This window comes from Diospyros lotus, chromosome 3, assembly GCF_014633365.1.
Source record: "Diospyros lotus cultivar Yz01 chromosome 3, ASM1463336v1, whole genome shotgun sequence".
In the NCBI taxonomy this organism is placed as follows: domain Eukaryota; kingdom Viridiplantae; phylum Streptophyta; class Magnoliopsida; order Ericales; family Ebenaceae; genus Diospyros; species Diospyros lotus.
The window spans coordinates 18,541,995-18,614,083 of record NC_068340.1 but is presented as its reverse complement, the minus strand read 5'-3'; the positions used below and the strand labels follow the sequence as shown (position 1 = coordinate 18,614,083).

The following is a 72,089-nucleotide window of genomic DNA, read 5'->3' as shown; positions in this document are numbered from 1 at the left end:
AATGTTGACTAGTCACAAAATAAATGACAATAGTTTTACCACATATCAAATGTCCAAAGCAGTTGGCATCGTATACAATGGATGTGAAGTTGTGGTGTTGGACAAGAATGTAAGGGCGCGATTGAAGACTCTAAAAACAGAACATGTTGAAGTTCGCCAGTTATTAAGTATGAGTGGTTTTGGATTGGATCCTAACACTGAACGTGTGATAGTCGATGCATTAGTTTGCAAGAAATTTCTTAAGGTATAATATTTCATCGACCAATAAAAATTTTAGTCATTATAATTAGTAGTATAGTTTCTTTTAGACATTTACAAAGATAAAACGTATTTCCCCTTCCAATTTTTTTAGGGAAAACTAGAATTTGGAAAGTATAGGACCAAACTTTGTCCTTGATATAATGAGTTGGAGCTATCTTGGGAAATGATCCTACTACAAGAGATCGCTCTGTAAACGACAATGACGATTTCTCCTCCATACATGGTATTTAAAAGTAAATAATAAATATATATAATTTATATTATATTATATAAAAGATTCTAATAAAAAACATTTATTAGTAACAAATGAAAGTGTAAATGAAGTTAATGATTTAAGTGAAGATACGGATCCAAGCAAAATTTGCACTCCTAAGGATACGTAACACCAAAGGAGGAATCAACAAAATCTGGCGTAAACATACCCAATCCATTGATGAGAGTCTTAGTGCCCTATCAAGCATTATCGAATCGTCTAAAAAAATTGTTAATGTTAGGAAGACTTAAGCAAAGTTAGATATGCTAAATCAAATCAATTGACAATTAATTTTTGAAAAACTAAGCATGAAGATATACAAGCGTGACATCATGCGAGTCATGAAAATATTTTAATCAAACAAAAGTTTAGATAGAATCTTTATGAGCTTAACTGATAAAGAATTCATGCCATATTTGCTTTTTGAAAAGCTTAGCTGTGATCTACCTCCACTACACTACTTTAAGATGCCATTGACTTAAGGCTTAATTAGGAATTGGTGTCTAATATGTTTGTTGAAATCAATGTTTAACTTATAAGGCATAACCTAACTGCATATTTCTATCTATTTTGTAACATGTATGTTATCCTTTTTATTTTATTTTTATTTTTTTATGTTGACAACCTTTACATAAGGAGTTAAGACTATATTATTTAAAAAGATACATACATTCGTTAATTATTATATAGTGGTTACTTCATATTATATTTGTTTTCATTCTCCTTAAATTTACAAATCACATTCAAAAGAGTCATATTTTTTAAAATATGTACGATAGCAAATAAGAATGAGCCTTGATGACATGCAATTACACCACAAAAAAGAAAAAAAAAAATTAACAGATGGGGAGCCTTCCCACAATAGAATTCCCATTGTGGGAAATTCCATCTCGCCCACTCTCCCATGATGAAATCCCATCGTGGGAATTTTATCGTGTGGGCTTTGGCACGTCGTGTGAGCCATGTCAAATTTCAAGTTAAAAAAAGTAAAATTTTCATAAAAAATAATGACAATTAAACACCAAAAAATTAAAAAGTATAATAATTTCTAAGTTAAAAACTAAACTAATCAAACAAATTTAATTGACAATTTCCATACAAATAATTTTTAGACAATTCAATTGCCTAAAATTTATTTTCTTTTCATGCAAGTTGCATACTTGCAATCATTCCCACCTTACACGATGTCCCATTTCTAGGACCTTCTAATGACCATCCACACACCACTCATCAAATCATCCAAGTAAGCTGTCTCGTCTGTTGTGCTAGGCCTAAAATTTTGGGCCTGGCCCATCCCACACTATGCGCCCCGGCCCTCAAACCCCAATAGGTCATGCCCACTATTTTAAATTTTCTGAAACTATTTTTGAAGATACAATAAAAACTATTGGACTCATTTTTTTATCATTTTATGTAAAATTATACACAAGATTACATAATATAATTTCTTGCACTGAATAATTTCTCAAATATTATAAATAAAAAAATTACACCTAAATGACTCAATTTCCTTATTTTTGCACAAGAAAATAAACACTAAAAATAATGGCAAGGTGAAGATTCTTCACTCAATAACACATTGTTAATGAATACAACAGCCATATTTTGTTAATAATAATGCCTTCTTAAGCACTTGATAATATTAAATAAACAAGAAAACATATCAAAGCAACAATGGCATAGTGACTTCTACTCCCCAGTTTAAGCATTTATGCTGCAAAGCATCTTTTGTTGCCATATTATGGTGTTTTCATCACCATTTTCCAACTCTTTTGCAAGTATAGAGATTAAATTATTGTCTCAAGAATAATGTCATTTGGGCCGACCTCCATAAAAATTCACCAACTGCCCTCGCAATTTGTGAGGGTGTGGGGTTTTAGCCAAACTCCCATCTCAAATAGCACGGTCGTTGTCACAATCTATATCTATATCTATATATATATATATATTATAACAAAACAGTCGTCAAATTTTTTTTCACCCATTTTCACTTTCTATTTCGATATTTTATTATATTTTATTTATTTATTTACTTACCCAAAATAAAATTTTTATAAGTGTCATTAAATAAGTCTAAATTTATAAAAAACGTGTAGTTCTTAAAATCTGTAAATGGTTTTATTCATGGTCGAATAGTTTTGGGAGAATGTATAAGCATGCTGGTATATAAAGAGACAAGATATAATCTATATTATTAATTTTTAAATATTAACATAAAATTTTAATTAAAATAAAATACAGAAAAAAAGAGACTTTTTTAAATCGAGAAAAATCTTAAGATATCAAGTAATATCGCTAAATACCGATTGCCAAGTATATTTTTTTTAAAAATAAATTTAATTTTTTATTTTATTTCCCATAATTTACCTCTCATTCTTTCTTAATAAAGTCACCACTCAAAACTCTAAAACCCTTAATTAGTTTCATGCAAAAAAAAATACAAATCATATATATGTTTATGTTACTACTTAATTTTGAAAAATAATTAGTTTAGAAGTTATGTTAAATTAGTTATTTAGGTAAAATTGAATTATTTTAAATAAGTCATTTAAGTTATTTTGACAAAATTAATATTTTGTATAGACTATTTATATTTATCATATGTTGTCATATTTCTTTTGAAAAAATTTATATTTTATATTTTTATTATTTATGTTACTAATTTATATAAATTATATGTTGTCATATTATTTATTATTTTATATAATTTATTTATATTTATCATATGTTAAGTTAATTATTAGTTTATAAAAAATGTGTAGTTTAAATGGAATTTATGGTTGTGAAGTTGTCAATTTTAAATAAATTCAATACATATAAACTTTAGTGCATCGCACGAGGATGAACTAGATCAATGAGCGGGAGCTTAAGTTAAAGGGTACTTACTGGGCTCAATGCAACAATCGTGAGGGGTTACTAATTCAGAGTTCCTATCATAGAAAGGGGGCCAATCGTGGATCGGTTCGATGTGGAAGACCAGTCCGAGCTCCCATGGCTCTACAGCCAACAGCTGCCTGCAATCATCCCATGCTTGGTGAATCAACTTTTGTTGCTCTCCAACTCTAATCTCTACCCTTTTCTTCCTCTACTAGACTTGCATTCCAATACTTGAAAATTGAATCTACTAGTATACTAACCACTTGGGCGGCGAAAGGAAGCATCTTTTCTGGTTGCATGCCCGCACAAATACCTACAGAAAATACAGAACAGAGAAGCTTCAGCTGTTTAATATTGTTTCAAATTTCCAGTAAGTTCAAATAGCTGTTTTTTTCATCTTTCAACTTGTCACTCTCGAGAGCTACAAGTTTCTGTTGTTGCTGCTGATGCTTGGAAAGTGACCATAGTCTAATAATAATAATAATAATAATAATAACAGACCGTTAACAGAAAAAAGCTGCCATGCTGAATATGGCTAGCTGGAAAAAAAAAAGGGTTTTGTGTGTAAAGAGAATGTGACAAAAACGAAGAGAGAGAGGGAGGGAGGGAAAAAACTGAAAGAAAAGAAGCCAAAAACAGTGCAGATTTTCTGTGCAGCAGATCAGATCGGCGATTTTGGTCCAATTTGGCTGAATTTTTAGGATGTTCTCAGCATTGTGAAGAAGGTTTCTACCGGTTTTGATCATTGATTTGGTCTCTCCAACACTCAGTTTTATCACAGCTACAGCAGCCTATTTTTGGTGAGATTGTTCTTAATCTCAAGTTTATGTTGAAATCCACCATAAGGTGATGAATATATTTGTGATTGTGAGCCAAGAGTTTTATATTCTCGATGTTGTCTAATCCTCTAGAGGGATGCTAGAGAAGTCACCAAATTGCAAGCCCATTATTGTTGATTTTAGTGGAAGGTTTGATCGGACTTCGGTCCCATGATTTTTACCCTTCATTTGTGGGGTTTTCCACGACAAAAATTCTGGTGTTTGTTGTGGTATCGGTTGCTGGAATTTCTAGTTTGTTATTGGTTTTGGCTACTGCCTACCATTTATTTTGCACAAGAGCGAAAAGAGAGATTTGTTTACTGTTGTTGAAATTGGTTATTTGTGTAGACTTTTCCCAACAGTTTCTTAAGATGAACTTGAGGAAATAAAATAAAATAAAATTTTCTTCTCGCTATTCATATGCTATGGTTTTTGCAGAAGATAAGACTACCTTTATAAACAGATAAAATGGTCTAGCAAACAGGTAACATGGGGAAGCAAAAAAGAAATAACAAATTTGCGAAAACGAAAGAAACACAGAAATAATAGAAATGGATATTAATTCAATTGTTTCACCTACCATAAAGAACTGCTCCAATAAAAGCATCTCCTGCACCCGTTGTATCAATGAGTTCTGAAGGCAGTATCTTCTCTGCCGTTCCAAGAAATAGCCTCCCAGTCACCGTTCCTATCCCATTAGCTGTCATTTTAGTCACTGCCTGCGGGATTTATACAGAAATGAAAGGAAAATAATCAAATCCAGATAAACTTAAAAACCTTCTTGCTTTAACATGGAACAAGTGGCATCAAACAAATTGAAAACTCTAAGTCAGCAACAATTAAGTGCTTGAGGGAATCAGAGGACTATCTTATGTAACATTTTTTTTTTTTTTTTTTGGTCTCTATCTGTTATGAGGAAAGCAAGTTATGAGATCATTCAATATCTGCTTAGTTATCCAGGGTTCATCTGCAAATAGCAGGAAGCCGCTTCCTAATATTCAACTCGAGCTTTTGACATCATTAAGTCCTCTTTCCACACGCATATCTATCAGACAGGTCTCATTCAGTCAAACTTCCCTGTCCATGTCCATGCCCATGTCATCATTAAACATAAGTTTTTCCATTAAGTTAACAATAAGCAAGAATGGTAACCTCCCAGAATGATTACCGATGAAATGCTTGTTGGTATGACTGTGTTATGCTCCTTTCTCTGCTTCAGCAACTCAGATAAATTGTCTATGTCCATTTCTTCAGAATGGTCACCCTCTGCCATTGGTAGAGTTCCTTATTAGAATAGAAGCAGTGAATACTAAAGGAATTACATGGATTAAGCCTATCTATTTCAAGTCCATGTTTCCATATTCTGTGCATGCAGACAGTTTCAATGTTCAGAGGGAATAGTGAACAAACCCATTATGCTTCTCTGAAGCATTATGCAACCTTCTTCACCTAAGGTCACTATCACGAACTTAATATTTGGAAGCCTCAAGAGCATTGACAGTAGTGCACTCGGAATAGTTGGCGCCTCAGTCCATGCCTGGTGGGGACCAGCATAAAAATTGTTCCTTATTTGTTAAAATGTTAAAATTAAGCAGAAAGGTTATACATGAGAAGATGAACTATCTTATTTCTGTTAAGTGGTTTCACAAAAATTGAAGTGGTTGCGGCCATGCTGTTCTCTATCATTTACCCAAAAAGAACAAATAAATAAATAAATGAAATGCTTCCATGTCAGATCATGAACTTTGAAAAAGTTCTAACTATTCTTCTTTGTTAGAAAAACCTTTGGGACTGGAAGGAATAGTTCAAACAGAGCGAAGGCACCTAGAAGGAAGAAATTTGCAACATAATATAGAAACAAACTAATGCAGCAGTAGAAGAAGAATAACTACTAGTTGTAGCATATGAGATTGATCAGCTTGCCTGTGGAAACTTTGCTGAACATACAACATAGTCTGACAAATTGAGGAGATCATCCAACCCTTCCCTTTTTCTTTCTGCATCAATTAAGATGGATATATTCCTGCGTTTTGCCTGTACTGGAAATATTAAATAGATGCTGTTTACTTCCTTTCTAGCAACATCGCTTCTAAGAAGAAAACAAAGAAAAGAAAATGAAGGAATGAGAAATAAATTGCAACTATGAGAACGAAGGGACAAGATCAACTGGGCCTTTAGAGGGTACTTCTAGCCCCCTCAAGCTAACATTTTTGGGGGGATTTGGTCCATTCTAAATAAATCATTTTCTTGCAAACTTCATCCAGTTCTTGCCTATATGAAGGATACATTCTCTTTCCATGTCTATTTAAAAAAATAGAGAAACAAAAAGGTTGTCATTCTTCTTTATTTCTTCTTCTATGTTATCACAAAAATGAAACAAAGCACGGGGAAAAAGTTAGATATGCACAGAAACATAGGCATTTATGTTAAGGGAAGAAATGCAGTGGCCTCAGTTTGGCATGTAACTGGCCATGATTTTTCAACTAACCTACTTTTTACCGAATAGAGAGTCAAAATAATGGTAAAACAAATTAAGGAATGAGCTTATAGGTCATAGGCATCAAAGTCATTTGACTGTTGCCACTTCTCGCATTGCACGAGTTTGTGCCATCTACATTCCACATTACTGAGGGCATTCACCAGCCAGAATCATCAAACAATTGTTTTAAAGCAACATGAGTTATCATCCTACATCAGCTTGTACCAATTTTTCCCCCTTGACAAGTAGCTCAGGCTTGTATCATTGTAAACAATTCAACCATAAGCATGTTAACTTCGGATTTTGAACAACTATGCCTTCCCAGTACAGAGAAATGGGATTGGCAGGGTAGGTTTGTTACATCTACCAGGACCAATTCCAAGAAGAGATATACCCAGACCAGTTGAAGGCAAAGGAAAAATACCTCCTGTGCAACAACTAGAGCTGTTTCATGCAATCTCCCATCAAAATAGACAAGTCTTGCTCCATCTATTGCAGATAACAAACTTGACTTGGAGAGCTCGTCAGGAATCATAGGCGGGAATCCTGGGGTGTGAATACAAGTACGAGTTTTCCTGAAAGTGCAATTCAAGATTTTTTTTTTTTTATTCCCCCAAGATATCCAAGTGCAAACTAGACTTGCTAGAAGTTTGAGGAAAAGAACCACATATTTTTCTAATGAATAATAAAGGTTTTGGAGTTAAAAAAAATCCCAGAGAAGAAAAGAAACCATAGCTTCATCCAGTTCCCTACTACCAACAGGTTTAGTGTTGTAGAAAGAAGAAAATAAAAATGATATGCCACTAAGACTCCCTTTGTTTCGATATAAAACATTTTACATTAAAAATTAATGTTTATGTAAAGGTATTTACACCTTACACCCCAAAAAACTGTTATTTTCCAATGTTTGGGTAACATTTCAAAAATATTACCTCACGTATTCTCACTGCTTGATATAAACAACATATTTTTCTTTGTTAACATTACCTGTTTACAAAATGCTAGCTAGAGATTCTCTAACACCATCAAAGAAAAAAAGGCCCAACACAACCAATAAAGATCACAGATTTCTCCATATGCTCCTTGAGATTATCTCACATACATGCATTAGAGAACACCAACAGGTGATGGCTTTCTAGTATAGGATACTCTTTTATTACCATCCACATGAGAACCTTTCCTACCAACAGCATAAGGTTGCAGCTGGAAGGAGTCATGATTCACAGGGAAGGTTTGCTTGGCCAAGAAAAAATGACTTTTATGTTACCTGACAAACATCAGAAAATGAGGAAACCATTTTACATTGAAATTAATAGAGCCTAAAATGTAGCTAAGTTGAAGTTGTAGCTAATCAAAATTGTCATGCAGTTATTCACATGTCAGATTAGCATAAAATAAAACTGAGACATATTTAATGGAATTATTTCTGTTACAAAACTCCACTTGGGGATGTTATCCACTGTCGGGTCCCAAGCCCGGATAAATGAGGAGGGTTGTGTTAGATAGCCGACAGCCAACGTAAAACTTAGTCGGATCCAAAACATGAACTCTAGACAAATTATGAAAAATCGTTTGGGCCTGGGCATAACCCTTTATAGCGACGCACTACACTGCCCGCGTGTAGTGTCAAGTGAGCTAGGGCCGCTGCATCGGCGCCCAGATGTAGTGACAAATGAGCAAGGGTCCCCGCATTTGTTTGGACAGATGTGGGTAAAGAAGCTAGTTCAAAATCAAAATCAAATTCAAAGTCAAGGCCAAAAACAAAATCATAGATTAAGGATTGGGTCATAGAACATAGGAACATTAACAGGCAAAGCTGGAAGTGGTAGATGTGATGATTAGGAGAAAAATTAATATTATGTGCCTTCAAGTGACAAGATGGGTAGGGGAAAAAACAAAAACTTTATCAGAAACTGGATATAAAATATGGTACACAGGAAATGATTGAGCGAAAAATGGAGTGGGGATTATTATAGATAAAAACTTAGTAGATGAGGTAGTGAATGTAAAGAGAATAGGGGATAGGATTATTATGGTGAAGGTTAGTCTAGGAAGAATGACTATGAATATCTTTAGCACATATACACCACAAGCGGGGTTAGGTGATGAAATAAAAGCAAAATTCTGGGAGGATCTAGAGGGACTCATAAAATGATACCAAGAAGAGAGAAAGTGATTATAGGAGGTGACTTAAATGGGCACGTGAGTAGAGACAGAAACAGCTATAGAGAGGCACATGGAGGGTATGGAGTCGGGAAAATTAATAATGAGGGTAAATCTATTCTAAATTTTGCTATGGCATATGGGCTCATCATAACCAATACTAGGTTCAAAAAACGGGGCAAATACTTAATCACATATAAAAATGTCACATCAAGCACCCAAATAGATTACTTCCTCATGAGACAAGAGGATCGGTTATGTTGTAGGGATTGTAAGGTGATACCGGGAGAGTGTTTGACTACTCAACATAGACTTCTAGTACTTAACGTCCAAGTAAGAAATTGGAAGAGAAAAAATCACATAAAACAAAGTCCAAGAATCAGGTGGTGGGATTTAAAAGGGGAGAAACAACTAATCTTCAAAGAAAAATTAAGGGGTAGAAGAGAATGGAATGGAGAAGGACAGACAAACCAAATGTGGAGAGAAATGGCTAACGCCCTGAGAAACACGGCAAAGGTAGTCCTTGGAGAGACAAATGGTAAAGCCCCTAACCTGAATGAGTCTTGGTGGTGGAATGAAGAGGTACAATTGAAAATTAAAAATAAGAAAACTTGCTATAAGGCTGTATATCAATGCAACAATGAAGAAAATCAAAAAAAATATAAAGAAACAAAAAAGGCAGCAAAAAAAGCTGTTAGTGAAGCAAGGTCAAAAGCATATAAGAATCTATATAAACGACTTGACACAAAAGATGGAGAAAGGGATATATATAAATTAGCTAAAGCAAGAGAAAGAAAAACACGGGATTTAAATCAAGTGAAATGCATACAAGATAAAAATCAAAATGTATTAGTGAATGAGGGAGCGATTAAGGAGAGATGGAAAGAGTATTTCACAAAATTATTCAATAATGGTGGTGACACAAGAGTTAGGTTGGGACATCTTAATAACTTCGAAGGGAACGTGAACTATACATTTTCTCGACGCATAAGTTCAAATGAAATAATGCAAGCATTAAAAAAGATGAAAAATCATAAGACGGTGGGACCGGATAATATACCAATAGAAGCATGAAAATGCATGGGAGAAGAGGGCATCTCCTGGCTAACGCAATTATTTAACGCGATCCTTAAATCAAAAAAGATGCCAGATAAGTGGATGAAGAGTACTTTGGTTTCTATATACAAGAACAAAGGAGATGTTCAAAACTGTGAAAATTATAGAGGAATTAAGTTAATGAGCCATACCATGAAACTCTGGGAGAGAGTAATAAAACAGAGGCTCAGAAAAGAAACAAAGGTCTCAGAAAATCAGTTTGGCTTCATGCCTGGTAGGTCAACAATGGAAGCTATATACCTACTGAGGCGCCTAATGGAAAGGTATCGGGATCATCAAAAGGACCAACATATGGTGTTTATAGATCTAGAAAAAACCTATGATAGGGTCTCTAGAGAAGTATTAAGGAGGGTTTAGAGAAGAAATGAGTCAGAATAGCCTATATACAAGCCCTTAAGGACATGTATCACGGTGCAGAGACAAGGGTCAAAACATGCGAAGGGAATATTGAACCGTTTAAAATTATAATAAGACTGCATCAAGGTTCTACACTAAGTCCATACTTATCTGCTCTAGTAATGGATGAACTCACTAAAGATATTCAGACAGAGGTGCCATAGTGTATGCTATTTGCAGACGACATAGTGTTGGTGGATGAAACAAAAGAAGGGGTGAACACTAAGTTTGAGTTGTGGAGAAACAATTTAGAATCTAAGGGATTTAAATTAAGTAGAAAGAAAACAAAATATATGGAATGTAAATTTAGTAAGAATGCAAGAGTGGAGGATGTTATAATAAAAAATATCAAATCTTACAAAGAAAAGACCATTTTCGATATTTGGGATCAGTGATTTAAAAAGATGGAGAAATTTATGAAGATGTCGCATATAGAATCAAGGCAGGTTGGCCATAATAGAGAAATGCATCGAAGGTGTTATGTGATGGTAAAATCCTATTAAAACTGAAAGGAAAATTCTATAGGACAGCTATAAGACCAGTCTTGTTGTATGGCTCAGAATGTTAGGCAGTCAAATACCAATATGAGCAAAAGACGAGTGTAGCGGAGATGAGGATGTTAAGATGGATGTGCGTCCATACAAGAAAAGATAAAATTAGAAATGAAATTATTCGTAATAAGGTAGGAGTAATGCCAATTGAGGAGAAGATGAGAGAGACTAGACTAAGATGGTGTGGTCATGTGAGAAGGAGATCAAGAGACGCTCCTGTGAGGAGAGTTGATGAAATGGAACAAGTTGTCAAAAAAAGAGGTAGAGCAGACCCCAGAAGATTTTGGGAGAGACATTAAAGTTTGATATGAAGTGTATAGACCTAAATGAAGATATGACAAAAGACAGAAATACATGGAAGTCTAGAATTCATATAGCCGACGCTACATAGTGGGATAAAGGCTGGATATGTTGTTGTTTATTTCTGTTACAAATTAAAACACTTCAGTATAATTTGTTGCTTTTTGCACAAAAATTTCCTTTCTGCCCTTTTCATGGCAAGTGTGTGTGGTGGGTTGATGGTGGGGGGGGGGGGGTGATGGGGTAAAAGTGTAAGGAACACAACCTTGATGTTGCTCAATCAGAAACTACTCAAAGAAGTCTAGAGTCTTTAGAACCATGTGATGTTTTCACACCAGACAAGCAGAGACTACAGTCAAATACTGTATTCGACTACTCACATCTAGAGCTTAATATGTCATATGCAAGTATAAGCTACCCAAACATAAACAGTTTAGATACATTGCATTCTTTATCATTTCAAATATATCACTACACAGCATAAACAGCAAGTATATACAGGATGGATAATCAGAAGAAAACATGCTATGACACAACACCAACCATGTACAAACGTTACAGGACCACAATAAAAATAAAGAACAATATTTACCCTATCATGTAGACATCCAGTTATAATTTATCAAAAGAAACTGAAAATGTATAAGAAAAGACCCTCACGTCTGTTCATCAACAATGATATAGGTAAATGGTGAATTGCCTTCCTTGGAGACCTGGAACCAAGATAAGTTGAATGGCAAATGTCATTTAAGTAGAAAATTATGCATGGTCATGAGGAGCAATGCTGCATGTCACAAACCCTAATACCTAATGAGTTAGACAAATAAAATGAATAAAAAGACTGCAGTAAAGGGAACAACTGAATAACACAAGAGATTTGGCATGATCTCATTATTCAAAACATTTCATAATTCAGTGAGATAGTAATCAAATCTGCCATCCACATTATCAATTACAGCAGCACAATATGCAATTTCTTTATTTTCCCCTTTTTGTGTGTGTGCGCATTTGGGGGGGGGGGTCTTCGACTGAGAATCCTCCATCAGTTTATTTCTCTTGAAAATATATTTAAAATTTTAAACAAAAGATAGGTGTCTACTAGCATTAACGTATACAACTGCAGAAAAGATTTAAAATTTGAAGGAAAAGAAACCAATTTTAACAAGTTTCAAGATGTGGTTCAAGACATAATCATCACAATTAAAGGCTCACTGGGTTGATTATAAGTGAAAATAATGCTGCACGACTAGATTTAATGAATACAACTAGGATGACGACTGATGATTTTAGCAAGTACAAACGTAGACAAAGGAGTAACTACATGCACTTTTAGCAATTCTAATATCTAGCAAGGTAAACTTGCCTTCAGGTTGCAATTTGATATACATGTACTGTTTCATAAGTTGAGAAGTGGAAAGCCAAACAGCGCTTTCCTTAATAGGGGAAAATGGTTTCTGAATGTTGATTTCTTTATTGACACAGACCATTACTGAATGGCAACAACCCACAAGAAATAGATAACAATTTCTTAAAGTTCATTTAGAACCAAATGAACTACTGCTTACCACAAGAAAGGAAGGATCTACACCATCATTTTCTAGCTCCTCTAGTATTCCTCTCCCTTGAGCATCATCAGCAACCTAGACATCAATCCATTTGGATGTTACAGCCTTCAAGAAACTTAATATCCATTTTTGGAAATTGAAAAATGAACTAGAAGTTTTACAGCAAATATGCAAACAAGGTTTCTGAGTTAAAGGGAAGGAATAATGAACATATTATGAAGCTGCAAGTAAAACTTTTTGCTAATATATTACTGTCACATTCCTAGGGGCAGAAGAGTAATGGTATTTCTTTTCTTATGCTTGCTGCTTGTATTGCTTGTACTCAACTGTTATAGCAGTTGTGCTTTACCGGATTGTACATTCTGGATAGATTTATTGCTGGGCTATATATAGGCCACAGCTAGAGGATGGGGATTATTATGTGAACGAAGATAATTCTCTCCCTCACTTTCTGTTATCTTTCTCTTAAACATTCTCCCTCTTTCTTGTTGTTTCCCTTCCTTCCATCTGAACTCTCCCTCCAAATTTTCTCTAACTCTTAATCCTACCTAATTGATCCCTTGTCAAATCCGAGGATTTGACAATTGGTATCAGAGCAAGGCAATTCTGGCCTTGTCAACGGAGATCACAATGCTGGGGGGAAGCAATTCTGGGAGATCAGACTTATCTCGATCACTATCGGATTGTGGGTGATCAGCGATGGGTGATTCAAGCAGCAGTCTATAGATCAGATTCAATCCTGGGTAATTGGGTTAATCAAGGCTGACCAATAGATTAAGAGGATGGCTGAGGGAACTAGAATGAAGCAGCTGGAAACCCAATTGGATGCGATGGAGATTGGATTTCGTCAGAACCAAGAGCAGTTGGAGGATCGATTGGAGTCAATGAAAGGGCAGAAAATTTGGCTACTGGAGAGGCGATGTTGCCATTGGAGAAGAGTGTCTGAACGGAGATTACCAGTGTTTGAGAAGATGTAACGAGCCTCAAGGAAGAGTTTGCCAGATTTGGTCAGCAATTGAGCACCATTCTGAGCATGTTTTCCCGGCTACCTAATGTGAGTTTACCAGTGGACTTTCCTCCAAGGTCCACCACGGCTTTGATCTTAATCGAATCAAGGATTTGACAGCAGCCCCCTAATCCTCTAGAAACAGAACAGAGGTCGGAGTTTATGTCAAAGACGTCCACCAGGGGAGTGTATGTGAACCAGAATCACACTCCAATGCCGAGGTTGGAGATTTCAGCATTCAAGGGTGACAAACCACGGTGGTGGATCTGACATTGTGAGTGGTTCTCCCAACATCATTGGGTGGGAGAAGGCCAGAGGGTGAATCTGGTCACTGCTTATCTTAACAATGCGGCGGATGCTTGGTTTCAAGGCTGGAGCAAAAGGATAATTGAGGTAAATTGGCATGAGTTTGTGGAGGATTTTTGTGCATTTTGGAGAAAGAACCATGACAGACATAGTAAAGGAATTCAACAAATTTAGGCAGAAAGGATCAGTCGAGACTACCAAACCAAGTCTAAGGAGTTGAGATCCCCGCTAATCCTTTCTCACCCAACTTTGGATGAACAATACTTTATGTCTAGTTTAATCAACAGGTTGAATGATGAACTTAGACCCACTGTTAAGATGTTACAGCCAGCCGTCGTTAAACAGGCTGTGGAGAAAGCCGTCTCCAGGAGTTAGCCTTGGAGGCGATTTTAAAGAAGCATAGGATAATGTCTAAGGGTTATACCGAGGGAAATTTACAACGCAGCGGGGGAGGAATGTCTAAGCCTAGCAATCTGATGGTGCAGAAGGGAAACCTATTACCCAAGACTGAACCCAACCCAGCCCCGATCAAGTCCCTCTTGATGGAACAGAAATGGCAGCTTGGACCCTGCTTCCGATGTGGGGAGAAGTACACCCCCCGAGCACCAATGTAAGAGATAGTTATTACACATGGAGGGACAAGTAAAAGAGGAAGGAGCAAAGGAGGCTGTAGAAATTGGAGGTAACCGAAAATGGAACTACAGGGGAAGAAATAGGGAGATATCATTGCATGCCTTGCAAGGCTGCCCTTTTGAAAAAATAATTAAGGTGAAAGACTCAATGGGGAAGAAGAGAGTGAGTGGAAGATGGTGACAAGCAGAAAGTTGCAGGAACTTTTGCGGCATGAAGAAACTGCCATAGCCTAACTACATTCCCTATATGCAGTGGAGTTGGAGGTTGAGGAAAGAGAGGTAGAAGGAAGTGCAATAGAAGAAAAGAAGGACCACTCATGGCCTGCACCTATTTCCACTCTGCATTCTCTCGTTAAGGTACACCCTTGTGAGCCCTTACATTCATTATTGATTGAGTTTGAGGATTTGTTTGCCAAACAATCTACCCTACCCCCAACTCGATTCCTTGACCATACCATCCACTTAAAACCCAATGTAGAAAGCTGAAATAGAAAAACTTGTCAAGGAAATGCTAACCAAATCTACAATCCAGCCAAGCCAAAGTCCTTTTGCATCCCCTGTCCTAGTCAAAAAGAAGGATGGAACCTGGAGGTTTTGTGTGGATTACTGTAAGTTGAACTCCCTCACTATTAAGAACAAATTTCTCATCCCAATCATTGAGGATTTATTAGATGAACTAACCGAAGCCACTATCTTTTCAAAGCTTGACTTAAGAGCCGGATACCACCAAATCAGAATGAGTCCAACCGATATCCGCAAGACTACTTCCAGGACTCATCAAGGCCTACATGAATTCCTAGTTATGCCAGTTGGTCTGACTAACATGCCTACCACATTTCAAACTCTGATAAACCACATCTTTAACCCATATTTGAGGAAATTCAGCCTTGTCTTTTTTGATGATATCCTCATATACAGCCCTTCTCTTTATCAACATTTGATTCACTTAAGGACAACCTTCGAAATCCTCAAATTCAATCAACTATTTGTGAAGAGGTCCAAATGTACTTTCGTTGAGAGAAAAGTGGAATACTTGGGCCACATAATTATGAGAGAAGATGTAAGCACATATCCAAAGAAAATTGTTGCTATGGTGGAGTGGCCGAGGTCACAAACTATCAAGGAGTTGAGGGGTTTTCTAGGCCTCACTAGATATTACAGGAGGCCATCAACTGCGTTATGGCATCATAAGTAGGGACGTCTGCATCCCTGTGGAATATCCACAGGAAAAAGGATTCCATGTGGGTCAAATGGGTCAGCCATGAATATCTTAAGGACACATCCATCTGGGAGAGAAAGGTTAGGAGGGACGACTCTCCTCTGTTCAAGAAAATCCGTCTTATAAGAGACCGTATTATTCAGGCAATGGGGTCCGTCTCAGAAGCCATTTGGCTGATTTCATCTTGGGACAGTTTAGGAGGATTTCGTATCCAGGAGGCATACAATTTCTTTAGAGTTAAGGGGCCCAAGAGACAATGGGCTACAGTTGTATGGAGTAGTTGTATCACACCAAAGCATGCCTTCATTCTTTGGGTATGCGCTAAGTCCAAGCTTCAGACTAAGGACAGGCTACATTTTCTAGATATTGACAGCACTTGCCCTCTCTGTGGGGTTAGGGAGGAATCTGTTCAGCATTTGTTCTCTGAGTGCACTTTTGGGGCCACATCAGAGCCTGGTTGGGCATTTCTAGGGCCATGTCCACTATTGCTAGTGCTTTAAAGTGGATCAAGAAGGAAGGCCGAGGGACCTCTTAACGTAGTAAAATGAAGAGAATTGCTCTCGCCTGCTTTGTTTACCAGATCTGGAATGTGCAGACTAGGAAGATTTTAGAGGGCTCTAGGCCTCATGTGAATTGCTTTATTTGTCGAATTAAAACACATGTATACAGAGTTATTTTTTCTTTGTATCCCCATGTTTTACTCCAACACGAGCATCATATTTTGGGGCATTAGATTAGCCCTTTTGTTTTCTCTTGGGTATGCCCAATGTATCCAGTACAGTTTGATCTTTATATATATACATGTACCTTTAGATCCAAAAAAAAAGTAGGCCATTGACTGAGTTACTTCAGAAGAATAGTTTTGGGTGGAATTCACAAGCAAAGACAACATCTCTAACATTAAAGAAGGCTATGACACAGGCCCCTAGACTAGCCTTACCTGACTTTTCGAAGCCTTTCATTTTGGAGACATGCATATAAGATAGGGGTAGGTGCTGTGTTGGTTCAAGAGGGTAAACCCTTGGCATTTCTTAGCCAAGCCTTATCCCAAAACACTTGGGACTACACATCTATAACAAGAAGTTGTTACAGTATTGATGACAATGGACAAATGGAGATATGAGCTAGAGGGAAACTAGTTTGTGATCCGAACTGACCATGAGAGCCTCAAATTCTTGATGCAACGGAGGCTGCACACCCAGTTGCAAAGAAAAGGAGAAACTAAATTGTTGGGGCCGGATTATACGACACAATACTGGAAAGAGAAAGAAAATATAGTGGCAGATGCATTGTCAAGTAAAGAGGAAAAGGGGAATCACCAAGCTATTTTGACAATAGTGCCTGACTGGGTAAAGGAAATTACAGCAAGCAATGAGCAGACTACTTGGGCAAAAGATCTCATGAGACAGTTAGTAGTTCAACTTGCCAATCAGAAGCGTTACACCTTGTTAGCAGGTTTACTCAGGTACAAAGGAAGGCTTGTGATAGGAGAAGACAACCAGCTTAAAAAGAAAATACTACAATCACTACACAACTCACCAGTAGGAGGACATTTCGGTTTAAATGTCACTTACCACAAAGTAAGGCAATTGTTTTTCTAGCTTGGACTCAAACAAGATGTGACTGCATATGTGCTAAAATGCCCTATGTGTCCTTTTTTTTTTTTTTTTTTTTCTGTAAGTGAGAGATTCATAGAACAAAAAAACCAACGCTGAATCGGCTACAAACCAAGGCCAAGGCATACTCCGGACAACCAAAAAAAACCAAGGGCAAGAACACAACAACGATCACTCTCTGGGCCAAAAGAAGAAAAAATAAACTAAGATAAGAAAAACATAGGAAGAAGCAAAATAAAAGACATTATCTATAGAAAATAAACAAAAGCCTAGGTGTGATCGAAAGCAACAATCCATCTCGGAAGAACAAGCCTGCTATGCTAATCACGAGTAAGAAAACTGAAAACAAAGCGAGCCCCAACTGGAGACGCTGCATCGAGCACAAGACACCGAAGGAACTAGCGCTGAACAAGAGACTCCAGGATCACAGAAGCTAGCTCCCAACAGCAAGCAAGTAGCAACTCAATGGGGAGGGAAAACCTAGTCTCTCGGAAGTCGCCAAACATGACAAGGAGCATAACTCTGAATAAATTGTCTGAATCGGAGAGTCGTCGAGCGGGCCCTCACAGCACAATGAATCTAATGAGCCAACTGAGAGACAGATCTCTCTTGATCACGAAAGCACCTGTTATTGCGCTCCCTCCAGGTGAAATACACCAAAGCATGAAGCACCAATCTGTTCACCACTTGCCATGGACCCTTGCCACTCTATCTTGCAGCAACCTAAAGCACACTAGTATCCCATCGACGCCAAGGCCAATTGAATTTCTTTGATCTGCGGAAGCATGTCAGCACCTCTCTGGAATAAAGACACTTGAAAAAAAAGGCGACTGTGCATTTCCATATTCATCCTACAAAGGAAACATCTATTCGGAAAAGACAAAAAAAGGTTAATACGATCAAGTGTAGAAAGACGCTCCCAAATCGCTAACCACAAAATAAAAGAATGAGCTGGAATACACTCCAACGACCACACGAGCCTATGCCAAGGAACCTGGGGACGCTGCTCCTGAAAGTCCTTAAGCGCAACCCTAACCGAAAAAACACCATTCGCAGCCAAGAGCCAAAAATTCTCGTCCCTGCTCTGAAAGCGGGGAAGGCTAGGAAGGTGGTTCCTAATAAGATTGTAAGACGGACGGGGGAAAATGTCAGACCAATTCCAAGAGCCATTCTCAATGAAATCAGAGACCTTGGCCAAGGTATGGATGCCTAATTGTCGAGACAATTGGTGAGAGAAACGATCAATAAGCACACCCAAAGGGTGCCATTGATCATGCCAAAGGAACACGCTACGACCATCCCCAATTTTCCACCCCACTCTAGGACGCACAACTCCCCTAAGAGATAGCAGTTTCCTCCAGTACCACAGATAAGCGTACAGCACTTTAAGGAGCCAGAAACACGCCCCCTTAACTCGATAGGTATGCACCCACTTCACCCAGAAAAACTCCCCATTGCCTGAGAGCAAACGCCAGATTAGCTTGGCAACAAGGGCTTGATTCCAAACATAGAGAGGCTTGAGACCCAAACCCCCTTGCACCTTAGGGCAACAGATCTCCCGCCAAGCCACTTACTCCATCACCACTCCATAAGAAATTACGAATTAATTGTTCAATCTCATGGATCACCCGTTTCAGCAAGATAAACACAAAGGCCTAGTACACATAGATAGTGGAAAGAACAGACTGAGCTAACTAAAGGCGGCCCCCAAAGGAGAGCAACCTACTCCCCCAAGAGCAAATCTTATTCTTAACCTTATCAATGATAGGTCGGCAATCCCCATATGATAACTTGGTGGAAAGAAAAGGCATCCCCGTGTATTGCATAGGCAACACGCCTCTTTGGAAACCCGCAACAATCAAAATATCCTCCCTCAAGGACTCATCTCTACAAGATACGAAGCAATCACTTTTTAAAGCATTGACCCTGAGACCAGACAAACCAGATAATCTCTCCAAGCAAGATTTCAAGATACCCACTGAAATAGGATCGCCATGGGAGAATAAAAGGAGATCGTCTGCAAACATGAGCATCACCAGTTGAGTCTACTCACATTTCCAGTGAAACTGAAAATCTGGAGATCTCAGCTGATGGCTAACAATGCCATGCAAGATCTGCATTACAAGAACGAAGAGATAAGGAGATAGAGGGTCCCCTTGCCTAAGGCCCTGACCACCAAGGAAGAAACCATTTAACTACCCATTGATTTTAATGGAGTAACGAGATGTAGTGACACACTCATGGACCCAGCTACAAAACTGCAGAAAGAAATTCATAAGATGAAGGAAAGTCAAGAGAAAGTCCCGCTCCAGAGTGTCGTAAGCTTTCACTAGGTCTACTTTCATCACACATCGAGGAGGCCCCTTGTGAAGGTGATATTGGAACACGAGCTCTTGGACGAGCAAGACGTTATCCCCAATCGAGCGCCCAGGCATGAATGCTACTTGAGCCTCATTCACAAGACCAAAAAGCACAGGTTTGATTCTATTGGCCAAAATCTTGGTGATGACTTGATACAAGACATTACAACAAGAAATAGACCTAAACTGGGACAGCAACTCGAGTGAGGGACCTTAGGAACCAGACTAATGATAGTTGCATTCATCTAACCTAAAAGACGGCCTGAGGAGAAGAAGCTCCTGACAGCCTCTACCACATCAGGCCCCACAATCCCCCAAGTCCTCTTGAAGAATTTAACAGTAAATTCGTCTGGCCCAGGGGCTTTATCATCCCCCATACTAAACAAGGGTCCCTGAATTTCCTCTGTTGAGGCCTCAGCAATAAGGCCCCCCCACTGACCCGCGACAAGCATTTTTCGATAAAAGGGGCAATCTCCTCAGGGGACATAGGGGTTAAACAGGCACTATGACCAAAGAGGTTTTGGAAGTAGGAAACCATACAAGTCAGCACTTCCTCTTTAGTATCCACAACAGATCCATCTTCTTTCTAGAGGCTATAGATATGGTGATTATTCCACCAAGCTAACATGGACTGGAAGAAAAAGCGGGAACACCGGTCTCCCTCCAGAAACCATCTTATCCAAGCTCTGAGGCGAAAATAATCAGATTCCTGCACCAGAGCCGCCGAATAATCCCTATTAAGATCAAGCTCTCGCTAGCGAAGATTAGGATCATGAGGGTTATCCTGCATAAACAACAACAACATATCCAACATTTATCCCACTATGTGGGGTCGGCTACATGAATTCTAGACTTCCATGTATTTCTATCTTTTGTCATATCTTCATTGAGATCCATACACTTCATATCAAACTTTAATGTCTCCCTCAAAGTCTTCTTAAGTCTGTCTCTACCTCTTTTTTTGATTAATTGTTCCATTTCATCAACTCTCCTCACAGGAGCGTCTCTTGGTCTCATTCTCACATGACCAAACCATCTTAATCTAATCTCTCTCATCTTCTCCTCGATTAGCACTACTCTTATCTTATTACGAATAACTTCATTTCTAATTTTATCTTTTCTTGTATGGCCGCACATCCATCTTAACATCCTCATCTCCGCTACACTCGTCTTTTGCTCATGTTGGTATTTGACTGCCCAACATTCTGAACCCTACAACAAAACTGGTCTTATAGCTGTCCTATAGAATTTTCCTTTTACTTTTAATGGGATTTTACCATCACATAACACCCCCGATGCATTTCTCCATTTTAGCCAACCTGCCTTAATTCTATGTGTGACATCCTCGAGAATTTCTCCATCTTTTTGAATCACTGATCCCAAATATCGAAAATGGTCTTTTCTTTGTAAGATTTGGTCTTCCAATTTTATTATAACATCCTCCACTCTTGCATTCTTACTAAATTTACATTTCATATATTCTGTTTTCTTTTCACTTAATTTAAATCCCTTAGATTCTAAATTGTTTCTCCATAACTCAAGCTTAGTGTTCACTCCTTCTTTTGTTTCATCCACCAACACTATGTCGTCTGCAAATAGCATACACCATGGCACCTCTGTCTGAATATCTTTAGTGAGTTCATCCATTACTAAAGCAAATAAGTATGGACTTAGTGCAAAACCTTGATGCAATCCTATTGTAATTTTAAACGGTTCAATATCCCCTTCGCATGTTCTGACCCTTGTCTTTGCACCATGATACATGTCCTTAAGGGCTTGTATATAGGCTATTCGGACTCCTTTCTTCTCTAAAATCCTCCAGAATACTTCTCTAGGGACCCTATCATAGGCCTTTTCTAGATCTATAAACACCATATGTAGGTCCTTCTGATGATCTCGATACCTTTCCATTAGGCACCTCAGTAAGTATATAGCTTCCATTGTTGATCTACCGAGCATGAATCCAAACTGATTTTCTGAGACCTCTGTTTCTTTTCTGAGCCTCTGCTCTATTACTCTCTCCCAGAGTTTCATGGTATGGCTCATTAACTTAATTCCTCTGGAATTTTCACAGTTTTGAACATCTCCTTTGTTCTTATATATAGGGACCAAAGTACTCTTCATCTACTCATCTGGCATCTTTTTTGATTTAAGAATAGCGTTAAATAATTTCATTAGCCAGGAGATACCCTCTTCTCCCATGCATTTCCATGCTTCTATTGGTATATTATCCGGTCCCACCGCCTTATGATTTTTCATCTTTTTTAATGCTTGCCTTATTTCATTTGGACTTATGCGTCGATAAAATGTATAGCGCACGTTCCCTTCGGAGTTACTAAGATGTCCCAACCTAACTCTTGTGTCGCCATCATCATTGAATAATTTTGTGAAATACTCCTTCCATCTCTCCTTAATCGCTCCCTCATTCACTAATACATTTTGATTTTCATCTTTTATGCATTTCACTTGATTTAAATCCCTTGTTTTTCTTTCTCTTGCTTTAGCTAATTTATATATATCCATTTCTCCATCTTTTGTATCAAGTCGTTTATATAAATTCTCGTATGCTTTTGACCTTGCTTCACTAACAATTTTTTTTGCTGCCTTTTTTTATTCTTTATAATTTTTTTGATTTTCTTCAGTGTTGCACTGATATACAGCCTTATAGCAATTTTTCTTATTTTTAATTTTCAATTGCACTTCTTCATTCCACCACCAAGACTCCTTAAGGTTAGGGGCTCTACCATTTGTCTCTCCAAGCACTACCTTTGTTGTGTTTCTCAAGGCGTTAGCCATTTCTCTCCACATTTGGTTTGTCTGTCCTTCTCCATTCCATTCTCTTCTACCCCTTGATTTTTCTTTGAAGATTAGTTGTTTCTCCCCTTTTAAATCCCACCACCTGATTCTTGGATTTTGTTTTATGTGATTTTTTCTCTTCTAATTTCTTACTTGGACGTCAAGTACTAGAAGTCTATATTGAGTAGTCAAACACTCTCCCGGTATCACCTTACAATCCCTACAACATACCCGGTCCTCTTGTCTCATGAGGAAGTAATCTATTTGGGTGCTTGATGTGACATTTTTATATGTGATTAAGTGTTCGTCCCATTTTTTGAACCTAGTATTGGTTATGATGAGCCCATATACCATTGCAAAATCTAGAATAGACTTACCCTCATTATTAATTTCCCCGAATCCATACCCTCCATGTACCTCTCTATAGCCGTTTCCGTTTCTACCCACATGACCATTTAAGTCACCTCCTATAATCACTTTCTCTCCTCTTGGTATCATTTGTATGAGTCCCTCTACATCCTCCTAGAATTTTGCTTTTATCTCCTCACCTAACCCCGCTTGTGGTGCATATATACTAAAGATATTCATAGTCATTCTTCCTAGAATAACCTTCACCATAATAATCATATCCCCTATTCTCTTTACATCCACTACCTCATCTACTAAGCTTTTATCCATAATGATCCCCACTCCATTTTTTGCTCGATCATTTCCTGTGTACCATATTTTATATTCATTTTCTGACAAAGTTTTTGCTTTTTTCCCTACCCATCTCATCTCTTGAAGGCACATAATATTAATCTTTCTCCTAATCATCACATCTACCACTTCCATAGCTTTACCTGTTAATGTTCCTATGTTCCATGACCCAATCCTTAATCTATGATTTTGTTTTTGACTTTGACTTTGAATTTGATTTTGTTTTTGATTTTGTTTTTGGATTTGGTTTTGATTTTGATTTTGATTTTGTTTTTGATTTTGATTTTGATTTTGATTTTGATGTTGATGTTGGACTAACTTCTTTACCCACGTCCGTCCAAGCAAATGCGAGAACCCTTGCTCATTTGTCACTGCATCTCTCGCTGAATTCTGTGCAAACTATCTCAGAGAGACAAAACAAGATCAGAGACATGGCCACTCGACTTATTAAGAGTCTTCATAGCTCCTTTAACCACCCTGAGTTTCTGGACCACTCGAAACATAAGGACCCCAGGAACCCACCTACTCCAACTGTTAGCCACCTTCTCAAGAAAAAAAGGATGGTCGACAAGGTGGTTGAGGAACCTAAAAGGGCTACCATTATTTCAAGAAGTACTAGATAAGAAAACCATGGTGGGGTTATGATCAGAGATTCCTAGTTAAAGGAAAAGAGCCTCACTCTTAGGGTAACTAGCAAGCCACCCATCATTCACAAGGGCTCTCTCCAACTTCCGAAAAATGCACTCCGCACCAGACCTCTTGTTGTTCCACGTCAATTTTGAACCACTAAAGGCCAAATCCTAAAGAGAAACCGAGGAAAGAAACCCATTAAATCTGCGCGTACCCAAAGACAAAGAGGTGCTCCCACCTCTCATCTCAGAACTATTACGACAGGCATTAAAATCACCAAGGAGGATCCAAGGGTCATTAACCACAGACAACCCCACACCTCTCAGAGAGTTCCATAGGTGAGCTTGGTCCATCTCTTCATTCCGAGCATAAATACAAGACAAGAAGAAAGGGGTGATAATATCAGGACCAATCACTCTGACGTGAACGAACTGGTTCAACCTACTCAAAACAACTAAATTAATAGCTGATGGATCATAACCAATCCAAATCCGAGCTCCATCATTCATGCCGTAATTGAAAATCCATTTCCAAGTGGGCATAATAGCTCGAGAAATTTCCCCAGCTTGTCTTTCCCGCACCCGAGACTCTAAAATGGAAGCTAAAGACAACTTATATTGAGAGATAAGAGATCAAACCTCCCACTGCTTAGGGGACAGATTCAGACCCCTTACATTCCATGCAGCAATCTGCATCATTAACACTCTTGAAGGTTAGGGTCCAAGCTCTTGGACCCCTAATGCTTCCCACCCCGCTCCCTGTCGAGCTTGTACTTGTCACCCTATCAGACTCTGAGTTGTCATCACCCTGAGCCTCTCTAGCACTAGAGTCCCTCAGGTCATCCCTCTCGGCAGCCTCTCCCTGAGACTCTGTGGGGGAAAGAGCATCCTTATCCGTTTCCTTTTCATTTTCACCTAAGACACCATATTTATTGTTTTTTATTATTTGATCGTCGATATCCTTAGGGTCATAAGGAACCGTAACAGTATGATACTCAAGGCAATCCACCATAATCATAGAGGAATAGTTAGGTTCAGAGGGTTTAGAAGATGGCCCTACCTCCTCCTCCCTAACAATTGCCTTATCCTTTCTCTCATTAGTTTTTCCTTTCTTTCTGCGAACCATAATAAAACCTTCACGATCATTTTCATTCTGATTATCTTCAGTGTTCTTGGGATTCTGATCATTCTTCTTCGAATACATGACTCTAGATTCACTCCCTTTTGGTTGAGGCTGAGTCGAACACCGAGAGATAGGGTGACCAAAAACCTTACAGTGGGAACACATAGATGGCATCCATTAATATTCAATAGGTAGCCGAGATATCCTAGGTTCACCTGTGAGATCATCCATTCCTTGTTGAACATCAATAATTTGGGGAAGCTGGAATTGACACTCACCTCAACACACTTTGGCAAACCCCAATCTAGTTCTTTCCTCAGTCATAGGATCAACGTACAAGGGTCGGCCTATTGAACTAGCAATAACGGAAATACCTTTAAGGGACCATCCTTCAAGAGGGGGATTATGGATTTTAATCCATATTGGAACCGATGTGTGGGACTCTCTAGAGATATTCATGCCCGGCTCCCAACATTTTAAAATGACAGGACGGCCCACAAAATGACAAGGACCAGCATCAAAGATTTTAAGCATATTGTCTAAAAAATCAAAGCGAAAGAAGAAAAAACCGCAATAATTAGAGAGTGCCTCAATGAGACCATGGCGTTGCCACATTTTTTTTGCAATATTTTGAACAACCGGAAAAGGAAGTCGCTTACAACAACAACAACAACAACATATCTAGCCTTTATTCCACTATGTGGGGTCGGCTACATGAATTCTAGACTTTCATGTATTTCTGTCTTTTGTCATATCTTCATTGAGATCCATACACTTCATATCAAACTTTAATGTCTCTCCCAAAGTCTTCTTAAGTCTGCCTCTACCTCTTTTTTTGACTAATTGTTCCATTTCATCAACTCTCCTCACAGGAGCATCTCTTGGTCTCCTTTTCACATGACCAAAGCATCTTATTCTGTGCATTCTTCAATTACGTCACTAGGTAACTGAACAAGGGGAATATCCGAAAGCGTACCTGAAGGTGGGAAATAATCAAGGCGCATGGGAGCACGGTGAACCAGATCTTCAATTATATTCGCCCATGATTTATTGGGCTGTATGGAAGCAGCCAAACGAGTGGGGTTGGGCTTATGCAAAAAAGATGATGGTTGTTTACTAATAAAAGACCCATGGGCTTGCTGCCACTTGTCCCACTTGACATGGTGAGATCAGTATAAATATAAACTGATCTCACCCAATAAAGCATGCGTAGAATCAATTCAATTCTGAAATTTTCCTCTCTTTTCTCTTCTCTCTCTCCCTACATTCAAATTCTCTCTCTCTCCCCCTACCAATTCTTCTTAATTCTCCAGAATTCTCTAAGGAATTCTTGAGGATTCCTTGTCAGATCTGACAGAGAATTAGGGAAGTGAGGGGGAAGAATAGAGAGAAGTGAGGGAGGAAATGGGAATTAAAGAGAGAAGGAAGAAAGGCGAGAGAATTTTGTATTAATAATTGTCTAAATGAATTGTGGAGCGGTATTAGTGTTCTTATATATTGATCTAACTCTTAAGAATGGGCGCCAAAGCCCTACTTGATCATCAATTACAAAAATAGTTTGAATTTGAAAATTAGGCCTAACTGCCTAACTACTACTCCCGCCAAATCATTTAACTAATTACAATTCACCCGGTTATTGCAACTATAATCCCATGACACCTAGGTAAGGAAGGTAGCATACAGGTAGCAGCTATTGGAAAGAGTATTGTTTCATCTAGTTTTCACATTTCTCTGTTGAAGAAGTCAGTGGGAGCTACTGACCTCACTAGTTTGGATCTTCCCCCTATTGCAGAATACTTAACAGTGAATGTAGAGCCCCTAGCAATGCTGGAGAAGAGGGTGATCTATCAAAATTCTCTACCATTAACCCAAGTTTAGGTGCAGTGGACCCACCTACTCCCTGATCACATAACATGGGAGTACTTGCCTGACCTCCTCAAGCAAATCCCTCAAATTGCCCAGTTTTTGTAATTTCCTGGGGACAAGAAATTGTTGGGGGGGGGGGGGGGTGTAATTGTCACATTCCTAGGGGCAGAAGAGTAATTGTATTTCCTTTCTTATGCTTGTTGCTTGTATTTAGCTGTTATAATGGTTGTGCTTTACTGGATTGTACATTCCAGATAGATGAATTGCTGGGCTATATATGGGCCACAACTAGAGGATGGGGATTATCATGTGAATGAAAAGAATCATTTCCCTCACTTTTTGTTATCTTTCTCTCTCTTTCTCTCAAACATTCTCCCTCTTTCTTGTGTCGTATACCTATGTGGGGGACTACTGTAATAAGTATAATTGGTGGTTGTAATAAGTGTAATTGGTGGTTGTAATAAGTGTAATTGGTGAAACTTTTAAATTTGAATGTGGGAAGTGGTAACCATTTATTGGCGCCAACTTCCCACCCGGAACAAGTATATAAGCTCGTCCCAAATTCATTGTGAAGCATCGAAATACACTTTGAATTGCTTCTCAACTCAATGTCCCTCTCTAATTCTCTCTCTCTCTCTCTCGTTCTGATTCTCAATCCTTCTCCCTCAATTCTCTAATTTTCCCCCTTCCCTCTATTACAATTCCTGCCTAATTCTCTTCTACAAAGAGGAGAGAACTTTTTTAGAATTAAGGGATTCAACATCTTGTTGTTTCCCTCCCTTCCATCTGAACTCTCCCTCCAAATTCTCTCTAACTCGTAATCCTACCTAATCAATCCCTTGTCAAATCTAAGGATTTGACAATTATGGATGCCCCAATGTGTGGGGCTCAATCCTTTGTGAGGAAGAGAATTGTTTTTGTACATAGCTTTAACCTTGCTTTGCAAGGTTGTTTCCACAACTTGAACTTGTGACCTTCCAATAACAAAGGAGTAACCTCATCATTGCTACCAAGGTTCACCATCCTTGAATGTATAACTAGTCATATCTGATATATATATATATATATATCACAGCAGAAACACAATTCATTGATAACTGCCACAGAGGAAATTACAACTAAAAGTATTTGCTTTTGAATAGACAGACCTTGGAAATCAGTCTTGGGTTTAAGCCCAGACGGGCTGCACATGTTAAAGCATTCCCCGCATTTCCACCTCCTTGAATCTGCAAAGAAAAATGTCATAATATGGCATAGAAAGTTCATTAAGACCATTAATTCCCATTCTGTTAGTGTACATTTATAGAATTGTTGTTATTAATTTTCGTTCAAGGTCATCTGGCTTTCATACATGACAACATAAGAAATATGAATAAAACCTAAAAAACAAATAGTGATTTCTTTTTTTAATTAAAGAAAGAACCCGATTTGAATTATAACAACAATTATGAGCATATGAAACCCCCGAAATTGACACCAACCTCATTGGGCATTTTATTTCTGTAGAATGTGTACAGAGAACTACCAGAAAATTATCGTGGCTCAAAAAAAATCAGCATACACATTGAACGAAAATTTGAAATTTTGACAGCACGACCCACGCTGCCCAGAGTGGAAAAACCATAAAGGAGCAAGCCAGATGTATATAGATAGCTAAATTGAGAAATGTTTTAACATACAAGCCTGTACTGTCAACTGACTAACCAAGCAGATTCATTTCCCAGTCAGCAAGCTCGTTTCAGGGCATCAGGGTATTGAACTCGTGAGATAGAACGAGGCATGAGATCCGAAATCGGAGATTTAAAGAGAGTAATCATAGAACTATGCCCAATTTTCAAGTAAGGACAGATTGAGAGAGAGCTTGACCTTCAAGTTGGTGCTTCTGATCTTGTCATCCGGCTTCGGGTAGGCGGCTACTGCTGCCAAGAAGTCCACTGACACCGCACCACATCCAAGCTGCCAAAATACAAACAAACCCTACTTAAATAACTAGAAACACGAAGACCTTATTACTTTCATACATATATAGTCAGAAAGAGGGAGAGGACGAACGACGATGCAATTCTCGGGAAGAGATGGAGAGCCCCGAACCGTCGACGGCGACGACATCTTCGCCCTGGATTCGAACACATAAATGCGTGCGTGTAATAGACAAAAATTATGATAAATTACGGTAAAGTATAAAAATTAAAAGAAGAGTGAAAAACAAAAAAGATGAGATAGAGAAGGCAGAGACCTGGTTGCGGTGAAAGAGAAAGCGAGGCGAGAGGTCGGTGATTTCAGAGCAATGGCGGTTGGATTTGGAGCCGAGTTCAGTAGACTCGCCATCTTATACGTGAGAGAGAGAGGGAGAGATATCGGCTTTAAGTGAAAGGACTCGGCTGCTGCCCGTTAACGGCCTCGTTGTTTACCTTTCATGGGTCGGCTTCAACTGCCAACGGATAAGGAATTGGGAAATTTTATTTCTAGCCACTTTTTTTTTTTTATCTTTGTAGTCATAAGTACAAAAAAATTATAATTACTCTTAACAATTACTTTATTACTCTTCACAATTATTTATATTTTAAAATTATCCTCTCCCACATATCTCATACCTCGCGCATAGGCACAATCCACACATTGCACACTTATCGTTGCCTTTTTTGCTCTGTCATCTATTATTTATTTGTTGTCAGAATTATCTTATCTCACCGAAGTTTTCAGGTAATGAATTTGTATTTTCAATTTTACAACAGATTTCAACGTGGGGTTCGGAGGTTTCAACGCGACAGTCGGACCACGGGGGTTCGAAGGCGAAGACAGTGGCCGCTTCCGACCACAGGGGTTCAAATATGCCTCCAAACCCCAGGATTTGAAGGCAGCCATCGTCTCTAAATCCTAGGGTTTGGAGGCAGTTTGGAGGTGGTGGGCTTCGGAGGCGGCTACCCCTCCGAACCCCCGGTTCAGTGGCGATGAATAATTCTTATAAATTCAAATTAATTCATTTTCATCCATCAGCCTTCTCTAGTGTATCAATAGGCTAATATTTATAGGTTTCTCCCGTGTTTTGAAGAAACTAGTTATTATAGTAATTGGAGAATTAAAAAGTCTACAAAGACTAATTGTTAAAGTATGTTAGTAAATGAAACAGTCGACAGATTTCTTTAGAAAAATTGAAATGCATAATGGCTTTGGGCAAACGGTTAACTCTTTTATAAAAGAGATCGACTTCTTTGACAAATGGTCAACAATTTAAAGCAACAAGTTGACAATTTTGAGATAAAATCGACACTATACAATCAATGCAAACATTTTTTGAACTTAAGTGAAAAGAACAAATAGTAAAAAATTGCATGGTCGTTAGTTCACAAGAACAATCAATAGTTTTTGCATATCCAACCTAAAAGGATTGACTTTTTTTTAAATGGTTGACTTTTTTAACCTTTTATATATCTAAGGCTTAAAACAGTTGACTTTTTTCTTTTAAACTGTTAACACTTTTAAAAAAAAAATTATTGACTCTTTTAAACAAATCAAACAACTAAGATACAAAACGGTCGACAGATGAACTTAAAAAGGTCAACAATTTTGCCTTGATTCTTAAAAAGATGTTAAGACAAATGTTAAAACAAATTTTCAACAAACGTCATATATTTATTCATTTGATTAATATATATTGAATGACAAAAAATATATTTTTAAAGAGATTGCCACTAAGGAATTTATATAATTTGACAAAAAGATTAAAACACCATCCTCAGGCAATAAATAGATTTTTCATTTTTTATTTTTCAAGAATATATACTCTATTTTATTTTGAAAATGAAGATGACCTAAAAATATTTTTCATTTTCAAAAATGAAGATATTCATTATCAAAATATTTTCAATCAAAGATATTAAACATGATGGTTTTCATCAATAAGAAAACATGAATTTTTAAATCATCAAAATAATATTGAAAGCAAAATAATTTTGACGCATTCACATAACAATTCATTTGATTTTAAAATAACTTTTCTTTTATGTCATAATGTTGATTTCCAAGATAAAATATTTCTCACAAAGGATTTTATATTGAAAGGATATTTAGGATTATCATCCTTTGGCATTAATGGAATATATAAAGTCTTTCAACAACAATATGATAAAAACAATTTTAGATATTTTACAATATAATCTTACTAATCATTTTCAAATTCTAAATAAATTTTTCATCATCAAAACATATTATCAAAAGCAAAAACAACAACTGAACATTTAATGCTCACAGTTTTTACTTTTCAGAGTATGATCAGATCATTAAATGTTGATGGATGTTTTCTAAACAATTTGTTCATTAAAAATTTTGTTATAATTGCTTTTTGAGAATGTTTTAGAGACAAAATATGACAATTACATAGAAGATATTCTTTATTCAAGTGTATTCTAGCAAATGCATTAAAGAGAAGAACACTATAAAAAGAGTTAAGAGTTTAAAGAAACAAGTGACTAATACAAAATTGATGCACGAAAGAAAACTCGAGAACTCAAAGCTTTCGAGTGTGCTTCATTGCTTTATATCCTTCAAAAGAGAAGAAAGATTATGCTTACCATTCCTATCCTTTTATCTCTTTGTAAACCCAAGAAGTGATTGTATTCTAGTATCACATTATATTTTCCCTTGTATCTTTTATTCACACCTTCTTGTAAAAATTGTAAAGGTTAAGTCTGATCCTTGTAAAAGACATTGGTTTTGATTAATCATGTTTAAAAGGTACTCAAGTAAGTTTGGTTAACTAAATCCTTGATAAGGAGACAAGGTAGTGGAATAGGCAGGTAGTTGAACCACTCGAAATCCTGGTGTACATTCTTTCAATTTCTTATTATCTTTCAATTTAGCTATATGAGATTTTTTAAAAGGTGAAAGCTTAATTCACCCCTCTCTTAAGCTAATTGTACTTTATACTCATCACTTAAATGTGGACCCACAAATAAAGTCTGTTAAGCAAAAACAAAAAAAGGAATATAGCTCCTAAAAGGCAACAAGTACTAGAGGAAGAAATTAACAAACTGCTTGAAGTTTGCTGAACCCTAGGTAGTAATCTCGAGAATTCTCACTTTGGGGAAGATCCATTCTTGACATGGGAAACTCCTATGATATTCGGCAAACTCCTTTGGGCAAATGCTGCTACACTACTAGGGCAACTTCCCACCCCATCATATTTAACATGAAGAACACAAATATCAACATGCCAATAATATCATGCCCAATGCAATGTTATGTTTACTGAGGCAATATAAAATGAATATGTATGACAAGATGTATATAAAACACAAATTTGGCAAATCCCTCGTAAATCCATATTCATTTAGGCAAACAAACTACGTATAAAATTTTTGGGCAAATCACTCACCTTAATTTAGCTTCTCAATTTTTCTCGGTATGTGTGCCCTGACCTCAAAATTTGAACCTTGACAAATTTCCTAACCAAAATCTTTAAAAAATTAATAAAACACAATTTTCTATTTTTTTGGATTTTTTTCTAGATTTTTTTCCAATTTTCATCTATTTTTTTCTTTTTTTTTTTTTCAATTTTTCCCCTTGCCTCACACACTGTCCATGCACCCACACCACTCACCTCGCTCATGCCTTCACGTGCCCAATGGCCAGTCATCTTCTCTAGTCTCTTCTTCACCGCTGGCGATTGGTTTTGGCTTGCTTCTTCGGTTTTCTTCTTCCTTCTTGGCCTACTCAACCTTCCGGACATGATGGCACACCATTTGGTTTGAAACAATCGGCCGAACACCATCTGTTTGGTCATTTAAACCTTAGCTCCGGTGAAGCTCGGTTTTTTGACCAAGCTTCAAATCACCTTCAAATCGACATGAAAACTCACTAAATTCTCTAGAAATGATCTCCACAACTTGGAGAACAAAAACCCTCAATTCTTCCCAAAACACACAGATTACACAATTGAAATTTGAGAAACCCTTGGCCTCACCCTTGGCTATTTATAGCCATTTTCGGCTGAATCTCCGGCCAATCAGGTCGCTCTTTGCCCTGGGTCTTATCCCTTATGTTAGTTCTAATGATGGCAAATATATCCCAAGAGGGGGGGTGAATTAGGATTCGTATAAATTTTTCAATAATTAAAACAATGGTTGATGGCAGAATACTATGTTTTGAAATATAAGGTATATATATTTCGAAATAAACCTTTCTGTTAAGTAGATTTCAAAACCTAGTATATATGTTTCGAAATATACCTTATTGTTATAGCTTGTTTCGAAATATAGATTGTATGTTTCGAAATATACTTTTTTGTTTTGCTTAATTCAAAATCTTTTAGCATGTATTTCCAAAAATGATCTTTGGGAAAGAGGATTTACATAAGTAAGAGTATACCAAAGATCTTTGTATATCAAATATATGTTTATATGTATATGTATAAACTTATGCTCAAGGAAAACATATTTTAGATTTTGATAACAAATCTTATGAAAGATCAAGCACTAATTGATAAGAAAAAGCAAAAGATCAAGTGCACACAAGATATATAGTGGTTCCCGGCACCCCGCCTAGACCACTACCTTCAAGCTTACCCATTTGAAGGATTTTTCAATTCCAATCACTTTTACTAGTGATCAATCACAACAAGGGTTTTTCCACGGTTCACCCTAAAAACTTGTACAATAAGTTTTTACGGCTCAACTCAAACCTTACATCAAGTGAGTTTTAGGCTCAATTCAAACCTTTGACACAATGAGTTTTAAGCTCAACTCAAATCTTTCACCACAATGAGTTTTAGGCTAAACTCAAACCTTACAACATTAATAAGATAAATAAAACTTATCTTTACAACCCAATGAAATTTATAGCAATGAAATGCCTTACCAATGGTTGCACAAACCTATTAGCTTGAGGTGAGGAGAGCTGAAGAGATGAGACTCGTTGTTTGCATTTGCTTTCTCCTTTCACACTTGCAATGCACAAGAATAGGATTTGTAGAAGGTCTTCTTTGAAAGCTTGAATAAACATTTTGATCTCCACTTGTGCTTGTGTTTGTTTCTAGTGTGTGCTCTCTTGTTCTAAAATTCTTCTTGTCTTCAAACACTTGCTATTTATACCAAGAAATAGAAATCTAGCCGTTTTATAGCCGTTAGAGACAAGACAGAAAAGTAGGTTTCGAAACATAGCACATAGATTTTGAAACATCACAATTTTATACTTAGGTTTTGAAACATACTCCTCATATTTCGAAATATACAGTCATTCCAGCTAGACTTGCACTTAAAGACAACAATGAGTGGGAGACATAATATATTCCCATTATGATTAATTAAAAGCACTCACATTCAAATTTGAATTTGAATTTTTAGAGCATGGAGAATATATTTAAAAAAATACTTTTAGATAGAGACAAAAATGCAGCACACATGCATCTCGGATTTGAATGCTCTGCTAATAGAATGTCAAAAGTTTCGAAACATAAAATGAAGGTTTCGAAACATATACCATATAGATTTCAACACATAGTCCAAAACCTGATTTGAAAACATATGCAATACTTAGATGTTTTGAAATAACATATACACTTAGAAAAACATTGAAAACCTTTACATAAGGGGTTTCGAAACATACATAGAAACATGACAGATTTTCAGAATGATTTACTTGAAAACACAATCCATAGCATGTATACATTGCAACATATTTATATATTTTTTATTTATATTTACCTTCAATTTACTTTAATACATAAATGTAAATAAGAAAGTACCCCCTATTTGGATTCAATAAAAATATCCAAAAAAATCAAAATCCATAACAATAAGAAAATAGAATTTTGGTTTTAGTACAAACTCAAGATTTAACAATTTTACCACCTTCAAAATACATACTTTTTATTTCTTGAAAAATTCATTGAAAATCATTTTAACACCAATGGATATTGAAAATCGAAATACCGGGAGATAGTTTTTTCAAAATGAAAACATTTTCAAAAATGTGTTCTAGTTGGTTTTTTGCCTTAGAACAATTTTAACTTCATTTTAACCAATGATTTCAAGGCTAATTTTGAAAATCAATTTAGGAAATTCTTTTAAATCTTAATACTTATTTTTACAAATCTCCATGTGTATAAGAATGAAATTAATTTGGTTTTCATTTGAATAAAGTAATACTTGATATTGAAATTGATATATGTTGAAAACCATAACCTTGACTCATGACTTAGGGATTAAGCTAATAGATGTTTTTCATCATCAAAACTAATATACAAAAGGTGCAACATCACCTTAGGCCATGATGGCTTTATCCTCTTCCCTCTGATCAACCATTTGACGTCAATGTCGGCGGCCACCATGCGGCCAACTGTTTTTGCAGGTTTCTCACTTTATTTTGAAATCCAACCCCTCATCTTCCATTCTCTTGCACTTTGGCCCTTAGCCCTCAAGTCCTCAAGTTTTTAGAAAATTATACTTTGTCACCCATAAACTTTGAGAAATTACACTTTAGCCCCAAAGTTTTGAAAAATTCCACTTACGCTCCAAAATAATTACACTTTGAGTCCTTTAGAAATTCTCAGGTATTACAATTACAGCACTCAGTTTCATATTTCCTTGTGCAATGTTTAACATATTCAATAGTTCATCTGGGGTGTAATCTATCTTATTCATGTAGAAGTTTGAAATGAAAGCCCCAAATGAATCTAGCAAAAATTGAAGAATTAAATCTATTTGAAGATCAACATTAAGCTCAACCTCCAAATCCTTTAATTTTTCAATCAAGGAGATCATCTTCAGAACATGTTCTCCAACCTTTTCTTATTCTATCATCCTTACTCGAAAGAGTGCCTTTGATATCTCATATCTAGCCGTCCAACTGTGTTCACCATACAACTCTTGCAGGTGATTAATCATGGTATAAGCATTAGGCATTTTCTCATGTTAATGCTGCAACTTGTTACTCATAGAAACAAGAATATAACTCTTAGCAATGAGATCATCATCTCGCCACTTATTAAAAGTATCATGCTCCTCCTGAGTAATATGTTCAAATGTTTGCGTAGGAACTGACACATCCAAGAGATATGTAATTCTATCCAAATTGAAAACTATTTTCAAATTTTAGAGTCAATCCGTAAAATTTTGTCCATTTAAGGGATTAGTGTCAAGAATTTTAGCGAGTGGGTTAATTGAAGCCATTAAATGTATTTGCAGAAAATAAATTGAATGTTAAATATCTTGTATTTTCTTAACGGTTTGATTTTGGTGTTTAAATCAAATAGTACATCCCACTAAGTTTTTTAAATTCCTTACTCCTATTGAATGAAAAAAGCTAATCCACGTTGGTATGAATTCTTGTGGGTATTTGGATTCTTATTAAATTTATCATTCCTCATATTATAGTTTCTTGGAATGATAGTTTTAATAAGTGAACAACTCTTGTCCAATACATCTCATGTGGCCTAACTATATTACTTTGGCTCTCGATCCAATAAACCTCACATTATAATTTCTTGACAATTGGGCATAGTTAAATTATACCATCACACTAACAAGTATGCACAATTGAATATTTATCCCCTCACATTATAGTTTCTTGGGTCACAATATTTGTGCATCTCTATCACATCAAATGTTATATAGAAATCAAAATATCTTAACTAATGTGCAATCCCTATGTTTTCATAGCTGATTGATACACGAATTAAAATACTCCAATTTCTACCGTGATGGAGATCTTCGATTAGATTTACTTAACTCTTAAGGTCTAATCAGTTTCAATTTAATTTTATAATCTATGGGAGATTTTCGATCTTTAATTATTAGGTCTCACTTTTCACATGCAACCATTTTACATACATCCACCATATAAATAAAACATTATATAAAATAGTGAGTATGGTCATAGACCAAACATGCATACTATGTAATACCCTGAGAGCCCAAAGATATTAGTATATATCGAGGATAGTGTAAGAAAGGAAACAACACCAGCTGCATACATTTTGAGCTGAATGTAGGAAAGGAACTCTGGGGTTAAGTGCGCTTGAGCTAGGGAAGCTCAAGGATGGGTGACCTCCTGGGAAATTCGCATAGGCCCATCAGGGTAAGTTGTTCATCTCCTTCCCATCACTCGATGTGGGATGTTACAGGTGGTATCAAATCTGACCCTTGGAGAAGGCGGTCCGATGAGGGCGAGGAGTGGCGTCGGGGCATGAGGCATGGTCAAGGAGCGACTCCTAGCATGCTTTTAGGATGGCAGCCTCCAAAGGGGAGAAGGTTTGGGACCAATTGTAAGGTCGCATGACGAGAACGTCATGTGCTCAAGGGGGAGAATGTAATACCCCGAGAGCCCAGAGAGGTTAATATATATCGAGGATAGTGTAAAAAATGAAACAACACCACCTGGATACCTTTTGGGCTGAATATAGGCAAGGAACTCCGGGATTAAGCGTGCTTGAACTAGGAAAGCTCAAGGATGGGTGACCCCCTAGGAAATTTGCGTAGGCCCATCAGGGTGAGTTGTTTTGGTCCTTCCTATCGCTCGATATGGGATGTTACATACTAGGCCTAATTCCAGCCACTAGAATTGAGCAGTGCTTTCGTGGGTGCGCAAAGAGAAACGCCTATAACTTTTATAAGCATAACCCTTTACATTGGGCCTTCCTTTCTTGATCGTTTCTCCATCCGCACATAAACTCCAAGTAATGCCTTGATCAAATTGAATTTCTTGCTTCACATTCACTATAAACTACTTTTACAACAAAATCTAAATAAAGCAAAATTTATTACAACCATCAAAAACGACGAAATTCAGCAAACATGCCATTAAAAAAAATAACCATCACATCCACATTCATAACACATATATCATCCATGTAATGTCCCAAGTCTATGATCAAAACCAATATCTGACAAGACATCCATAACATACTAATAACAATTAAAAGCATATAAACACAATTATATGATTCTTGGACATAGGCATAACAACTTACACTAAGTTTTTGAAAACTGCCATTCCTTTAAACTCCAAGAAACGCGTTTCCATGCCCAACATAGGCCAGGTAGGTGCTACGTGTCACCTTGCAGCGCAAGTCCAAAGTGCCCACAACCCTGTGATAAGGTGCACAGGGAAATCCAAGACTGCCCTAGGCGTAGGGGGGTATGGTTGTGCTATGTGGCAAGTCTTTCGTGCGGTCCCACACAACAACACATGTTTGCATGCAGAAGTGCCTCCCAGAACGCCTGACCACGATGGCACCGCCCAGCGTGCGTCACTACATGCGGTGACATCGCCCAATGTGTCTGCGCATCAGATCTCATCTGTCACACTCTGTGTTTTTCAAAAATAATAAAATCATTCAAGAATCACATAATTGCAAATTGTAAAACATAAAAATGATAGCTATGATACCACCGTTGGGTTAGATCGGATCATACGCATTGAAAAAATTAATTCTAGGTATGATGTTTTTCTGATTTTACAATTTACTTAATGAGGAAGAAAACAAATAAATACCTTTTTGTCGCAATCTGATTGTAGCATCACTAGACATATAATCCTCCACTTGAAATTGCCTTGATCTAAGAGAGATCCATGAAGGAATAAGAGTGGAAAAAAAAATAAACATTTCTCAAAAGTTTCTATTAGATTAGTATTTAGGGTTATGTGTTATTTATAAAGAACTCACACAAAACCCTAGGGCGAGTTTGATTTAGGATTTAATGTGCTAGCATTAAATCCCAATCCAACTTTGAATAATATTAGTAATTTTATCCATAATAAAATTACTTTATTATTCTTATTTCTTATAAAATAAATGTTCCAAAATTAGATTAGCAACGAGAATAATTTTTCCTTCTCCTCTTATAAAGTGATTTCTTTTGGGTGGAACTTTCTAAGTTCATAATTAAATTGGCAACGAGAATATTCTCATATTAATTTTTCGTAAATCATGAGTGACATCTAGCAATATATCCTGATTACTTAATTTAATGTGAAGTGGGTATAGTGAGCATTTCTGCTACAACTCCGTGCAATACGGTCCTTCTACCATCCTATATCGCAACAATAAATGAGATCATGGATAGCAAGTCAAATCACTCAATTTTGTCATATAACCAAATCCAAAATCCTTCTGGACTTATATGACACAACTTATGGAATACATTTTCTATCGTCATAATACCTCGGCCAAGGATTTATCATCAAGTGATTATCGGATCGCATATGATATCCTCCTCACATACCCTAAGGTGACAAATTCCATGTCTATGCACACATACCTCATGCCCCACTAGATTAAGCGCATAGATACTTGTAATTGTTCTAATTAGAACAATTATATAGCATCATTGATTTCCTAATCCACCAATACACAGACATCTATGTCATCTTAAGTCTAAGGATTAATTGCACATACACAACTAACATTGAATCATTGACCTGTGAGTAAGGACCCTTGTGATTCGATTTTAATAGTCCCATTCAGTGAATCCGTTCATGCAACGAGCACCTACTCATCTTCTTTACATATCTCATATAGAATGACATGAGACTCACCAATCTTTATCTTCAACATCTCATACTAAACAAGGAGGAAAACGATGTGCTAGCCTTTACAAGTTGCTATTATCCATATTAGAAACTCTCTGGTTAGGAACATGTTTATAGCATAACGAATCGTGGATTAATTGTCACTCATATTCTTAACTCTTAAGAGTGGTATCCACTCCTTGTTATACTAATAGATATATCTTTTAATTTAAATTATATTGCAATTTAAATTAAAACATAAACTTGCCTTTTATTGATAATTAAAGAATTACAAAATCAAGTCCCTTTGTGTCACTAAGAACTGGTCTTAAGGGCTCATATCCAACACTCCCGATCTAGCCACAAAGTCAGAGTTGATCACCCTAGGATAAACCTAAAAGTGATCTCCCCATACTCTATGTCCACTAGGAAGCATTATCGAGCAGTTGTTGGGTTCCTACATCTCCAGCAAGATAAGAGGAGCTCGTAAGTGTGTCTTTGTCACTAAGGTTCGCTTATCTTTGTGAAAAATGATGAAAGGCTTGTTGCACTTAGCTTAATGCCTACGATGATGCTCATTAAGGTCAAAGTGTGACGTGGCCTTTTCATCCTCATGGCGTAGGGGACTGGGAGCACAATGGAAGCTCTTAGCCCCTATAGCTTGGGAAGACGGAATAGGAGCTTCCTTGGAAAAGGGCATTTGTGGAGGATTTTGACCAAGAGCCTTGGCCCCGCGAGGGGAGACGAGTGTGGTCACTTTAATTAGTAGCTAACGATGGAAGTATCGGCCTCTCCTTGATGAAGACAGAGAAATTTGCTAGCATAGAGGTGCTCCGTGCTCACATGTCTCCTTCGATTAGTTGCCCACATAATATTAATAGATGCAAGGGAAACAATGAAAAGAAAATTCAGTAATTAGAACTCATTTTGACATGGAAAACTTTTCTAAATGCAAGAAACGATGATAAGAGAAGGAAAATACCCTCAAGAGATGATTGGTCATGCAAGGTTGTGGAGGTGTGTGAAGAGAAGGCTTTGGTGGAATCCTTAGTGAGGTCATCCTAGTCTCTTACCATCCCTTTGGCAAGAGTGATGTCAACAAGTGGGGTTGTCCTTTGCACATGTGGGGAATAGGATGGTCGTGGCGCATCCTCGAGAAGTATGCCTCATCTCACAATTGAGATGCTCCCAGGAGTCAATATATTATGCAAGTGGCATGGTCCTTGAAACATCAACCCCTGTATATGCTGGACGTACATGACCAGAACCTACTTAGGTTCAGGGAGCCTCTTCACTAAGACCTCTCTTTCATTATCCCAACACCATTAATTGAAAGAATTCGTGTAGACAAGCTCAACGATATTTAAAAATTTTATTCACGGATTCCCTTAGAAGACTGGCTCCTAGGGAATAGATCATAGAAAAAGATAAGATATTACCTTTTTGTAGTGCAAGTCACTGAAAAGAATGATCACCTTTAGCTGCACAAACGCCCAAGCTCTAATGTATAATCCACTCGAACAACACTTTGAACTAAAACGGGAGCAGCTTCCCTAGGTAAGTGGTAAATAAGATCAATTAATAATTTAAACTAAAAAGTCACTAAACCCTGAAGCCCAATGAAGATCCATATCCAAATTAGGGTTTACATCTTTAGCAAGGATATTAAGTAACTTAATCCCATATTATTAGGATCATTATTTACATTAATTTATTTAATACTAATCTCATTAATATTTGGAAAATTCCAACTCTTACACTTAGGTTTACTCATAAAACTTATCGAGCCCATAATTACCTCATCATGTTTTCCTATTGCATGTGACCTATTAGGCTTCTACATATGTTGGTAATTATTCTTTTCCCTAAAAGAACCATAGACCTTGAGCGGGATCTAGCAATCCATCAAGCCCCCTAATTAGTAAAAAGATCAATAGCGATCACTAACCTTTCAGTGGAGGCTACAACCGTGTATGTGTAATGTTATCCCTTCATCGGTTTAAAGTGTATCAACCAAATAAAGGATTGGATTAAGTGTCACTTCTTCTAAGTTTGGTTTTGTTATCTTTGATATATCAAAATGATAACTTTAAGAGTATTTGATTTAAGATCCAAACTCAAATCAAATTTGCATTGTGCACAGATTTAACAGTTACCTTTTTATTAAAGAGGCCGAAGAGACATTCTCCCATCAAGGGTCAATGAATCCTCTCTGGATCATTCACAACCTTCACATACTTTATGACATACCCAATCACCGCCGAGATCACATCCTTTATCGGATGCTTTCATAACGAAGTCAAAGTATGTAAATCCGCACATAAGATACTATAGTGACCACAAGTCAAAGGATGACTTTACACAACCACCACCAAGGTTTCCATAAACACTTGTAAACCTTATGGAATCCCATGTCGAATTGTGTCTAATGAACTTATTCTCCAACAAGCACCCATAACTTGCCTTGGATGCCACACCAACAACCTTGTAAGATTGGTTGTTGTATTCCTTAAGACAGAGGCAACATGTATACCAGTCTCGCATGCATAATTGATATCCCTTCTCAATGAAACCTTGACCAATGACTATATTTTAAGGTACTAACCTTTTGGCGTATGTGTTGAGTGCTCTTACAGTTAAAGTCAAACTTTAACCACTCTCCACACAGGTTAGTCCTTGGGACTTCATCCTTATGCATTTATATACAATTAAGTACAAATTATGAATAGGCCCTATTTTATTTTATCTTGCAATAATTATTGTGTATCTTTCACCAAACCACCATACTTGGTTTGTGAAACCTACACCGACTTACATCTTAGTGTATCATTTATGAGCTCACCACACTTGGCTCATAAGGCATACACTAACATTAATGTGGGGCATTCTAGCTTGGTAGGGGATCAACCACAAACCACCTAGACTCGAAGTTGTCAACTTTGTTTGGTAAGTAGAAAAATAACTTGTCAAGTCTAGCCACCTTTTGAAGGGTGAAAAAATTGGCTCGTTGATCCACTCTTCTCAGGGGATAAAAGTAGTTGAATAATATAATTGATGGAACTGTATCCCTCTAATGGCATAAACTTATGAAACTATCAATTGTGTCCAACTATTAGGGTGAAGTTGGGAAAGAACGATGTAGTTTGCTCTCAAAATTGAAAACCAAACTCAGGAAGAGGGAAATAAAGGCCAGAGGTAAAAGATGCCTAGTGGATCCCAATGTAGTTCCTAGTGACTTTAGCAGCGCGGGTCTCCTCTTGGTTAAGCACTCTTACATTAAAACTAGGGGGAAAGGGAAATGAATCCGTGATTCTCTCTACGTCTCTTTCATTGAGTTTGGAGCTTCTCTTTCAAAAGATCATAGTTCTTTGAGGAGAGGACACCCTTTCAAAGTTCTTAGTTCTAGCCATAAGGAACAAAGTCTTTAGGAGAGGTTTCTAGGTGAATACCTTGAAAGATTATGGAAAACGGATCATAGGACTTGAGGAGACTATTAGTTTTGAAAGAATGACTCTAAGAAAGTAACAAGAGCATCTCACGAGTGACTGAATTTTAGGCTCTCTAAGAGAGCTACAAGTAGATCTCTCAAGAAGTTTAGTCGAGAAGTCTAAAGTTGAAAGGTGCAAATGAATTGGCTAAGGGGCCCTTTTTATAGTGAGGATCACGAGATATGAAAAGTCTAAAAATTTGAGTCAAACAAGACTGTGGGAGATGAAAAGTCGAAAGATTCGAGTGATACGATCTAAATTAGTTAAGGCTCCATGACTCAAGGAATAAATAAAGGCTTGAGAAAGTGTTGTCTCGAAAACTCGGGAGAGTGTAGTCTCTCGGGGAGTGCTTCGCAATTCTCTTTCCTCTAGATACCTAGAAGAAAAGGTAGAGAGCAATTGTTATATCCTAGAACAATGGGCCCAAACTCAAGGAAGGAAGTCCAAGTGAAAAATCCCAAAAGGAATAGGCCCAAGGGTCATTGAAAGACCTTTCTAAAAAGGCAGTCTTCGACAAACTCTCCAAGGGTCTCTGATGTGCCTAAAATGCAATGGCAAGTGCACCAGTCGATCAAGTAATAAAGTGAATGAGTAAAGTATCGTTCCCACGGGGACTGCCGAAACAAGTACCGAAACTGAGCAATCTTATTCTTTATCCAGAAAAATCGAATTAAAGATAATATTAACTAAAGATAAAATAAAGCAAGCAGAATATGACGTATTGGAAATAGCAAAATAAAGAACAATTAGACAGGTTAAAACAGAGAGATAGGATAGCTAAGGTATTCGATTCACCTACGAGAATATTATAATTCTTACCAAATAAGTTAATTAGATAGATTTTACTTACATGTGAAAGCGGAATTTCATAACTTATTTATTATCCTTTAGTCTAGGTATAACAAAACTATCGCTAATCACTAATTCTACACTTGGTCCATGTAAAATCAATTAATTAACGACGCATTAAGTTCTTTGAAATTCACTAACTCAAATTACTAATTCAAGCAAATTCAAGTTACCACAAAGATGAATATTCATACTTGGTCCGTTTCAATATTCAATCCAAGTTATGTGATATGCAAAGTTTAACATAAAATTACTTGGTCCGTATCATCTATGTTCATAAAATCATTTAACAGGTGATTAGGCTGTCAAAACAATAATAAGGATATCACATAATCACATGAAATAAACATCAATCAAATTAACCAAAAATAATATCAATCACAACATTGTCTCGTGGCTATCTCGTTACCTTAGCTAACAATAAATTTAGCCAACCATGATAACAGAAATCATCATAATAAAATTCCAAAAAAATATAATTAAAATTCAAGAATTAATTCAAAAACAAAAGAATTAACAGTCAAGAAAATTAATTTAGAATTCTTCTCCAAAGTTAATGATTTCCATGGTTGCTTTGTTTTTCCGTGTGGCTGCCTTCTCTCTGTCCGCTGCACCAGGCTCTATTAATTCCTTCTTGTTTGTGCGTCTGGCTTCCAACTGTTGTCCGTCGCTCCACCAATGGGCCGCAAGCCTTTATTTCTTGATTTCCTGAAGTCCCCAAAAACTTCTCCAATTCCTTCTTAATTTCCTTGCAGTTTGTGCACGGCTTCAGGCTCCAATCCTCCAGTCCGTGCGGCGCTGCCCAATTCCAAAATCCTTCTCCTGTGCGCCTTTGCCGAATTTCTCTAATTCTCTGTGTGCCGCCCAGCCTCTTCCTGCTTCACATCTCAATTTATTATATATCTATCTAGCAGTTCCACGCACACCCCCCAGAGCCCTAATCCACATCTCCATTTATATTATTATAATATTATAATTTAAAATGCACTCACTCACTCCACATTCACGGCACTTTTATTCATAAGCTAATATAATATATATATATATATATATCACACAAAGCACACACATCACCCATGTCCACGTTACTTTATATAATATATACATAAATAGAATAATATATAATATATCATATATATATAAGTAATATAATATATAACATTAAATATAATATTTAATATATTACTAATTATATTAACTTTAATTATATTATAATACTTATTATTTATAATATTTATTTTTTTATTTAAGTTATAATATTAATTTTAAAATTAACTTTATAATTTTTTTTCTTTTTATTTTTTTTTATTTTATTTTTTTTAAACCAAATACCAAGTAGTATTCCTATAAAATAATAAGAAATACTAAAAATTAAATATATTCAAAGAAAACTCAAAATACTAGACAATTCAAGGTAAGACACATATAAAATACTAAAAATACTATTCAATTATGACCAATAAATGTGTAAATAAATTCCCACATCAGTCTCTCAGGTCTTTGGTCAGATCACTTATGGGTGTCTCCAAGTGTAGTTTTTCTAAAAGTTTTATCTAGCTCATCTTGAAGAATCCCTTGAAAAGACCAAGTGACCTCTCCTAGAAGCCTCTTTTAATACTATCGAGAGACCTTTTTCCTTTCACAAAAACCTCTCCTGATGTCATTGAGAGACCCTTTCAAGAGATTTTCTCAAGTTACCCGGTCCAGAAGCCTTCCTTAGTAACGAGAGACGCTTTTGGGAGCCCCTTCAGGCTCCTTAAGCATGGTTTCTAGAAGACTATTCAAGTATGAAGTCATGAGAATGTGTCAAACTTACCCTCAGTGTATTTGTCTAAAAATTCATATTCTGAGAGATGTGGGTGTTCTTCCACTTATCAATTTCACCCTCCATAAATAGATATCAATCTCATCAATTGAGATATGCTCAAAACTCTAATCAAACTACACTTCTACTATTTCAATATTTTTCCTTAGAAAGATAGACTAATTAAAGGGCATATGTGGGAGACACCTCCCGTGTTACATGGTATTGAAAAGATATGATTTCCAGTTATTTCGAAAGGACCTCGGGTGGTTCGGGGAGCCAAAAAGTCATTTTCAAGAAATTAATTAATAAAAACTACCAAATTGACGACAGGGAATGCCTTGGGACTTGGATGTCTAGGGAAGAGGGCATGAGATTTGTGAGCGTCTCGAGGTGAGACTGACGACGCTGGAAGCAGTCCGATTGGGAATAATTTCTGGAATAAATTTTGTATAAACCTGAATGAATGTTGGTGCCGAATGGTAGTAAGGGACCTCTGGAAAGCTGAGAAGACCCTAAAGGTGTTCCAATTTTGCGAGTAAGGCAACCCTAAAGTGTTTTCAAGTGGAATAAAGGTCTCGTGCAGACGCGGGGACAAAATCGACCTTTTTGAGTAAAGGTCGATTATTAATTTTGGAGAATTAAGGATTTTGTGTAGCTCGGTGAAATTTATTATTTGCTCAGAGGGTCCAAGTGTATTTTTAAAATTCCTAAATGGAATTAAGGTGGTGCTTAAGTTGGATTAATGAGAAGATAGTGGGGATTAATATGTAAATTGTATGTATATATATATATTCACGTCTGTGTGTGTGAGGAAGCTTCCCTAGTGTGTCTCTCAAATTCTAAATAGCCGAGAGAATGAGACAGCAGAGAGCTGGGAAAGAAGCTGATCACGAGAGATCGAGACAGAGAGATCGGAGGCGAGACAAAGGGTCGATCGTGGCTAGCCAGAGGGCTGAGCAGCGGCTGGCGGCATTGGCAATGGAAGCTGGAGCAGCGGCCATGGCTAAGGCAGAAGCGGCCGACGATGGCTGAAGGGCAGCTAAAGGCGGTTGTGAGCGACGACCAGGGGTCGTCTTGGCCAACAGAGGTCCCATAGGCAAAGCTGAAGCGACAATGGCAGTCGTGGCAGCTGCTATTACTCGCGGGAGGCTAGTCCGCGGTGGAAGCGCCGATGGTGGCGAAGGCACGACAGTCGGCGGTGTCAGCTAACAATGGCGGTGGAGCCAGCGGCGGTGGTCAGTCGAGCTGGGAGGCAGTGGGCTGGTGTGCTGGTGTAGGTGGCCGCCGATGGAGAAGATGAAGGGAGGTAGAAGATGAAGGAAATTAAAAGGAAAAAGAAAAAGAAAAATAAGAAAAGAAAATATGGAAATGGGAGAAAATAGGGAAAAATAGTCAGAAAATTCCAAAAAATTGGGAAAAAATTTGGAAATTTATTTGGGGCTCGAGGAGCATGCTGGAAGCTCAAAAATGGAAATTTGGACGAGATGTGGCAGCTCGGGAGGCAACGTCGGTATAGCCATTTTTCGAAATTTCTCCTCCCAAAATGAGTAAAGGTAATTAATATTTTCTTCTCAAATTAATTTGCATTATGTGAGATGTTGTGGAATAATGTAATGTGAAGAATTTGTTGGATTATGCCCGTGGTTGGGGTTGGTTGGTAGTTATTAGCAAGTGATTTTGCGGTGTATGGCGAAAATGAAGGCATTGGTTTAATGTCTGATGGTTGGGTTTTGTGTGGTTGCGTCTAGGTTCGACCGGGGAGGCGGTAATCCTAAAAGAGCTCGGAGTTCGGGCTGGCATTCTTGCAGAGGCAGAGATGAGGCTTCGAGCCAGGTAAGGGATGAACCCAAGTGCCAGGGGGTCTTGCTTGCATTTGTAAGTGTTTCTTTATGAGTTGCATATAGTGGTTAACATTTGCATGACATGTGTCCTAGTGTACCTATGGCCATATGGAGGACTAGTGTTGTGGGAAGGGTTGGTCGGTGCCTTAACCTAAGGAGGTTATGAGGGCATGGAAGACTACCCATTTGCATTGCATTTTGCATTACATGCTCTCTCATGCTTCATTTACTTATGCATTGCACCCTTACTGAGTCTTTATGACTCATGTGGTTTTACCTCATGTTGTAGATATAGCATATCCAGATGGAAGCAGGGATGGTATCGAGAGGCTGATATGGCGACTAGCATTGTTGCTCGAGTATGTGAATTATATTATCTTTGTATGTATTCATGTGGTGGTATGTTTATATACTCATGGGATTGAATGTAAGTGTTGTTGAGTGCTAGATGTCTCTAGTTGTTGTAATTCATCATAGTGTGGTAAGTGATTACGAGAAGGCTGGATGAATATGGCCCTAGTCGGTGGAGCGAAGTTCAAATCAGGTAAAGATCAACAAGGTATGTTCCCATAAATCCTCAATCCTCAGCGAAGTGTGTGTTATGCTAGCTTATGCCCGAGTCACCTTTGGCTTGCTATGAGGCCAGCGGAAAAAATGTGAAGCTCACTCAGGTTTCGGGTCCCAGTCCGCTGTGATTTCTTGTTTGTGTGTGGGACTGATTCTTTAAGTGGAGCGAAGGGAAGGACGAAGCCTAGCCCCCCTAAGGTGTTTCCTGTTGAAACATAGTCCAACCCTTCAGTTGTGGTTTGTCGGGTGAGTAATCGGGGTGATTATTCACTAGTGGCGCCTGAAAGTGGGAGCGGGTCATTACAACACCCCCCACCCTAACTGTTTCTATTTTATAGGTCTCCCAGAGACTAAAAGATCAAAACAAATACTCTACCACAACTATAAATTTATTATTGTATAAGCATTAACAATTTCCAAAGTCAGTTGAGTCTAGTAGTTTTCTTTAGACTCGAGTTAGTTAATAAACTTACTTGACCTATAAAAGAGGGCTTGATCCCTTAGTATGTTCTCCAATGATCAAATCAAACTCGATATTTGTCGACGTTCAGAATTGGTCGACCAGAGTTCGAGAACCTGCAGTGAAGCAACAAACACGAGACTAAAGGAAAAAACAAAAAGAAACAAAGAATAAAAGGCACATAATAAGATTTTCACATGGTTCGGTTTGAACGGTACCTAGTCCACGACTGTTTCTTTGGTTATTCTAGTAGAGTAACAGTATTGTATTGCATGTCTCCCTTTACAGTGATGATATTGACCCCTCTTTATAGAGTGGGGTGTTTACAATTTGAATGAATTTTAAATGTAGAAGGATTATGCTCCGTGGATGGCATTTCCTTATCATCTTCGAATTATCAAGAACGAACGTCTTGATTTTAGGGATTTGATTTGCCTCAGATAAGGTAGGTGGATATCGCTTCTAATTATTTTGCGGTCTTTTTGTTATGCGAGCTGAAAGCATTGCTAGGAGCTCACTTGGTTTTGCGGTCTAAGCTCGGGTTTCAGCGACATGTGACCTTACTCTGACGATCTCGACCTTGGGCCCGTTGGACTTCGAGAGATTGGGCCGGCCTTCTGGGTCGAGTCCAACCCGCTTAACTCTATCCGGAAAGCACTCATAACACTAGCCCCCCTAGTTCTCAGTGCGATCTGCGGACTGAGAGCTAACAACGGTTGATTGATGTAATCTGTCTGGTTGTCCTTTCATCCTTTCATCCAATCAGCTTGGGCTATACTATTCCACGCGGTACACTCGGTTTCATACGTATTTAATGTACACGTTCCCCCATTACTGAGTATGATTACAACCGTGGGGCCTACGAGTCGTCGTGCAACAAGTAGATGCGGGGCATGCCATAAGTCGTTTTGATCCAATGGCTGGAATCGTTCAAGTTGAACATATAAATAATAGAGAGACCCTTCCATTTCCCCATTCAGGCTATTTTGAAATTCTGCCCTTGTCTTCCTCCACCTCAGAGACTCTCATTGTGATGAAACTCTTCCGATTACGATCATTCGGGTGTCCACCGTTGTCTGAGGCTTGCTCCATGGTCTCCCTTGCTACCATGAAGCTTAAAAGGAAGGCTGTGGATTTTAAAGGACGACTTAACGCCGCTAGAGTGGGCTTCAAGGAAGAAGTGAAGAAGCTTGAGAAGGAGCGGAATTCTCATATCGCTGAGCTCCTAGACGCCCGCAAAAAGGTCGACGGCCTCAAAATGCAACTGCGAGACACACAGCAGAGAAATAAAGACCTTAAGGAAGAGCTTCACTAGGAGAAGATCTTATGGGAGACCTCTAACTCTAGTCTCACCAGCAAGCTAAATAAGGCCGATAAGGAGCTGAAGAAGGTGAAAGACGAGCTAAAGTTGGTCGTCGATCGAGCTAATGAGTTCGAGCAGATGGTGGGCAGGGTCGTTGATAAGATCAAGGCAGATGTGGAAGCCTGGATAGTCAAGGTGCACGAAAAGGCTGAATCCAACACCTGCTCGAGGTTTCTCTTCACCTTGTGGGTGAAGCATCTAGAAATGGACTTATCATTCTTTGGTGAGGAAGCCGTCGAGGAGGTGAATAGGGTCCCGGCTCAAGCTGTCGAGGCTTCCACCTCGCTAGACCAAAGTGAGGTTGTCGCCAGCCAGCTAAAGAAACAACTCCTCTTTGCTAGGGTTTCTTTTCGCTTTCTTTTTCTATTTTTTGCTTTGTAATACAAATACTTTCTCAATGAAGCTTAATATTCTCTGAACATGTTCCCTTTGCTTTAAATTTTTCCACGAACTCAAGCCAATCAAACTTGGAGTTTAAATGAGACTTGATGGGATAACACTTAAACTAATTTCCAGGATATAACTTAAAGCAAGCTCCAGGAAGCTTCTATATATCGAGATAGGCCCGAGACTATAACTTGGAAGAATCTTTCAGAGTATAAGTTTGGAATGAATCTTCTGAATATAAGTTAAGATAGACCCAAAGAATTCCCAGCTCGCAACTAGCAAGCTTGAAACAGCGCATCACTGATGGACGTAATAATTAACAATCAAGATATGTGTCCAGTACGTCACAAATAGCCATACTTATGAAAATTAAGGCAAACCTTAATTAACACGTCCTCACATCCAGCCGTAATGACAAAACAGTACTAATCCATTAACGATATGATAATTAAATCGAACTGAGTCTCAGTTAATACATCCTAACGAGATAATATCTGGATCATATTGAAAACCTTGTCGAGATATTTGTCCAGGTAGATCGCACTACGATTTCAACTAACATACCATGGCTTTTTACAAGTTTAACTGACTTGAATCGCTAAGCTATATGTCCAGGTTGATCATAGGCTGATCCCAGCTAACATACCATGGCCTTTTACAAGTATAACGAGTCGAGAAAGAACACCTAGGTAGGTCGCAGACTATGACTTGAGTCAAGATGAAAGGACCCCAGTTAGTGAATCCTTAATTAGCTCGAAATCATTAATGAAAGTGGTTGCTCAATAGGGACCAAACCATGACATTAGGTCAAGATGAATGGCCCTCAGCTCACAAACCAAAACCTATAGGAGGACCAAGATGAATGCTCAGTTAAGTAGCAAACCATAACATGGTGGCTAAGATGAATGGGCCCCAGCTCGCAAACCATGATATCTCTACCCCCAATTTTAAGAATATTTAGTCGAATATCGACAAGGATAAAGTGCAATAAGCTTACTAAATGAAAATTAATAAATTCCAATCAGAATTATGAGAATTAATTGTTACAAAAAGTTAGAGCATAAGTAAGAACAATTACATTCATTGGAAGTAAGGACAGAGGTGCTCCGCACTCCAAGCACATGGGAGAATAGCCCCATCCATATTTTCCAAGTGATACGCTCTGTTTCCCAAGTCTTTTTTGATAATGAAGGGTCATTCCCAGTTAGGACCTCGTGTGCCGTTACTGGCCTTGCGAGCTCCGGGAAGTATTAGGCGCAATATAAGATCTTTGACATTGTAGCATCGAACCCAGACATTTTTGTTGTAGTACCGTGCCACCCTTTGTTGGTACATGGCGACTCTCATACGAGCTATGACTCTCGCTTCCTTTAGCAGGTCTAGGCTCGCCGCTAGCAACACGTCATTCTCATTTGGATTAAAGGTAGCCCTTCGCTGGCTGGTCAACTCGTGCTCTGCTAGGATCATAGTCTCGGACCCATACACCATTGAAAACGGGATTTCCCACGTGCTGCCTTGAGCTATCGTTCGATAGGTCTAGAGCACTGTTTGCAATTCGTCCACCAAGGCCTTTTTTCTGGCCTCCATGATTCATTTTCTTGTTTTGGCTGGAGCTCCCAGCCTCTTCTTTCTGCCCGGCGAGTTTCTTCGAGCTAAATGCCCTTGATAGCTCATTCATAGAATTCCCCCAAATCTTTAATAGGGGACCTGTAGGTGCTCTCATAGAGCTTCCCATCCTTGCGAAGGTCTGCGAAGATCGCAATCAAGATGCTTTCATTGGAGGGATCTTCAACATTGCTCACCTCATGCCTGAACCTGGTAATGTAGTCCTTCAAGGACTCGTTTTTCCTCTGGAACACCGTGGCAAGGTGGCACGACGAGCCAAGCTGCCTTCTCAACACCCTATATTGATTGAGAAACCTCCGCCGACACTCCTCCCAACTGTTGATGTTGCGAGGCAGAAGGCTCCTAAACCAAGTAAGAGGAATATGGCCCAAGGTCGATGGGAAGACACTACACTTAACCAGCAAGCTGGTTGTCTATAAATCCATCTGGACATTGAACGCATCCAGGTGGTCATAGGGATCACTGTCCCCATTGTATTGCGGCATACTCGGAACTTTAAACCTACGAGGAAGAGGTTCGAGCTCAACTTCCCTAGTGAATGGCGTCCTCTCCCTATAGCCATTATTCTGCCACGAATCCCTTGTTGTGTCTCCAATTGTCGGACTCTTTGAAACAACTCCACAACTATCGAGTCCGGGTCAGCAGATCGCTAGGCCTGTGATTGCCTGCTTCTCCCACTCTCCCGCTTTGGGGAATGACGACTTGGGGGCAGGTAATTACTCTGTTGTCCTCCTCACCCGGTAGAGGTCTGTTGATGGGTGTCGAATTCAACAAATAATAAATTCTTGCTCTTAAAAATATGAATTGTGATAGTGATGAGCAAGGTCGTATCCACAGGGATTGGTTAGATCTATTCCTTTGAAAAATTAGAATAAATAGAAGAAACGATTGGGGGGTTTGTATTTTGAAATTTAAACAATTAAAAATAAAATATTATTCTAAATTAATAAGACAAATCAGAATGTAAAAAAAATTAAAGTAATCAATAGAAACGCTTCCAGTAGAAAGGATTGATCCACCAATGGTTATAACATTGATCATTGATGCTAAAGTCACTAATTTTCCTTGAATACTTGACCTTAGAAAGAACAATAAGCTCTGCTCATTCAATGTTTCTCATACTTCTTAATTAATTAAAACAAACTCTTCAATTAACCCTTACCTTCAAACAACCCTAGAACAAGCTCTCTAGAATTTAATTCAATGGCAGCATTAAACATTATGGAAACAAGACCAAATCTGAACAATAAATACACAAACTCGGTTTATTTAATTCAACACATGTACTCCCTAGGAATTGAACGAAAACTTATCCATAATCATCAACCCTAGTTGCTACTTATGCAAGAAAGACCAAATAATTACGGATTTGGTATTCAAGCTAGCAATAGATCATGCATCAAGAATTGAATAGTGGCCGTCTATGCAATCAAAACACACAATCATAAACATTAAAATCATAAGATACATGAATATTCAAGAGAAAATCATATTGCAAATAAAATCAAAAAGATCTCACAGTATTCTTCACCATGGCTTCAAAATATCCTTCTACCGAAAAATCAAAGTTTAGCCACACAAAAAAGAGAGAAAAATATGAAAATGATGCTTCTTCCTCCTCTTGGATGTGCTTCTCTGCCTCTTTTTCTTCCTGGACGTCCCTCTCTCGAGCTTCGATCAAGACTTTAAATATCCCCCAACAAAGAATCCAAATTAGCCAAGGAATTAGGGCTCCTAGACTCTGGTAACTTAAAATCCAGTTTTGGGTCGGATAACGAGCGTTTTGGGCTTCGTCCCCTCTTAATAATTGTAGTTCATAATGTTTATATGAATTTAGGCTTTTGAATCACTCGATTTGGACATCAGAAGCTCAAGTTATGGCCTTTTAAAGATTCCATATTTGTGCAGAATTCTAATCCAATTAGGATTTGGCCCAACTTTTTGGCCCTAACTTGAAGCAATATTTGGAGGCCCAAACGAACTCGGATTTGGACAAATCATACCATTATGGCCCAAGAAGTCCTCTACAAAATCTCTGAAGACATTATTCATGTTCTTGAACTCTAACATATTCGAGAATCTGCAAGAAGCCCAAAAGGTCAAAATATTAAAAAACTGAAATTTTGTAAGTAAAAGCCCAATTTATTCTAACCTATCTAAAATTGCCTTAACCATAGAAATAAGTATAAATCAATACAATAAGGCATAAATCTCACCCAAGAGACCATATGTAAGGGAAATAAATATATGGAATTATACACTCATCATCTCTCCTCCCGCGAATAGCAAATCCTCCAGGGTAAAGGGATTTTCAGTGGTCTCTGGATAGCCTGCGTCTGAGCTTGGGTCAGGGCCCTGATTGGGTCAGCGAGCTTCATAACTGTATTCTCTAACACCTCCTGGTGTTGCTTCCAAGCTTGGATCGTCTCCATCTCGGCAGTCGGAGCGACGGGTTAGACAGGAGCTCATGGAGGCATGCCGACGGTGACTCCAGTTGGCAGTGGAACAGGGGCACCCGCTGCAAAACAACGAGTCCCACGGTTGACGGAACATCCTGCTGTTGATTGCGGTGATTCTTTGGCAAATTGGCCACTGCATCAGAGTTTCGTGCATTCCTTCCTCTTGTCATGGCTAGCGATCAGAGCGGGCCCTCCTTCTAGCGCCAAAATGTCGATGTTTGGAATTAGACGATTGGAGTTCGAGAACCCGTAGTGAAGCAACAAACACGAGACTAAAGGAAATAACAAAATGAAACAAAGAATAAAAAGCACACAAGAGGATTTTTACATGGTTTGGTTTGAATGATGCCTAGTCCACGGTTGTTTCTCTGGTTATTCCGGCAGAGTAACAATATAGTATTGCATGTCCCCCTTTACAGTGATGATATTGACCCCTCTTTATAGAGTGAAGTATTTACAATTTGAATGAATTCTAAATGTAGAACGATTCTACTCCGTGGATGGCATTTCCTTATTGCCTTCGAATTATCAGGAACGACCGTCGTGATTTTAGGGATTTGATTTTCCTCAAATAAGGCAGGTGGATATCACATTCGATTATTCCGTGGTCTTTTTGTTATGCGAGCTAAACGGTTCGACCAACGAACTGAAAGTATCGCTATGAGCTCATTTGGTTCCGCGATTTGAGCTCTGATTTTTGCGACATGCGATCTTGCTTTGACGATCTCAGTCTTGGGCCCGTTGGGATTCGAGAGATTGGGTCGACTTGCTGGGTCAAGTCCAGCCCACTTAACTCTATTCAAAAAGCACCCATAACAATATCAAAGATAGAGCTAGAAAATTAGTATGCAATAATGGGCAATAAATGACCTACTTAGTTCTTCAAATTCGTGCCTTTATATAGCGTACTGTGAGAAAAGAATCAAGATTGTGCAAGTGAAAGATCATATGGTACCCATGAGCTAGTATAGACAAGACAAGACAGCACTCTGGATTGAGGCAAATCTGGTTGAATGGGTCAAGTAGTTGAATTAAACCGGTAGGCGAATCTAAATATCTTAGGACATGTATTGCCTTTTTATAACTCAAAGGAAGGGTATTTTTATAATTTCACCGTAATCAAAATATTCCCCCATCACACACGCATATAATTTAAATAAAATAATTTTCATTATTTTCTACATTATTAATGATAAGGGTCAGATAAAAATATGTACCAAATATGGGCGTAATAGAAGAAATATGTGTCTTAAGAATTGTGTGGAAAATAACTTGGAAGACATTTCTTTGGAAGCGAACAAATAGTGTAGTGAAAGACGATAACAACCAAGCATTAAATCATAGGGAAGTGGTGTTCGAGGACATGTGATGTACATGAGCATGGAGATGGAGTGTCCAACTTACATCTCTCTGTTTGTATCGCAATGAATTGTAATTGTCAAAATCAAAAGAAAAAAAAAAAAAGTCTGCGCCGCAATTCAAGCACCTAGGCTACACCGGGAGACCACATCTTCAATTATCGTGGTCTTGGATCTGTACACTTGGGGAACAGTCCTAGAAGGAACCTTCGAGGCCGCTGGCACCATTCCAAGCTCGTCTGGAGGGAAGGCCGCCATGTTCACTCACACTCCCCTTGGGTCTGTAGAATGCTGGCTTGCTCCGAACTGTCCTTAGAGGGCCTGACCTATTTCCATGCCTTATAGGTAAGAAGACGCCCCCCCTGTTCAAGCTTGAAGCCGAAAACGGTCTGTTTTCCATCTCTTCAAGTGGGTCAGAACAATACTCCATGGTGATGAAAGAAGAAGCATGGCCGTAAGTGAGACGCGGTGTGGCATTCCACCAACTGCTATCAGAAGGGTCGAGATCGCCTTTAAATTCGGACTCTGGAGCAGAAGACTCTTTCTGACTGAAGTATTCACAAGTGTCCTCCGTGTCATTGTATATAAGTTTCAATGCCTGCACAACTTCCCCCATGAAGGGCCTTTGAGCCACCTCTGGGTGAACGCACATGGAAGCGATGGCTGCCACCTTTGCCATGTCGTCAAAGTCGTAGTTCCCAGCCAAGCAAGGATCCACCAACCGCTCCAATCCTTCCCTGCTATTTAATAGCGGTCGAGCCCAAGTCACAAGGTTCTCTTGTCCAGGAGGTTGAGACATGTTCACAGGTTTCCTCCCAGAGAGAAGCTCCAGAAGCACGACTCCATAACTGTAAACGTCACTTTTGACAAGTAGATGTCCCGTCATTGCATATTCAGGGGCAACATACCTGCAAAACCAAATAACCAAAGGACGTGTTAAGTACTGAAGTCATGGGTTTAATTAAATTTGCCAATAAATAGCAAGAGGTAGGCTTAAAATCATGAAATCCTGAGCGGAAAGAAACATATCAAGTTGGGCAGACATAATTCAAGATAAAGCTCAATGTTGAACTTCAGAAGTTTAAACAGGGAAATGCAATCTTTAATTTTGCGTGGGCACTTATTTTTTTACAGAATAAACATGTTTTTTTATAGTTGCTTGCATAGGTTAGAAGGAAAACATACCTCGTCGTTTATCATAAAAAAATGCGTGCACACATGAGGTTTTTGGAAGATCTAGGAGCTGGCCCAAGGTTCATAATGGTTGTAGAACAAAATGAAGTAAATGTCCTATGATTTATTTTATATGCTACGTGGCATGCATTTTGGTTGTAAATAATACGCTACATGACTAATTAAGTTCAAGACTTCAAGAATTTTGTACAATTTGACACGACCAGGGTTACAAAGAATAGGCCATACCCAAAAGTTCCCATGACCCGAGTTGAAATGTGAAGACTCCCTTCCGTTGCTTCCCTTGCCAACCCAAAGTCTGAAACCTTGGGGGTGAAATCATCTTCTAATAAGACATTACTGGCCTTAAAATCTCTGTGAATTACACGAGGATTAGAATCTTCATGAAGATACGCCAATCCCCTTGCTGCACCTAATGCAATCTTCAATCGTGCATCCCAGTCAAGAGACCCCTTTCTCCTGTCAGCACCTGAAACATAAAATGACATACAAATTTTTCCTTTTAAGCTTACAATTCAATAGCGACAACCAATGTTTTCTTCTCCCTCCAACCAGCTCTAGTGATGGATGAACTTGCAAAACATCTAAGAAGAGGTGTCTTGGGTTATGTTATTTGTAAATGATATTATCTACTAAAGACAGAAGGTTCGATTACAGCAGGTCAAAAAAATTGAATTTATCTTCAAGTCTCATCAAGATGGAGCTATAAGAATAACTTTGTTATATAATATGAAATGTTAATTAGGTAACTACCAATATGTCTAAAATATGAGCATAACTAATGTTAGAGCATACAAGAAAAGAAAAAATTAAAAACGAAATTATCCGTAATACCATTGGAATGATGCCTCGTGAAGATAAGATGCACAATACATGATTAAGATGGTTTGGATATGTGAGGGAAGGAGGAAAAAATCAATAAAAGCATTTGTGAAGAAAGTGGATGAAATAAAAGAAGTTTGTAGGAAAAGAAATAGATGAAGTCCAAAGAAAAATTGGAGGGATCTCTTAAGTACAGCATGGAATATAATGACCTTATAGAAGATACAATAATGAATAAAGATTATTAGAGACCTAGAATCTGCATAGCTGATCCCCACCTGTGGGATTAAGGTTTGTGCTGATGATGATTAGTGCAGTCAAAAATAGAAGCACTCTTTTTGTTCCAATAATAGAGAAAGCAAATTTGGTGTGGTGTTCAATAAGCATAGAGTCATGAAAAAAAGAGGTGCCCAACCCACCTACATTACGACAAAATGAAAACAAGCAGGGGTTAGGGGGAATCAGAAGGAAACTAAGAACCATACCATGCAAATGGGACTCCACACTGCCATTGGGAACAAGTTCATAAACCAAGCACCGTGTGCGATTTTCAACACATATACCAATCAGTTTCACAAGGTTACGGTGGTGCAATCGGCTTAGCATCCCAATTTCTGCTATAAATTCATGATCCCCATTCTGATTATTCCTCGTAAGCAATTTAACTGCAACTTCAGCTCCATCTTCTAGGATCCCATGATAAACGCGTCCAAATCCCCCTTGACCTAGAACTCTTTTTGAGCTAAACCTTTCTGTGGCTTTCTCAAGCTCTGCAAGTGCAAATGTTTTAACAGAAAGAAGGGAAGCAGGCATGGTAGGACAAAGGGAGATTGATGTTGAGCTTGTCAAGCTACTAGCTAAGGTAGATCCAAGTCCTGCATGGTACACAAAAGATCAATTATTTATGCAAGACCCTGCAACTTTTGACAGTTGAACTGTATCAAAAAATAAAAAATAAAGGTATCTATCCTATCCAAACTTTTATATCTAACAAACCAGATAAAACCACGGAAAAATTCCATGCAAACAGTTTTCAACCTTACCAGGTCCATATAATTAATACAGTATGTGATGAGAGTAGATATTGATCAACATAATGAGCAAGTAAAAAGGGTGTTAAGGTTCAAGCAGAACTAAAATTAAGGACGGCCAAGTATAAACAAGATTCTGTGAACAGGTCTGAATTGAACTGAAAAAGTTGAACAAGAATTAAAAGGGAAGTCCCAATTGACTTCACTTATATAAGATTACAGACAAAGTGAGTTAACACTTCACTTGCCCAAAGCCAAGTTAATGATCTAGTCCCTGAGATATGGGGTCATAGGTATATACAAGGTGCAACACAGCATCAAATTAATTTCCTCAAACACAAGAAACCAAATTTTCAAGGAAATAAAACACAAGAAATCAAATTTTCATAGAGCCCATGCATTACTTATTGATCTCAGCAAATTACCGATAACTAAGGATCTGTTTGGCACCAGTCTCTTTTACCTACTTTTCTGCAAAAAATAAAATACAAAATAAAGTTGTTTTAAAGCTTAAGTTTGTGCACTTAAAAAGATACGCATTTTAGACTAGCAACAACAACAAAAACAACAATCACAAGCCTTAATCCCACTAGGTGGGGTGGGCTACATGAATTCTAGACCTCCAGCCATCTCTATTCATGGTAGTGTCTTTCAAGTAAAAAATAAGGCTTCCAAAATGACAAGTTTTCCCATTATAGTAGCAAGTTTCATTATTAAGAAAAACTGACATGCCTGATCTTCTCTACTTCTACTTCTACTTCTTCCCCTGCCCCAAATTTTTTTCTGTCCCCTCTCCCTGATCTTCTTCTAATTTCAGCAATTCTCTTTTCTGTTCCACATCATCCTTGAGTGTGATTCATTCTGATGGCACTTGGCAAGATACCGTTTAGGTTAAGCAATAACCAACATGGAGTAAAGCATTTCTAACAGGGGGAAGCAAAAGAACAAAATAGTATGGGAGTGAATCCTTTGCACATAGAACTACTTTTGGGGGATTCTAGATAAGTCTCCTAGCCGAAAACCGAAAAAAAATTAAAGCATTATTTCAATGAATACAAAGGACGACAAGCAGAATGCTGCAACAAAGCAAAGCTTGAAGATATAAGGAAATGGCCTAAATTGTATCACTCCATGGGCAAAGTTCCACACCACATCATTGCCAATGATACAACTACATTGATCTGTCTGGGCCATGATTGTAATGAGTATAAAATCCTCAGACTTACCAGGCCTCTTATTAGCAGATGGCATAAAGACAGGACCAACAGTACTTGATGGCCTTTCAACATTCCCCCATCTTAAAAGGATTGAAACAGCTCCACAGCAAACCACCAAGAGTACTAACGTAGACAAAGTAATGACGAAAATAGTTTTAGAGTTCATCTTCTGGCTCTTATTGACAAAACTTGCAGTAACAGGGAATTGCTGATTACCAGCACTTCCACTTGGACCACTACCCTGGTAACCCTCAAATGGTGGTGATGAAGGAAGCCCTGTTAATAACATTTTCAGACTCCAAAAGAGGATAATTGTATATGGTATGCAAAGACAATTACTGAAACATCTGTGGTTGCTACCTGGATAGTTAATGTACATCACGTCATAATTTCCAAAAAGGTTCTTGTTTAAAGGCACCTTCTTCTGCCAAAATCTCTCAGAAGTCAACATAGCAGTGGTATTATCAAACTTCTCTCCCAAAGGAACCAAATTAACATCCACTACTGTTCTTCCCTGATCTTGACTATCAGCACTGGCTCCAATGATAATTACTTGACTTTGTCTTAAATATGTTCCTGCTGCAACCTCAATTGCGAGTTCTCTAATGACAGGAAAGATAGCATAAAGTGACACATCGAAGAGAAGTCTGACTTTCATGGGAAACACACAGCCACATGGTGAACCAAAGGGAGATGAAGTAAGAGGCTCCACACATGTTTGACCACAACCTGAAAACCATTGTATTCAAAGCCATAAAGTGAAAACATATTGCAAAAATAAATAAATAAGAGGGATAGAATACAGAAACTGTAGGCTTAAGTTTGAATAGGTAAGTGTATATTACAGAATAACATTAAATCTACCATTGAAATGACAGCCATTTCCTTTAATAACTAATAATAGTATAATAAGTGGGAAAAACCATGTATAATGAAAAACAAAATAAACATCTATATCAAAAGATAGCTCATCAAAAAAATTAACAGAAGGTGAGAGGCTACATGGAGACTCAAATGTCAACCACCTAAAAATTAAAACTGAAATATTTCCCTTTAATCAATTAATAGAATACCATTCACTCCCAAAAACTCTACAATTCCTTTCAGTGCCACAACCCCCACATCACAGAAAGGAGGTGATAAGCAAGAGCATCTGCAAAACCAATAAGGAAAACTCTGACTCCATCCATGCAAAAAGTCAGTGACTAGGCCCATTATCCACTGTCACCAAAACTAGACCAAGAAAGAGATTTTGTTTGGTATTAACAAATTCATGTAGCCAACCTCACATAGAAGGGTTAAGGTTTGATATGGTGTTGTATGTTGCATTAGACCAATTTGTGTGCCCTCCAAAACAGCACCTCAACTGTTTGATTGTCCTAGTATACTTATCTTTTCAGTCAGTGGTTCTACACTCTCGTTCTACAAAGATACCACTGTGTGTGTGTGTGTGTGTGTGTGTGTGTGTGTGTGTGAGAGAGAGAGAGAGAGAGAGAAAATTTTTATAACTAAATAGTTCTGTACTAGCACATAAAGATTTACCTGGTACTGAAGCAGGAGCTGGGGACACTGAAATGGGTCTAACAACATGAACATGACGACGATGATGATGATGATGATGATGATATCTGGGCAAAGTTCTTATTTGAGGACCAGGAACAGGACCTATTAGAGAAGAGTTCCAAAATCAGGATAATGCTATGCCAATGGGGCGAAGTATAGAGAACCATGGATTTCAGGAAATTGTAAATAATCCAAATTCTGAGTTAGCAAGAACCTTGATACATTGGAGAAGGAGCAGGTACAATTGAGGACGCCATAGAAGGCTTGAGCCTGAGAATATGGGTTAGTGCTGATGCAGCAAATGATGAACTCGTTGGCATTGACCTCCCTGCAACCAGAGTATAACACCTCATTATCCATTGAAATCTATAAACATATATTGATGCAGAAAGACAATCAGGACAGCCTGCATATATGGACTAGCGCTAGGATGTAAAGGAGACATCAATCAAGGAGCTAAAAGAAACCAAAAGAGTGAAACTCATTAAACTCAGGTCCCCCCCCCCCCCCCCCCCCCCCCCCCCCCAAAAAAAAAAAAAAAAAGAGAAAGAAAAAGGAACAAGGAAAAGGGAAAAAAAATGAATTGGATTGTTTAAAAGAATTCACAACTCAAAATATTGAACTTATAATCAGAAAATTAGGAAAAGCTATTAAAGTTCAACACTTTTGCCATTCTATAGTAAACCTGGTCAGTGTCTAACTTTCCTTATAGAAACAAATTATATTGCTGAATCCAATTGGTTATAGTCCACTGCATAGTTGAGGAGAGAAGATATCGATGATCTATGCAGCTAACAGATTACTGTTTGTCGATGCAGTAGCAAGAAATTAACTGCAAGTGTACGATTATTGCTTACAAATGATAGCTTTAACAGTAAATCAGCAGCCAAAAAAATTAACTGCACGTGCAAGATTAATGCAACAAGTTAACACAATAAAATAAGACTCATGAATGAGGTCAATTCCAAAAGTACTAACTGATAAATCCGAAACACCAATGTCCAAGCAAAGGCATAGCAGATGTAATTACAGACTCTATGGCTACACCATTATAAGCTCAAGCCTCCGCCATTATGTAGCCGTGACAAATACAGTGCACGCATGCAGTCAATACTGGATAGCTTTTTAATAAATAAAAAGTAAAACAAATGACTGACTGAATTTGAGTTTAACACTAATTGTGATAATAATTATAAAATTAGAAATACCGATACCAATGGAAGGTATCAGAGATGAAACATAACTTCACGGCTAGAAATTCTACCAAATTGATATAGTTCCCTCCCTAGGTACAAAACTTTGGCATTTCAAATTCAATGAGAGGCTTGATATATCATCTAAACCTAATTACACGAAATATAGGACCAAATCCACCTAGAACCCAAATACTACAAGATTGGCCCCCCGTTTTCATGCTAGCCGGAGAGTTTCTTCATTTAACTGCATATGCTAATCGCTAAAGGGTCCGAATAAACAAATGGCAACCAGTATGAACACGCTATATCCGAGCCTTCATGTGGTTGATAAGAAAATGTTGGCATTAAACTAGGAAAAACTTCCACTGACCCTGGAAAAAGCCAATCCCCTTCCTCAAGTACCGATGGCAAGAAACGGTGATCTTTTTCTTATTTATTAAACGATTGAACCATTTTAATTTCCTCGATATGATTCATGTAGAATTTACATTTTTCTGTTCCCAAATTTTTCCGGCAGCCAAGCAACGCGTAAAAGTATCCTCCCAAAAAAGGCAAAGGAGGAGAGAGAGGATCAATTTACCTAAGCAAGGGGAAACCAGAGCCGGCAAAATAATGAGAACAAAATGGAGAAGTATAAAGGTTGGCATCTTCTGTTCGGAGCAGACTTCAAACACATTATCACCGGAATCCAACACCGGCAAGCTCGAGAAGGCTTCTAGGGTTCCGAAGAAGCTGTCCTTGGATACGAATTAGGGGCCGAGTTCACTGTTCACTGCCACCTACCTTCCCGAACCAAGAGACTGCATGGCTTCGAGTGCGTGCGGACGAGCAAAGAAGCGTGTGGCTGTGTAAAAACCAGCACCGGAACCGAAAACAACAATGCGGACGGCTTCACAGATCCATCAAAGTGAATCGCAGCGGAGATCTGAGAAGCCGACACGGACAGAGAAGAAAGTTTCGAAGTTTCTTCGCCGAGAGAGATAAAGAGCAAGAGCATGAAAACAAAAATGGAGATCTTCAAGCGAGAGTCTAAAAGGAATTGACAAGATTTCACGCGGCATGCCACAGCAGCAGAGCTGGGACTGGGGGGGCGGGGGGGGGGGGGGGGGGGAGCGGTTGTGGTGGGTCGCTTTACTTTATTGCCGGAGCAGCTCCAGCAGCCGTGCCTTCGGCTCTCGATCGCTGTCTGTTCCACGCTGCTCTCCGCGCGTGTTGTTCAGATACCTAGTAATGAGCTTTGTATCGACCAAAGTTGTTGCATCTGCCATTTCTTGAAGTTGCTCCAAAAACATTCCAGATAAAATTTTTATTATAATTTTAAAATGTATTTAATAATATTTTAAAAATAAATTATATAATTTTTTATTTTAAATTATTTAGATAAATTTATCTTTTTCTCTCTAGATAAATTTATCTTTAACTTTATAAATAAAAAAAAAAATACATATGTCTCCCAATACATTTTAAAAAAATTAACAAATAGTCTGATAAAAAGTTTAGAATATTTCTCAATCTTATCTTGACTATACCATACATTGGTTCGAAAAATATTCTAATTTTATTTTGATATAATTTTATTTTATTTATTTTAACAAATTCTACCTAGTTTAAAATTGAGTTGTGAGGTGCAAAAAATCTATTCAATCAGTTTTTTTGGATGATAATTTTAATTAAGGAATTATGATAGATTTTAAAATTATTATTATTATTATTATTATAAATAAATAATCTTGATACAGCGTTTTATAGACTATTTTCAATAATTTGTGGGGAGATATATTTAAACTATTCTCATGGTGTGTTTTGCATGCTTCACAATTTAATAATTACAGTTCTGGTGTACAATATGATTAGTTACCTAAAGTTGTTAAAGTTATTTTGTTTAAGTAGTGAATTATTCCTTTTAAAATCATGAACATAAGTTGTTGAGCAAAAACTCGTTAATCTTTTGTTTATCATTATTTTTTTAATTTAATTTTTGTCTTTGTTAATGGCTTGCAGTATTCGTTCTTTAACTTATCTTCTCTTATTTCGACCATAGAATAAGTCAAATAAATAAAAAAAAGTAAATTTTTGTTCAAGAATAAAATCTTATTAGAATTGTCAATATTTGATTCATCCTTAAAAATCATATCACATCCATTAATACTATCCATCTCTTATGAATTGAGAAAGTATTTTGTACATACCTAATCATCTTAAATACATTCATCATTTCGTTATTTTTTGATTGCCGAAAATAAACAAAATATCTTGTTATTTCTTCAACAATTTCTAATTGTTAGTGAACTTTTAGCAAGTTTTAACCTTAGATAAAGTTCTAATCATTTGTCAAAAAAAAAAGTAAAGAAGAAGTAAAGATTGGATTTTGTAGGATTCTTAAGAAATTTTTCAATTTCTTCTGAAAGTTAAATGATTAATCATTTTCTTCTCACGTTCTTTAAATGTATATATTCTAGACATTAATGAATACCAAGAAAGGCATTTTTAAGATTTGGCAATAGTATCATGTTAATAGTAGTGAGTTTTATTTCTCATCTTTTACGATCTTTGATTTGTTCTTTCATAAAATTTTAAGTGATATAATTTTACTTATATCAATTTTTTGAGCCAATAAAAGATGAACAAATTCAATTAAACCATGATTTAAGAGGTCATGAGAAATGTCTCGATAGTCAAAATCTCATGAGTAACATGTTTAGATTTTTAGAGTCAGACGCAAAATAGAACATTAGAAACTCAAATTTTCAACATTAAGATACTTATCTTCGGGTGGTCTTTTTATATGGTTAGGTATACAGACATTTAAATTTATAAAATTTTGACTTTACTTAGAGTGCTAATACTAATGATATTTCTAATTTTTTTTGTTTGGGGGTGTTTTAGAGGTATTTAAAAATTTAAGTAGTACATAATAATAAAGTTCTTAAATATTTTAATTTCAGTGTACATTAAGCTAGTATTTGTTAATCAAAATATAAACAAAAAAAGTGAGATATGAAAAATATTCTAAACAAAAGTGTTTTTCATTATATTTGTTAAATTATATAGTGACTATTGAAAAAGAAATCACGTGACTTCTTAATTGAGTTTTTCCAAATAAATTTGTCTTAATCCTTATTGATAAGAAAAAAATGACGCATATATTTTCTAATGCATTTCAAAAAGTTTAACAAATAGTTTGATAAAAATATTAGAATACTATTCAATCTTATCTTGATCATTTTACGTTTCAATTAAAAAAATATTTCAAATTTATCTTGATATAATTTTATCTTACTCATTTTAATAAACGTCACCTAAAAAGAATTTTTAAAAAATCTTGGGGAACCATATAATAAGTTAACTTCTAAGCTTAATGAAGTTATAATTTTAAAATGAATAATTTATTTAATATCAAATAACAAATCTCATAATTATGTAACACTTTTTATTTATAAATAATGAGTCTTGTTATGTTACACGTATCGGACAACATACTAGTGGGGCGTATGTCCCCCCGCCTCTCATTTTATCTACGTTCAATAATATAAGAGTTGTTCAATACAAACAACAAAATGAAATCGCGTAAATAATTGTTTTTGAATGAATAAATAGTTTATAGAAATTGTTTAGAAAGAAAAGTGTAATCAAAGCGGCCAATGATGATTCTTCATTATAAATGATTTTAACAATAAGATAAAAGCGAGTGTCGCGCGGCGTTGCAAATTTTAATTTGAGCAGAATGATGAGAGTGATACATTAACATCCGGCCGTTCCATTAGGTGGGCTTTTGCCTTAAATCATACTTGTCACGCTTAGACTGGACACATTGCGGTGCAGACCGAAAACTAATAATGGAATTAGGAGTGTGCAGAAAACAATTATAATTGAAATTAAATTAATTTACATTAATAAATCGCAATTTCTTAATTAATTATGATGGTCAATTTTAGTTTTATAATTCGATAAATAGACATGTAAAAGTCTATATCATTTAATTAGAACTCAAAAAATCTACGACCACTAACTTTAACGAGTGTGTCTTTTAATTTTGAATGTTATATGTTTTATGATTTTCGATATCTCATGAAATTGTTTTAATGGGCGTGTCCTAATTGTCGAACTTCACTAACTATATTTTTTATATTTTTCCAACTGTCTAAACCAATAAACTATGATTTGGTTGATTTTAAATACACGATGATTCGATTATAGTTTGAGAAGTAGGGTGATTCGATTATAGTTTGAGAAGTAGTTAAACTGTCATTGGAGTTTTGGTTTTAAAAACACCTTTCAATGAATATTTATATCCCTAAATAATATTATTAGTCTCTAATTTTATATTAAAGCATTTTAATTTTCATTATCATATTTATTAAAGTTTACTTTTTATAATTTAATTACATTTTTAATTTTTTTTTTATCAAATTTTATTAACAAAACTGAAGTGATATACATTAATGTAGGTTTAAAAATCATTTAATGCTAAAATTAACATAAATTCCACAATTAAGTGATTTTGATATTTATATTAATATGTACATGTTTGTTTTGATTAATAGAATTTAAGAAAAAAATCAAAATATAAACTAAATATTAACAAAAATTAAAGTTTAGTTTTTATAGTAATAAAAACTTCATTATAAACACTGATAAACATAAAATTTATTATAATATGGTTGAGTATTATTTCATTAAAATTAAATTGAAATACATAAGATTCATCACACACTATGGGTGAGTGTTATTTGATTAAAATTAGTATTTTAAACTGAATTGATGAATTTCAATTCTATTGTACATAAGATTCATCGTACTAAGATTATTATAATTTTGTAATTTATTTAGTCAATATCGGATTTGGTTGCATAAGGATGATACTTGAACCGTCAAATGGAGTGGTGCGTGGCTTGTCAAGGCAGCAGGTACGCTTTTGCAACGAAAAGCCAGCTTAGACGAAAAGGCAGGGCCCACAATAATAATAGAGTCAAATAGGTTTCGAGCTTGCGTCTATTACTGACACTTTCACGTGTGATAAAAAGTGTTTATTTTTTAAAATTAATTGATGTAAGAAATCTAAGCTTGGATCCGAATCGCAAATCTAAATTTGATTTGTCGAAGAAAGCAACGAATAATCAGATTATTAAATGATATTAATTTATAATAAGGAATAATCAGATTATTAAATGATATTAATTTATTTTTTATAAAATTATAAATATATATTTATAAAAATGAAAAGGTATTTTTCATTGTCTCTAAAATCTTATGATTTTACGATCCAATTTTATGAATCCTTTTTCGATCTCACTTAAAATCCCGATTTTAATTACCTTGATAGATCTTATCCTCATTTATGGCAAATTCCATCCACATTAATAGCAGTCTCATCTACACCATACCACCATCAGGAAGCACCGATGTCGGATGTCTAATCCTATCATCCTACAGACACATACATACATGAAGACAACTCATTCTCTTATATAAATCAGCTCTATTTAGAGTCAAGATATGTTCTCTTTCTAGTCTATTGGCACTCTGCCGTTTTACTCTCTTATTCATTTAAGTGTCAGAGTGCTTGCAAGTACCAGTCGCCCCCTGACAGTTTGATTGCTAGAGATCATCACCTGCCATTGCGGGCTTGCCTCCGACCATTCCTTTGGACAAGGAGAAACATATATATATATATATATATAAGAAAAGAAGATGACTATCTTTGAAAAAGAACTTTCTCTAGATATTCTCTATGCATGTAGATTAAATTAATGTGTTTTAGTTTGTGGATTCAAAACATTTTTCATATAGTGATCTTGCTTGTGACTAGTAATTCAAACTGCTCAAAGATACAATTTATTTTAATTGGAGAAACTCATAAATGAATGTTATTATTTTTTCTTCATTTATTTTGATATTGGCATCATAGTCATCGGATTTGTTTGTTGGATTGTATTATGTTTTTTATGAGATGTGCATGAACAAAACACCCTTGAAGTTCTTTGAGGTAAGCTCTTTTTGAGAGTTTAGATTGTTTTCTTTTTTTCTGCTATGAATCTTCTTCAATCTCGAGCTCATTATATAAACTTACCATCTTAAATGCTTTGCTATTTTATCATTAAATAAAAAAAAATGTTTCTTTGTAACTATCAAATTTCACTTTAAAAAAGCTCACAAAGAGATTAGAAATTGATATTTAATATATAAATCATCTCAAAATGATCTATCAATAATTAATAAACTAATCATGAGCTCAAAAGCAAAAACTGCTTGAATTAAATGTGTTGTAATCACTATAAATTTAAAATCAACAATTAATTACTCAAGTAAAATTTCAGATTACTCTATTAATTCTGACAATCACTCGAGTGCATGTAATTTGTATTCGATTATATTTTTGAGACCAAAGACTTGAATTTTCTTTGTGAATTATTACTCGCTTGCATTTTTTATTTTAATCGAGTAAGCTTTAACATCTATTCGATTACAAATTTGTACATTTGATTACACCGAAAGTCCAGAGATTTGTTAATTCAATATAGAATTAATACTCGATTATAATTTGGATTTAATTGAGTATGCTAAGATATTAACACAATTATAATTTTGTACACTCGATTATTCTTGCCACTCCAGAAGCTTAACATATCTCTTGCGAATTAATACTCGATTACAAAATAGATTCAATCGAGTATTCTTTCCTACTTACTCGAAAACAATTTAACTTATAATTGATTACGTTTTTGTGCAAAAATGATTTACTCAAATATAACAGAGTTTTACTCGATTGTCTGATAAGTATACTCAATTGTTTTTGATTAAACTTACTTGCTTACTTGAGTGAGTTTATGCTTACTTAGTAAAATATTTATCGTAAAATAATATTTTACTCTATTACAAATTAGAGTATATGAGATATGCTTGATTACAATTGATTCTTTACTTGATTAATATGATAAGTACAGAGAGACTCAATTGTCTAGATTAATATATTACTCGAGTAACATGGAATTTATGCTTGATTAATATTTTGATATACTCGAGTAAAAAATGATTTGCATTTGAGTAATATGATGATATACTCGAATGATACTATGCCTTACTCGATTATACCTTTATCAACTTTCGTCTTTAACATATAGCTTTGCATATCGTCATCCAAACCATTTTCTCATCAACATCAAAACTTAATATATGACTTAACACAGGTGTTTATCAAATATGATCCATTACCTCTAACATGAGGTGAATGTCTTATGCTATCTTCTGTTAGTCTTCGATAGAAGTCTTTGGCCAAGACATAAATGATTGAAAATGAGTTTTCAATGTGTCATTTCATCACACCAACTAAGATTTTATCACATAGCATTAAATTAGTGAGTTTAATCAACCTATGGCTCTCACTTGGTCGGGACATTATTAATGAAATGATTAAATTACATAGTAATCATCAACGAAATAAGTTCACTCTGCATTAGCTTCATTTCCATTTAGATGATTTTGATATGTTGCTAAACGTTACTCAAGATCGCTATGATGTTTTTGAGAACATGGAGAGATTTTTAAAATAGATCGAAGAGTTCAATTGACTTCAAATGAGTTTGATGTTTCTCGATCGCTATTTGGTGGTGAACTTAGAAAGTCACACCCAAAATTAAAGTAATCAAAATAAGAATTGTATGGCTTAAATTATGCTCTTAATCCCATTAAAAGTTAATAGAGGGTTTAATTATCATTAAGAGTTATTGACATATTTGTATGTAATAGAATAAGAGCCTTGCAGCAACAAACACCAAATTGTTGACTCATTTCATCAACCGCCAACTGTTTTCCAAAATTTAAAAACTGTTAACCACTTGATGAATATTGCTAACAGTTTCTTTTCAATCGATTATGCGTGGAATGTTTGGGAGTCAATGGAGAGTCCAACGAATCACATACCACTTTCTTGTGCTGCTTGGATTAATCCAAAATCCACTAATCCCTTACGCTTTGGCATTTAAATAATAATGAGATTAAAGAAAAAGAAAGTTATAGTTTTTGAAGTTGGATTTAGTTCCTTGTTGATTACTTTCTCGGTAGCTCATTATTCTTGATTTTCTTCATTATTTTCTCAATTTCAACTTTGACTTAGGGTATATTACCAATTGTTGTTCATCATCAAAACTATATCAAAGACAAAACATCAACAGTCTCAACATCTTGAGAATAAGATTCTCAAATAGGAAATTCAAGAACTCATTCATATAGCAAACTGGAAAGTTTATGAATGATGATAATTGCCTTTTATTAATATATACAAAGATACATTAAATGTATTAATTACAAGTCTGTTAGAAATCATCCAATTCTAACATTAGGGCACACAACACTAATAATAAGTTCATATAAGAACTAAAAATGGTTCCATCCATTGAGTTGTTAATACTATTATATTGCAACAACAATGGAGTCATTGAACAAGCTAAAGAACCTAGGTCTCACAAGAAATCCCAACATATTAAAAAATGGTTTCACACCATAAGAGAGATTGTTACACGTGGCGTCTTGCAGTTATAGAAAATAGCTTTAGCATACAATGTAGTTAACTTACTTACCAAAGTTATGATGCAGTCACAATTTGATCATCATCTTGAAAATATAGGTATTAGATACAAAAACATAATGCAGTAATGTTACGTGGATTAGCATTAGTGCAAGTAAGAGCTTGTGAATGATATGCCCTAATACTAAATTTAAATAACATCTAAACGGGCATTTTGATGTATTCTTACACATAATAAAATAGAAGTTTATTTTTATTCATAACTCTCTAATTTGGCATAAATGAGTCTCTAGATTTTTTTTTGTTTGTTAAAGATCTTATTATTTAATTATTAAGAATATGTGGATGAGATTTTTTAATACAAAACGTATTAAATTATTCCTAATCCTTACCTTCTTTAAATGAGGACTTTGATCAAGTGAGTATGGACTAGCACAAACATTTACTATTAGGTTTGTATAATATAATGGCACCACACACCCAAGAAAATGTGAATTGGGTGTTTAATAACTTTCAAAAGTTTTTAAAGATTTTTCAAGAAAAATGGGAAAGCAAATAAGCTATAAAGGAAAAGATAGAAATCAAGGTATGTAAGAGAGACAAATAATTTAGAGTGGTTTGGCTTGACCCAACCTACATTCACTACTTTAACTCCCCAATAGAGATCATTAAATCCACTATAAAATCTTTAAGAAATAATAAACACCCAAGAGGGGGGTGAATTAGGTTTTAAAAAACTTTTCTTAAATTTAAAGACTCTTTGAATAAAATAGTTTGGACTTTTCGAACTATGAACACT

General features: G+C 36.8%; 2 protein-coding genes across 2 annotated transcripts; both read right to left on the bottom strand.

Annotated features, from left to right (window-relative positions):
• Positions 1 to 3,259: 3,259 nt before the first annotated feature.
• Positions 3,260 to 29,427, bottom strand: LOC127797472 (uncharacterized). The gene is made up of 13 exons (XM_052330400.1): positions 29,268 to 29,427; positions 29,084 to 29,147; positions 28,898 to 28,987; positions 28,180 to 28,257; positions 12,780 to 12,854; positions 11,875 to 11,927; positions 7,113 to 7,263; positions 6,133 to 6,243; positions 5,620 to 5,746; positions 5,378 to 5,475; positions 4,790 to 4,928; positions 3,652 to 3,704; positions 3,260 to 3,528 (listed from the first exon to the last, which is right to left on the bottom strand). The coding sequence occupies exons 1-13, from the start codon at positions 29,357 to 29,359 to the stop codon at positions 3,448 to 3,450; spliced, it is 1,212 nt and encodes a 403-aa protein (XP_052186360.1). The 5' UTR covers positions 29,360 to 29,427; the 3' UTR covers positions 3,260 to 3,447.
• A 26,219-nt stretch (positions 29,428 to 55,646) lies between these two features.
• Positions 55,647 to 63,857, bottom strand: LOC127798382 (receptor-like serine/threonine-protein kinase ALE2). The gene is made up of 8 exons (XM_052331916.1): positions 63,347 to 63,857; positions 61,785 to 61,898; positions 61,550 to 61,672; positions 60,368 to 60,736; positions 60,017 to 60,283; positions 58,245 to 58,634; positions 57,166 to 57,406; positions 55,647 to 56,651 (listed from the first exon to the last, which is right to left on the bottom strand). Exons 1-8 carry the CDS (start codon positions 63,411 to 63,413, stop codon positions 55,940 to 55,942), a joined length of 2,283 nt encoding a protein of 760 aa, XP_052187876.1. The 5' UTR covers positions 63,414 to 63,857; the 3' UTR covers positions 55,647 to 55,939.
• Positions 63,858 to 72,089: the final 8,232 nt, after the last annotated feature.

Bases quoted from the DNA above. Each gene is read 5' to 3' on its own strand.
- LOC127798382 (XM_052331916.1), bottom strand. From the start codon at position 63,413: ATGCCAACCTTTATACTTCTCCATTTTGTTCTCATTATTTTGCCGGCT. The intron at 61,673-61,784 runs GTTCTTGCTAAC...CTTCTCTAATAG, and splicing joins TCCTTCTCCAATGTATCAAG to GTCCTGTTCCTGGTCCTCAA. The intron at 57,407-58,244 runs GTATGGTTCTTA...TTTATGTTTCAG, and splicing joins TGTGGAGTCCCATTTGCATG to GTGCTGACAGGAGAAAGGGG.
- LOC127797472 (XM_052330400.1), bottom strand. From the start codon at position 29,359: ATGGCGAGTCTACTGAACTCGGCTCCAAATCCAACCGCCATTGCTCTG. The intron at 28,258-28,897 runs GTCAAGCTCTCT...TTTTCTTTGCAG, and splicing joins TCAGAAGCACCAACTTGAAG to ATTCAAGGAGGTGGAAATGC. The intron at 4,929-5,377 runs GTAATCATTCTG...TAAATCCCGCAG, and splicing joins TACCAACAAGCATTTCATCG to GCAGTGACTAAAATGACAGC.